Source organism: Miscanthus floridulus, unplaced genomic scaffold (assembly GCF_019320115.1).
Source record: "Miscanthus floridulus cultivar M001 unplaced genomic scaffold, ASM1932011v1 fs_169_1_2, whole genome shotgun sequence".
Lineage (NCBI taxonomy): Eukaryota > Viridiplantae > Streptophyta > Magnoliopsida > Poales > Poaceae > Miscanthus > Miscanthus floridulus.
The window spans coordinates 1-60000 of NW_027096325.1; the positions used below are offsets into that span (position 1 = coordinate 1).

Sequence of the window (60000 nt, forward strand, 5' to 3'; positions counted from 1 at the left end):
CCTCGCCTCCATCTCCTCCCGTTGCTTCATTTCTGCTTCCACCCGGGCCTATAACATTTCATCCCAATGTTACAATACAAAGCTGAAGTATGTAACAATCAACGAACGATGAATAAATAAGAAATAACCTGGAGAGTCTCCATCTGAAACTGTGTAGTGGTTGGCCGTGGGCGTATCGCCGGGCTCGAGCTCGTGCTCCTTGCTCGGATCTGGGAGAGAGTGGGAGTAGAGGCCGTGTCGAGTGTACTGTCGCCAATCCAGTACCGGCCATGCTTCTTGCCTCCTCCCACCCTCATCACTATTTCTCCATCAAGATCCTCGGTGCTCGGATCGAACTGTGGCCCATGAACTAGCCTTGCCATCATCGTGTAGTCACTGACGCGGCTGTGGATGCTGGGATCGTTGTACGCCTCGGGCAGGTCCGGGTTGAAGTCGATGTTTTCCGTTGCCTTGCCCTTTTTGGACAGAACCCATGCCTTGAACTGGGAGCAAGGCTGGCCCTCATGTTACGACGACTGCGGCAAAAATGCAAAATGATTAGAAATTATGCAGAATTGAGCGTTAGAATAAAGAAATGAATTTGTGTACCCATTTTTCCCTGTATTCATCGAGGCTCAGGCTGCCTTGATGGTGTGATGCACGTGGCATCAGCAAACGCCGGTCCCGGCAAGCGTTGTGCGTCTCCACCCACTCGGGCTCCACCCACTTGTCCACCATGTATTCCCAGCACTGGGCATGCTGGGCGCACCAGTACGGAGGCACCTACGTGATCAAGTGTATGACATATGAAAAAAATGAAATTAAGCGTAATTAATCTCATAAAAAGTAGGTATTAATGTTCTATATGTACATGCAAGAATTGTTCCTTGGTCAGGTTCATTGTTCTTGCCTCTTCTTTTTTAACCTTCATCCGTCTGTAATGAGCATAGTAGTCGATGATGGCCTGGACGCGCGCCTCGTAGTGCATGTCCTTCACGAGCTTCTTGGCGGCTTCTTCACAGATGGAGGCCGCCTTGGCCTCGTACCCCTCCTGGCATCTGTAGAAGTCCTGCATATAGACACGATGTATACAGTCATTACTTCAAGAATGTCCAGTGAATGTGATGTATTGAGCAATGTAGCGCGAGGAATACTTACCCACAGCTCGCCCTTCACCCGCTCCGCCTTGTTGGGGAATACCCTGCCGTCACGATCAGCGGTGTCGAGGGCGGCAACATAGTGGTCCCACGTGTAGGCCGGCTGCAGCTCTTCGCGGAACTGCACTAAGCCAGGAAAGTTTTGCCCGCACAAAAGGCCAAGGATGTCGTTGACCTTGCGGTTGTGATCACCCCCACTGACCTTAATCCAACCCCTGCTCAATTGATTAAGATAAATTATTAGTTTTCATTGTAATTTTTAACATATGAAACGAAAAATTATTGAGAACATCTAAAGTTACTTACTTTTTCCCAGAGGGTCGAACCATCGGGCATCTCTCAAGAGGTATCGGTCGCCTCGGGAGGGTCGAGGGGCCTCGCAACCAGACCTCGGAACCCAGTGCCTCCTCCACCTGCTCCTGCTCCTCCTATACCTCCTCCTCGTCAGCAGAGGCGTGCACGGAAGGTAGCTCCTCCTCGTCAGCAGAGGCGTGCGTGGAAGGTAGCTCCTCAGACGACGACGAGGGAGCTGTAGGCGACGGGGGCCTCGCCCCTTTACCCTTCCCTTTACCCCTCCCTTTACCTTGCCCTCCACCCTTGCCTCGACCCCTCCCTGAAGCTGACCCTGAAGCTCTGCTCTTTCCGTAAAGCGCCGCGATCTTCCTCGTACCGCCCACCATTGTTCAATCACCTACAATTAAAAAGAGTAAACCAATCAGCACAGATAAACAAAACATACTTAGAAAGTTATGACAAATAATAAATAAATTAGTACGACTCATACATGTATTAGAAATAATCATCATGATCGGGATTAGCTAGATCATAAGTCTCATCATCACTATCACGCGTGTCGATAGAATCATGATCGGGAATGTCGTCATCACTGTCATTGCCTAAATGTAATCGCTGAAGTAATTCTAAGTCCTTCACATTCTGAACCTCGTCTCCAGCGTCCTCGTCAGCAACCCTTTCATTGTCTACTTCCATTCTGATCGCTTAGGTTAAGTCTATCTCAAAACTCCCTTCGAGCCCATCTTCTTGGAAGAACTCTCCGTCATATGTGTTGGGGTCTATGTTGTAATCCTCATTGTTTGGTACAGGTAGTTTACCATGTGGCGATACCTTGTACACAACATCCCAACCCTTAAGACGGTCGTCGGATTGGCACGAGTATGAGAGATAATAAACTTGCGTGGCCTGTTGAGCCACAATATAGACATCGTCTCCTGGTAAGACGGACGATTGTCGAATTTCGACTAGCCCAAGATTAGGGGTCCGTCTCACTACTGATGGATCAAACCAATGGCATTTGAATATGACGGGATTAAGAGGTTTGCAGCCATGAAACGTGAGTTCGTATATTTCTTCAAGTCTTCCGTAGTACTCGACCCCATCAATGCCCGGCGTAAAAACTCCGGTATTTGTGGTTCTTTGATTGAGCCGACTCTGCTCGTGGCTTGTTGTGTGAAAGCGATAGCCATTCACGTCATAACCGGTAAAGGACTTGACCCTATAGGCATAGCCATTGGCAACCTGTCTCAACTCGGCACTCATAGACGCATTAGTTTGGCCTTGCAAGTTCAAGCAGGGTGGTTCATTATATTATTCGCATGTACAAGCATCTTGTAATGTCAAACTAAGTACGAGCTAAATTGGACTATACCTTCTATTTGAACCAAGAAATGAAATCGGGCATTCCATTTCCCTCACCCTCTCTGAGAAGGGTCTCAGCTTCCTGCGGGGTAGGTTCCCTTGATTCACGCTAGAATTGACGATGAAATTCCCTGTACCAACGAGAAACATGGGAGTTGGACACAGAATAGTGACTACTTGAGAACAAGTTTGCTGAGAACTTACAGCATGTACGGCTCCACTTCGGATAGGTTGATCAACACATACAGCATGATAGCGCGCCACTCTTCATGTTTCAAGATCTTGGTGGTTGAACCACTTGCACTTCTGAGTTGCCGTCAGAAAATGCTAAGGCTCGATTCATCTTCGCCGGCATTGTAACGAGTGGGTGGATTATGCACGCTAGGAAGGTTGTTAGCATAGTATTTTGTTGTGAAGTTTGAAACCTCCTCCAGAATGTATGCCTCTGCAATGGATGCTTCAATTTTGCATTTGTTTTTACATTTAGTTCGAAGAACCTTTTGACATCTCTCAATTGAATAGCACCAACGGCCCTGCACAGGCCCCCCCATTCGTGCTTCATACGGGAGGTGCAGAATCATATGCTGCATCGGATTGAAGAAGCCGGGTGGAAAAACCTTCTCCAACTTACAGAGCAACATAGGCGCCATTTTTTTCATTTCTGCAACCACTGTACGTGATAACTCCTTGGCACAAAGCTGGTGGAAGAAATTGCTCAACTCCGCTAGCACCTGCCAGACATGCTCAGGGACATAGCCTCGAACCATCACCAGAAGTAGGCGCTCAAGCCATATGTGGTAATCATGACTCTTGAGCCCGTTGACTCGCATAGTAGCTAAGTTCACCCCCCTCTTCAGATTCGCTGCATACCCATTAGGGAACATTAATGTTTGGAACCATTCTAGTACCTCCCTCCCTTGGGCCCTCGTCAGGACGAAATCGGCCTCAGGCTTTCTCCATGATTTGCCAGCTTTGGGAGGCGCCATGTCCAGCTTTGGTCTGTCGCATAACGTCGCTTGATCCACTCTAGCCTTAACGTTATCCTTTGTCTTATTAGGAATGTCCATGATTGTACCAAAAATTGCCTCAACGATATTCTTTTCAGTGTGCATTACATCAATGTTATGTGGAAGAAGAAGATCATCAAAATAGGGGAGCTTCCACAAGCACGACTTCTGAGTCCAGGCATGTTGCTCGCCATATCCCACAAAACCACCTTCTTGTTTATTGACCTCGAGAGCGTCTAACTGAGCACGAACCGTGGCTCCTGTCATCATCTGCGGTTCAGGGTCTTTAACTACGACACCTTTTGTAAAGTTCTTGATGTCTAGTCTGAATGGATGGTCAGGAGGGAGGAATTGTCGATGTTTGTCGAACGAAGAATACTTGCCACCCTTCGTCAACCAAATGAACATCAGAGAAGCCTTGCATACCGAGCATGGGAACCTCCCATGAACACACCAGCAGTAGAAAATCCCATATGCCGGCAAGTCATGCAGGGAGTACTGGTACCAAACATGCATCTTGAAGTTTGTCTTTGTAGCTCGGTCGTATGTCCATACCCCTTCCTCCCAAGCACGGAGCAAATCATCAATCAGAGGCTCCATGTACACACTCATATTATTCCCCGGGTGTTCTGGAATTATCAACGACAAAAATATGTTCTGTCGTTGAAAGAGGACGCCGGGGGGGAGATTGAGGGGGATAACGAACATGGGCCAACAGGTGTACGGGGCAGCCGCCATTCCATAAGGATTGAACCCATCTGTTGCCAGCGCAACACGTACATTACGAGCCTCTAGAGCTTTCTCACGATGAATCTCATCAAACCTTGTCCAGGCTTCACCATCGGATGGGTGTACCATCTTCTCAGGATTGTATCGACATCCATTTTTATGCCATGTCATCTGTTTCATGGATTCCTCAGTCATGTAAAGCCGTTGGATCCTCGGTATGAAAGGAAGGTACCGTAGGATCTTCACGGGGATTGCGAGCTGCCTCTTCTGACCATCACCAGAGTCTACCTCCAGGAACCTAGATGATTCACACTTCACACAGTACTTTTCTTTCGCATACTCTTTCCTAAATAAGATGCACCCCTTCGAACAAGCATGTATCTGCTCGTTTGGCATCTTAAGTGCACGAAGGAGTTTCTGTGCCTCATACATGCTCTTTGGCAAGATGTGACCATCCGGGAGCAGGCTTCCAACAACTGTGAGCATAACATCGAAGGCGTCTCAACTCAAGCTAAACTGGGACTTCACGGCCATTAGGCGTGCAATGGCATCCAGTTGAGAAACCTTGGAATACCCGTGAAGGGGTTGCTGTGCCACAGACAACATGTCGTAATACGCCTTTGCGGTAGCCTCTGGCTCCTCCTCCCTACGTCCTTCATTGAAGTGTGCTTCATGATAGTCATTTAACATGTCTCCTACCCCGGCATCCCCATCATATTCCTCGATGCGTTGTCTCACGACCTCGTCTCTCCCACGATCGGCTTCACCATGGTAGATCCACCTGGTATAGTTTGCCGTAAATCCATTCTTGCAAAGATGTTTACCCATGACCAGCTTGGTTTGCCGACGCGTGTTTGCACATTTGCTGCAGGGACACCAAGTGACACTAGCTCCTTTAAACCTTGCAAATGCCCGTTCCAAGAAAGCATCGGTCTTGTCAATCCATTCTTCGGTCCACGAACTATGACTAGAGCGGCCCGTGTACATCCACTCACGGTCATTCATCCTCTAGCATATCAGCGAGTAATATAAAAAATCATGTTGCATCTACACGTTCCTATACTATCTAATAGGTGAAGATAGGTCCTAATCCCACCTGAGGATGTATAGATGGGGTTAGTTTCCATGCTCTACTCCTATCTGAGACATAATTTCGGCAGCACCTCCCGGCTGTTGTCCAAATACACGTCCTGAAAGGGAGATTGTGTATCCGGAGAACAACAGGGAGATGATGCCGAAACTCTATCACGGATCGGAGTAGAGCATGGAAACTAACAACATCTGCACATCCTCGGGCTGTCCAAAAAACGTGGACAATTCGAAATAGATACAGTTATAGATATGCAAAGATCTGCATATTTCCAACCGTATCTTTTTCGAACGGGAGAGGCCTAACTAGGTTACGTGATATACGAACATGATACGGAAAGAATGGTCTTTTATGCCTCACCTTGCTGTCCTGCAAAGTGACGAATCGAGGACGTTGCAATAGCCTCTCCTGCAATAAAAGGAACATAATAGTGTCAAATCTAAATTTTGGCAGCACCTCCCCTGCACGGGGAGGTTTCCAAAACCTACAACAAATAAAACGGCACGATGGCCGACAACCACATACACTCGGCAACAAACGGCACGATAGCCGACAACCACATACACATCTTATACCTTGCAAAACGACGGCAAGTTGTGGGGGTGGCGGGAGGGCAAGGCGGAACCAGACGGCAGGGTGGGGCAGGGAGCGGCGGCAAAAACCTGTAAGTTGAAGATAATAGAGAGCCAAATGCATCGGGTCAATAAGTGTATAGCGAGATCATTAAAAGAATGGCAATCATTGGCATGGAAAGTCTCCAAATTATGAGACGTTATGAGACACAGACAATACATAGACAAATCTGTCAAATTCAACATTAACAAATCAGACACCCAATAACGGTTTTCCAAACCCAACATCCAATAGCAGGGAAGAAAGAAATAATAGCTGTTGAAGGTGTCCGTCCATCGTGCGCAGAAGCCCGCGCGATTCGCGGGGAATTTCTTTTTCGTTTCCTTTCCTCACCTGCACGGCTGCACTGCACTGCATGCCTCACCTGCTGCAGCTGAGCAGCAGTACACACTCCACTGCCCACTCCAGAATCGGCTTCTGCTATATCAGTGCCCTTTTTAACTTTACCTTTGCTCTTTTACCCTCTTCCTTCCTTTTTTTTCTCCCCAGTTCATCCCAGGGTTCTGTTTTCTTTTTAGTTTGAACCATCAGACACTCTGCGTCTTTCACGTTGCATGTTTTCTTTTTTGTTCTCCCATACAGTATCTCATTCATTTGTGAAATGAAGCAGGATGGTCCGGTTCATGAATCTATCCACCTTGGTCAGTGGTGAGAAATGAAACTAAGGTTAGTTAGATACTAGAAGAAAAGAAAAAGTGGTTGGCTGCTTTGGTGCGTAACTGGCTGGCTGGATCTTGTTTGCAAAGGCAGGCCAAAGGTTGACGACCTGGAGTATGAGGCAATGAGTGGCACCTCAGTACCTCAATCCTCAGAGGATGGCCATGGCGCGAGTGGGGTAGCTTTTGCGCATGATTGAGAGGAGCTGGAGGGGAAGGGGAGACCACTGCAGGTGCGGGGTGTCAGGACCGGGGAGCATCTAATGCTGCTGACAGCACTGCATGCAGACTGTGTAGTACAACTATACATACAGCCTCTCTAGTACAGTGCTGTATATTGGCACAGTATCATACACGTACTGATGATTCTTTAAGATGCATTAAGATTGGTTCTTAGTCTCACTGAAGACTTAAGCAGCTAGCTGCGCTGTGTATGTGAAGTCTGGAATCCAGGAAAATCAAAGAGAAATTCATCTTCTTTTCTTAATTCTTTTTTACTTAAAGAAAAGGACTGTATGTATGCATGTAAAGAACAATGTAGTTACCAGTTTATTAAAAATATTGACAATGACACTTCAAACTTAGATGGACTTATATTTGATCAAACAAAGTGCTATTTATGTAGCAACTGGTAATTCCAACATCTCATCTGTGTTCTGAACTTCCACATGCCTCCTGGAAAGGATATATCACCTATCTAGTGTATCACGCATGCAGCCATGGATCTCCACCAACTAGCTACATTAAATTTTTTTAACAAAAAAAAACTATTCAGACAACCCCCAGCAGCATGAGAATGATGGGAAAGGAAAACACCGTACATGTGCACCATTGATCAAAGTAATTTTTCATAGTTGTCTAGTTACCAAACACTCAACAGAATGTAATTTCCTAATGACCCTGCTGTTCTTTTGCCCAGTTGAAACTTCCAGAGAACTCAACATTTGTGAAACTGCAGATGATTACTGGGCAGCCTATGACAGGGATTCCCAGGTGAGTAAATGGCGGTACAATCATATATGCAGAGTACCAAAAGAACTAGTAGTAATCTAGCTTTCTACATTTCTACAGAGCAACCTGGCTGCAAATGCGTCAACATTCCCATCAGGAGAGTAACGGCCTTGGCAGACTATGTGCATGGGAAAGGGCTCAAACTAGGGATCTACAGTGATGCAGGGTAATCCTACTTATAGTAACAAAAGAACAGACACAAAGTCACAGAAAAATGTTCATCAAGATGCTTAAACTAGAAAAATGATCGTCACAGAAAAACGTTCGTCTCTGTTCTATCCCTAATCTCCAAATAGTTATGGAAGCGAAGGAATGCAGTTATCAATCCAAAGCTAGACTAAATATTGTTAAATCCTTGGCGGCGCATTTAGAAAATCTTACCGGGGCGGGCGGAGCGGTGGCGGGATGCCCCGGGGGCGGGGCGGGGCTCCAGGGGAGGGGAGGAGGTGGTGGGGCGGGGAAACGAGGACGGGCGGACGCTGGGGGCGACAAGCGAAGGGGGGCAGGGGTGAAGGTGGGAGGGGCGGGGAGCGAGGGCGGGCGGGAGCGACGGGGGCGGGCGGCGCCGGTGGGCGGGGCGGGGCACCGAGGGCGGGCGGCGGCCGGTGGCGGGGCGCGTTTGGGCGGGGAGGCGGCGGGCGGGGTGGCGGCGTGCGGTGCGGGGTGTGTGTGAACTGTGAAGGGCCAGGCGCGGTGGGGCGGGGGTATATGAACGCATATGCCGAGTGCCAAGATCTAGAGCACTCGGCATTATTTTTTTTTAATTTTTCATTACGGGCCGATATTGTGCAGTGGGGCCGGTCGACGAAGTTATCGAGTGTCCTTTATATGACACTCGGCAACTGTTCTTTTCGCCGAGGTCAGGTACACAACACTCGGCAAAATAAATCTATATTTTGCCGGTGTGCCAAGATCTGGGCACTCGGCCATTATTTTTTTTAATGTTCCATTACGGGCCCGGTACTGTCTAGTGGGGGCCGGTCGACAAAGTTGCCGAGTGTCCCTTATATGACACTCGGCAACTGTTCTTTTCGCCAAGTGTCAGGTACAAACACTCGGCAAAATAAATCGATATTTCATGCTCCACCGTCCTACTTCTTCGTAGCGTGTTCTACTAAATTTGTTACGATGTAAATTTGTTCAACAATGCATATTTGATTTTTCTACGAATATTAATCCATTATTACAGTTATAGCTCAAATTCAATATATATAATTAAAATTCTATAATTGCAGTTAATAAATTAAAATTATCAACTGATCTGAAAAATTACCAAAATTTGACGTGGAATCACTACGGGAAACGGTGAGAATGCCGAGTGCTTTCTGTTTGCCGAGTGCATTATATCGAGCACTCGGCAAACATAACATTTGCCGAGTGTATACTCCAAGACACTCGGCATACTATTACACTCGGCATATCTATTATTTACCGAGTGTCAACACTCGGCCTCTAGGGGACACTCGGCAATAACCACCACGTGACCCGCCCGTGCGCCGTTCTACCGGGTGGCGTGCCGGCCGTTAGTACTTCGCCGAGTGTCCGTTAGAGACACTCGGCGAAGTATTGATTTGCCGAGTGTTTTATTCCGGCACTCGGCGAAGTGTATGGGTTTGCCGAGTGTTTATGGAGACACTCGGCGAATGAAAAACAATTTTTCCCCCCTCGGCCCTCCACAATTTTTCTACTCCCCACATACGACATTTTGTACTGCATGTTAAAATTTGGTCTATTTCTTGGTCTGTTTGCTATATTTAGTGAATTAATTTCATTTTGAGTAATTTATTGATTTAAACGAAATTTGAACTGCAAGTGATTGAAATAATAGAATAAAATGAGTGGAAAAATCATATTCATGTCATTGAATCCGGATTGATGTCTCATACAGGAAATGAAAAGAAATTTCGAACATTTTGTTCAGGAAACACGACCACGAACGTGTGTTCGAATGATTTTAAAATTCTACCAAAACCAAACGAAGTCTGAAAATCACGAGATTTGTCAAGATGTCATGATATCATATGTGGAGGCTGTGGTAAAAAATTGAGAATGTTTCGCATAATTTGTGACGTATGATGCTTACAAACGGAAGCATCTTCGGAGAAAATTCGTAGAACTTAGAAGGATCCGATAAGATTTAGAGTCCAAGTGACATTTTAATTGGGTTTGAGTTCAAATTTTTTTGTATAGGCAATACACAACATAGATTAGTTCATGTCAAATTTTGACAAATTAATGGATCCGTTTGATATTTTTTATTTATTAATTGCAATTATAGAATTTTAGTTGATATAAATTAATTTTGAGCTATAACTGCATGAAATAATGAAATAATATTAGTAGAAAAAACAAATATGCATTTTGAGTGAATTTGACAAGTTTTTTTTCAAAATATATAGGAAAAAAGTTACTAAAAGAAGCTATTAAAGGTATACATAAAATATTAGCGTAGTTTGCCGAGTGTTTCTATATAACACTCGGTAAAGTATCTCTTTGCCGAGTGTCTTGTAGAAAACACTCGGCAAAGTCTTGGTGCAGGCCCACTGCCGCGCGAGTAGACCCTTTGAAAAAATAAAAAAAAATAAAAAAGGAGCTATGCCGAGTGCCAGATCGCGGGCACTCGGCATACCCCCTAACAGTTAACCCGGCGCTTCCCCGCACGCCACACACACGCACACAACGCACACACGCCACAGACACACGCCGCGACCACGCGACCCCGTCCCGCCGGCGTGCCCGCCGCCTCCCCCCGCCGGCGTCCCCGCCCCCGCTCCATCCCCCGGCGGCGCCCTCATTTCACTGCACGCCACACACACGCACACAACGCACAAACGCCACAGACACACGCCGCGACCACGCGACCCCGTCCCGCCGGCGTGCCCGCCGCCTCCCCCCGCCGGCGTCCCCGCCCCCGCTCCATCCCCCGGCGGCGCCCTCCCGGTCCTCGGCGTCGCCCTCCCGGCCCCGGCGCGCCACGCCCGCGGCGGCTCCACCCGGCGGCGCCACCGCCCCCCCCCCACACACACCGGCGGCGTGGCCGCGCCCCTCGGCGTCGCCCTCCGGGCCCCGGCGCGCCACGCCCGCGGCGGCTCCACCCGGTGGCACCACCCCCCCCCACACCGACGGCGCCCGCGGCGGCGAGGCCACCGAGCGGAGCGGGAATCGGAACGGAATCGAGTCGAATTCGTCCTCACCTTCTCGTCGTTGCTGGTAAGGAAGCCCTAACGTTGCTTGATTAAAGAACTAGGACACTGTTTGGCCCAATCGAGCCAATCGAGAAATTCCTGTAATTCCTTGTCGGGATGGGTTATCTGACCCAATCGAGCCCCACTAGCTGCTGGATTGGTTCTTGATTTTCAATACATGAATTTCTGCCGATCGATAGGCCGATAGCTACACTGCATTCTTGTTTGGTGGTTAGATTCGTGAGAGCAGCCGTTTCTGGCTTTCTGTTTGCTGAACCCTTTCCAGGGTTGAATATTTGATGTGAAAGTGATTAAAGAACTAGGACACTGTTTGGCCAGTTAAAGGGCTTACTTTTAGAGATGCTTCATTTTTTTTTCTCTTGTTTGTAAGAACACACACTTGTTTTCTGTACCTGATACATAGACTGATAGACACGTGAATGCAGACAAAACTGTGAAGATTTCTCCTCTTATGGAAAACTGTGAAGATTTCTTCTCTTATGGTTTGGGGCTTTTTAAGTGAGAAAGAACTAGCAAAAAAAAAAAAAGGAAAGAAAGAAAGAAGACAATTCACATCTACTGTGCCGATCCATTTTAAACCACATCTACTGTGGTCATCAATTTTGAATGATGACTATGTGGCCATCAATTTTGAATGATGACTGGAGATAATGTACAGTACTTAGAAGTTTCACTAGTTGGGTTACAAAGTGGAAAGCTTAAAATTCAAAGTCAAAAGTCTGATTTGTCTAACTTAATGTTTGAAATTCTGAGAAACTTATAAAAAAAATTAAATAAAGTTGAATGTATCCCTGCTTGTTAAAGCATTATAAGTAGACTTAACAGAAAATTTCTGATTTTTTTCTAATGTCCAAATGATCTTATCAGGTTCATTTACCAGAATAAAAGGTGAAGCATCACACCAAATTTCCTCCCATCTACTTCTTAATTCTACAGGAAGCCATCTTCTAAATGTAACTTGAACTTCTCCACTTTTAATTCTCTCAACAGAGGCATCTTTGCATTCACATAGCTCAAAGAGAATAGGTTCAGTAGTACACAGTGCCTGAGGATACAGCCATCTATCTTTCCAGAATCTAGTTTGACGCCCATTTTTAATGCATATTTCTCTCCCTAGTAAATAAACATCTTTGATTTTCAACAGATCATACCAAATAGGAGAATCAGTCAACTTGTGAGAAACACTAAAGATACTGTCCTTCCTCAAATACTTATGTTTGATAATTGTTTGCCATAAACCCTCTTCTCTTTCTAGTTTTCACCACCATTTGCATAAAAGACTGATATTCATTTTCCTCAAGTTCTTAATCCCAAGCCACCTTTTTTCTTGCTTTTACATATCCAGCCATCATTTCATACATGTACAGTAGAAATTTCATATTAACAGCTCCTTCCATTTCATGCTTAAGACATATGATTGTGTCATCTGCATATTGCAAGATGGCCACACCATGAGGAATAATGTGTTCTATCAGTGAACACTCCATTTTGCTGTGCTTTGATGACCATTCTAGTTAAACAATCAGCTACTAGATTGAAAAGGATGGGTGATAGGGGGTCCCCTTGTCTTACACCTTTGTCTGTTTAAAGTTCTGAGAAACTTATAAAATATTGACATTAGGTAGTAGGATGTCTATAGAGGTGATATGACTTTTTTTTAGAAATTAGAAAAGGATAAACCATGAATTATTTGCTTTCTTGTGAGCTATATGTGGTTGTCGGCCATCGTGCCGTTCTGGTTGGTGTGGATGTGGTTGTCGGCCATCGTGCCGTTATATTTGATGCAGGTTTTGGAAACCTCCCCGTGCAGGGGAGGTGCTGCCAAAATTTTGACTTGACACTACTATATGTTCATTTTGTTGCAGGAGAGACTCACAAGGACCGTCCTTGACTCGTCACTTTGCCGGATAGCAAGGTGAGGCATCATACACCTCTCTTTTCATTTGATGTTCATATATCACGTAACCTAGTTAGGCGTCTCCCGTTCGAAAGAGATACGGTTGGAAATATGCAAATTTTTGCATATATATAACCGTATCTGTTTCGAATTGTCCACGTTTTTTGGACAGCCCGAGGATGTGTAGCGGGTTTAGTTTCCATGGTCTACTCCGATCCGAGATAGAGTTTCGGCAGCACCTCCCTGTTGTTCTCCGAATACACAATCTCCCTTCCGGGACGTGTATTTGGAGAACAGCGGGGAGGTGATGCCGAAATTCTATCTTAGATCGGAGTAGAGCATGGAAACTAAACCCACTACATATCCTCGGGTGGGATTAGGACCTATCTTTACCTAATAGACATTATAGGAACGTGTAGATGCAACGTGATTTTATATATTACTCGCTGATATGCTAGAGGATGGATGACCGTGAGTGGATGTACACGGGCCGCTCTAGTCAGAATTCGTTGACCAATGAATGGATCGACAAGACGGATGCTTTCTTGGAACGGGCGTTTGCAATTGTCAAAGGAGCTAGATCGACTTGGTGTCCATGTAGCAAATGTGGAAACATGCGTCGGCAAACCAAGCTAGACATGGGCAAACATCTTGTGAAGAATGGATTTACGTCAGACTACACCAGGTGGACCTACCATGGTGAAGCTGATCGTGGGAGAGACGAGGTCTTGAGACAACGCATCGAGGAATATGATGATGATGCCGGAGTGGGAGACATGTTAAATGACTACCATGAAGCACACTTCGATGAAGCAAGTAGGGAGGAGGAGCCAGAGGCTACCGCAAAGGCGTATTATGACATGTTGTCTGCGGCACAGCAACCCCTTCACGGGCATACCAAGGTTTCTCAACTGGATGCCATTGCACGCCTAATGGCTGTGAAGTCTCAGTTTACCTTGAGTCGAGACGCCTTTGATATTATGCTGGCAGTTTTTGGTAGCCTGCTCCCGGATGGTCACATCTTGCCAAAGAGCATGTATGAGGCACAGAAACTCCTTCGTGCACTTAAGATGCCATACGAGCAGATACATGCTTGTCCGAAGGGATGCATCTTATTTAGGAAAGAGTATGCGGAAGAAAAGTACTGTGTGAAGTGCGAATCGTCTAGGTTCCTAGAGGTAGACTCTGGTGATGGTCAGAAGAGGCAGCTCGCAATCCCCGTGAAGATCCTACGGTACCTTCCTTTCATACCGAGGATCCAACGGCTTTACATGACTGTGGAATTTGCGAAACAGATGACATGGCACAAAAACGGACGTCGATACAATCCTGAGAAGATGGTACACCCATCCGATGGTGAAGCCTGGACAAGGTTTGATGAGATTTATCCTGAGAAAGCTTTAGAGGCTCGTAATGTACGTGTTGCGCTGGCAACAGATGGGTTTAATCCTTATGGAATGGCGGCTGCCCCGTACACCTGTTGGCCATTGTTCGTTATCCCCCTCAATCTCCCCCCTGGCGTCATCTTTCAACGACAGAACATATTCTTATCGTTGATAATTCCAGAACACCCGGGGAATAATATGAGTGTGTACATGGAGCCTCTGATTGATGATTTGATCCGTGCTTGGGAGGAAGGGGTATGGACATACGACCGAGCTACAAAGACAAACTTCAAAATGCATGTTTGGTACCAGTACTCCCTGCATGACTTGCCGGCATATGGGATTTTCTGCTGCTGGTGTGTTCACGGGAGGTTCCCATGCCCAGTATGCAAGGCTTCTCTGATGTTCATTTGGTTGACGAAGGGTGGAAAGTATTCTTCGTTCGACAAACATCGACAATTCCTCCCTCCTGACCATCCATTCAGACTAGACATCAAGAACTTTACGAAAGATGTCGTAGTTACAGACCCTGCACCGCAGATGATGACAGGAGCCGTGGTTCGTGCTCAGTTAGATGCTCTCGAGGTCAATAAACAAGAAGGTGGTTTTGTGGGATATGGTGAGCAACATGCTTGGACTCGGAAGTCGTGCTTGTGGAACCTCCCCTATTTTGATGATCTTCTTCTTCCACATAACATTGATGTAATGCACACTGAAAAGAATATCGCTGAGGCAATTTTTGGTACAATCATGGACATTCCTGATAAGACAAAGGATAACGTTAAGGCTAGAATGGATCAAGCGAGGTTATGCGACAGACCAAAGTTGGACATGGCGCCTCCTAGAGCCGGCAAGTCGTGGAGAAAGCCTAAGGCCGATTTCGTCCTGACGAGGGCCCAAAGGAGGGAGGTACTAGAATGGTTCCAAACGTTAATGTTCCCTGATGGGTATGCAGCGAATCTGAAGAGGGGAGTGAACTTAGCTACTATGCGAGTCAACGGGCTCAAGAGTCATGATTACCACATATGGCTTGAGCGTCTACTTCCGGTGATGGTTCGAGGCTATGTCCCTGATCATGTCTGGCAGGTGCTAGCGGAGTTGAGCAATTTCTTTCGCCAGCTTTGTGCCAAGGAGTTATCTCGTACCGTGGTTGCAGAAATGGAAAAAATGGCGCCTGTGTTGCTCTGTAAGTTGGAGAAGATCTTTCCACCCGGCTTCTTCAATCCGATGCAGCATATGATTCTACACCTCCCGTATGAAGCAAGAATGGGGGGGCCTGTGCAGGGCCGTTGGTGCTATTCGATTGAGAGATGTAAAAATAAATGCAAAATTGAAGCATCCATTGCAGAGGCATACATTCTGGAGGAGGTGTCAAACTTCACAACAAAATACTATGCCGACAACCTTCCTAGTGTGCATAATCCACCATCTCGTTACAATGCCGACGGAGATGAATCGAGCCTTAGCATTTTTCGAGGGCAACTCGGAAGTGCAAGTGGTGCGACCCATAAGACCTTGAAACATGAAGAATGGCGCATTATCATGCTGTATGTGTTGACCAACCTATCCGAGGTGGAGCCATACATGATGTATGTTCTCAACAAACTTGTTCTCAAGTAGTCGCTTTTCTATGTCCAACTCTCATGTTTCTTATTGGTACAGGGAATTTCATCGTCAATTCTGGCGTAAATCAAGGAAACCTACCCCGCACGAAAGTGATACCCTTCTCAAAGAGGGTGCGGGAAATGGAAAACCCGATTTCATTTCTTGGTTCAAGCAGAAGGTACAATCCAACTTAGTTTGATATTACAAGTTGCTTGTACATGCAAATAATAAAACGCACCACCCTGCTTGAACTTGTAGGGCCAAACCGAAGCGTCTATGAATGTCGAGTTGAGACAGGTTGCCAATGGTTGTTCCTATAAGGTCAAGTCGTTTACCGGTTATGACGTCAATGGATATCGCTTTCACACAACAAGGCACGAGCAGAGTCGGCCCAATCGAAGAACCACAAATACCGGAGTTTTTACGCCAGGCTTTGATGGGGTCGAGTACTACGGAATAATTGAAGAAATATACGAACTAACTTTTCATGGTTGCAAACCTCTTAATCCAGTCATATTCAAATGTCATTGGTTTGATCCAGATGTCGTGAGACGCACCCCTAATCTTGGGCTAGTTGAAATTCGACAATCATCCGTCTTACCAGGAGACGACGTCTATATTGTGGCTCAACAGGCCACACAAGTTTATTATTTGTCATACCCGTGCCAAACCGACAACCGTCTTAAGGGTTGGGATGTTGTGTACAAGGTATCGCCACACGGTAAACTACCTATACCAAACAATGAAGATTACAATATAGACCCCAACACATATGACGGAGAGTTCTTCCAAGAAGATGGGCTCGAAGGGAGTTTTGTGATAGATTTAACCGAGGCGATCGGAATGGAAGTAGACAATGAAGGGGTTGCTGATGAGGACGCTGGAGACGAGGTTCAGAATGAGAAGGACTTAGAACTACTTCAGCGATTACAATTAGGCAATGACAGTGATCACGACATTCCTCCTTCGGAGCACGGGCATGATTATATCGACATGCGTGATAGTGATGATGAGACTTATGATCCAGCTAATCCCGATCATGACGATTATTTCTAATACATGTATGAGTCATACTAATTTATTTATTATTTATCATATCTTTCTAAGTATGTTTTGTTTATCTGTGCTGATTGGTTTACTCTTTTTATTTGCAGGTAATTGAGCAATGGTGGGCGCTACGAGGAAGCTCGCGGCGATTTGCGAGAGAATCGCCGCTGTAGGGAGGGGTTCAGGTTCAGGTTCTGGGCCAGGGTCAGTTTCTGGGAGGCGTCGAGGTAGGCCTCGAGGCAGGGGTGAGGAGGAGGAGGAGCAGGACCAGGAGCAGGAGCAGAGACAGAGGCAGAGGCAGAGGCAGAGGGGTCGACGGAAGGGTAGGGCGAGGACCCCGTCGCCTGAACCTAACCCCCCGACGTCTGAGGAGGAGGAGGTACCTTCCGCACACGCCTCTGGTGAGGAGGAGGAGGAGGAGGAGGAGCAGGAGCAGGAGCAGGAGCAGGAGGGGGAGAGAGAGGGGGAGGAGGCAGGGGATGCCCAGTCCAAGATCTGGTTGCGAGGTCCCTCGTCCCTCCCGAGGCGTCCGATACCTGAGCATAAACGCCCGCTGATTAAACCGACAGGGACCAGGTAAGTAACTTTAAATATTCGCAATAATTTTGATATGTTGAAAATTATAAAAGAAACTAATAATTTATATTAATCACTTGTGCAGGAGTTGGATTAAGCTCAGTGGGGGTGATCACAACCGCAAGGTCAACGGCATCCTTGGCCTTTTGTGCAGGGAACACTTCCCTGGCTTGGTGGTGTACGCCGGACAGCGGGAGCCGGCCTACACGTGGGACCACTACGTCGCCGCCCCCGACGTCTCTGATCGTGATCGCAGGAGATTCACCAACATAGCGGAGCGGGTGAAGGGCGAGCTATGGGTAAGTATTCCTCGTACTACATTGCTCAATACATCACCTTCACTGGACATTCTTGAAATAATAACTTTATACATCGCCTCTATATGCAGGACTTCTACAGATGCCAGGAGGGATTCGAGGCCAAGGCGAAGTCCGTCTCTGAACAAGCCGCCAAGAAGCTCGTGAAGGACATGCACTACGAGGCGCGCGTCCAGGCCATCATCGAGTTCTACGCTCAATACAGAACCATGAAGGTTAAAAAAGAAGAGGCAAGGACAATGAACCTGACCAAGGACCAATTCATGAGTGTAAGCAAAGAACGTTGATACTTACTTTATTTGAGATTAATTACGCTTAATTTCTTTTTTCATAAGTCACATGCTTGATGATGTAGGTGCCTCCGTGGTGGTGCCGAGCGCATATCCGGTGCTGGGAAAAGATGGTGGATGAGTGGTTGCAGCCCGGGTGGTTGGAGCACCACCTTGCTTGCCGGGAGCGGCGTTTGCAGATGCCAGGTGCATCACACCATCAAGGCAGCCTGAGCCTTGATGAATATAGGGAAAAATGGGTATGCAACTCCATTTCTGTATTCTAACGCTCAATTCTGCATAATTTCTAATCATTTTGCATTTTTGCCGTAGTCGTCGTCACATGATGGCCAGTCTTGCTCCCAGCTCAAGGCATGGGTTCTGTCCAAAAAGGGCAAGGCGACGGCCGACATCGACTTCAACCCGGAGGACCCGCCTGAGGCGTACAGCCATCCAAGCATCCACAGCCGCGTCACCCAGTATACAACGATGGCAAGGGAGGTTCACGGGCCACAGTTCGATCCGAGCTCCCAGGATATTGATGGAGAAATCGTGATGAGGGTGGGAGGAGGCAAGAAGCATGGTCGGTATTGGATTGGCGACAGCGTAATTGACACGGCCTCTACTCCCACTCTCTCCCAGATCAGAGCAAGGAGCACGGACTCGAGCCCAGCGATACGCCCACGGCCGACCACTGCACAGTTCCAGATAGAGGCTCTCCAGGTTCTTTCTCTTCCATTCATCATTCGTTGGTTCTTACGTACTTTAGCTTTGCATTGCTTTGCATTGTAACATTGCGATGAAATATTTTAGGCCCAGGTGGAAGCAGAAAAGAAGCAACGGGAGGAGATGGAGGCGAGGGTGGAGCGGTTAGAGGCCGAGCGGCAGAGGATGGACGAAGAAAGTCGGTTGAGGATGGACCAAATGTTCCAATACATGCAGAATTTTGCATCGAGTATGGGTCAACCTTTGCCACCGCCACCGATGCTATTCCCTTCACCTCAGCCACCCACAACTACTCCAGTGAGTCACTTGACACCTTGAAACTTAAATATTTTAGGCTTTTATTTCCAAAATTTTTCTGTTGATAAAACTTTAAACAAAAAAATACTTAGTGTCTGTATATTTTAAGCTCATCAATCCTGTGCTCTAGCATTGCTTAAAATATTATCTTTACTTCTTCTGTCTGTTTATTTCCTAACACAATACCCATTTAAGTATAGTATAATCTCTATCTGGTTGTGATAAATTTAGTGAAATGGTGTAAGGTGTGCTCAGGATCGTGGTCCCGTGGCTCCAGTGAAATGGATTGATGGACTAGTTCAGTTAACAGGAATACCTTATTTTGTAACACTCAGTTAATTTCATCACTTGCACTGCATCTTACAATACTCAGTTAATTTCATCACTTGCACTGCATCTTACAATTCTCCTGCACAAGCCAAGTATGAACATCAACGATGTCATTGGTACAATAAGAACTGAAATAGGATATGCATCTAGTTTTGACAAGCAAAACAAAGAAAATGTCGAAGTTGTATATTCCACTAGCTTAGATCTCACAGCATGTCTCCCACACGAAACAAGATCATAAAGCATTAGTATGGATGAGCTACTCAAATTTGAGCTAATTTATCGTTGTACATCCTAGCAACTAGCAGAATGATAGAGATCTACTATATATAGGTGAGCAAAGGCATTGGCCAAACAATAACTTCACAAGAAGTTCAGGCAGAGAGCATTCACGTCAGAAATTCAGTCATCTGAAGACAAATTAAAAGAGAGCTGAAGGAAAACAAACAAGGAAGGAGCACCTGCTTCTCTGTAGGACTGTGCAGGCTACAGCCTACAGGACTTGCCGAGTTGGTCGCATGTCCACTGGCCGCCCCCACTTACGCGCATCCAGCACAGTAGATACTAGCCGCGCCACCGCCCAGGCGGCCACCTCCTTATTCGATTTGCCCCGTGGCTGCGCCGTCGGGCGCCCCCATCTCCTCGATTTGGCCGCGCGCGTGCAGGAGCCAGGAGAGCTGGCCGTGACGCCGCCACCTCCTTTCTCGATTTTGCGGCGCTGCCGCCCGCTTGTCGTCTGCCTTGTCGGCGATTTGGCTGCGCCGCCACGGCTGCCGGCTAGGGTTTCGCCTCGCACTCGCTTGTGTGCGAAGGGCGTCAGGGCCTCAGGCGGTAATGCCACGCATGCGAGATGGGGGACGAGCTGCTCGCGGTGATGTTTCTGGACCAGCGCCTCGGCCTCAACTGAAAGTCTGAAACGAAGAACGGAGGGAGGGAGAGGACCTCGACTCCTCGACCTGCTTCAACCTGAAAGGCCTGGGCGTGTGACCGCACTGACCATTGATCTCTCTTCCTCTCTCTACAGCATGAATCTTGATGTAATATTTCTCCACGTAAGTACGTACTACCTAACTACGGCCCTATGAATGACGCGTGTCTGTATATGCATTCATGCACGCTTCTAAATATTATTCAGAGAGGCAGGCCGTGTAGCTCTGCAGCAACGAACCTGCAGAATTGGTTAAAGAAATCTTTGTAGCAGGATAAGGTAACGTGCCTCATTGACTGGATGCATGCACTTTTCATCCCTTCAACTCTTGACACGGTTTAAAGAAAAGAGAAACCTCCTCTCACTACAGGAAACAGTGACAATGCCGAGTGCTTTAGATGCACACATTTCGATACTGAAATTCACTTTGCAATATGAAGTCTAACACTGTTAAAAAGGAAGCTAACACTGTTTCGAATACTTCTCTTTTGTGCAGAATCAATCGGCGGCATCAAATAATCAGTTTCAAGACCCGGATTTGTCGCAGAGGTTCCAAGGGCCTACGCAGTGATTGCATTTGTATTGTGTCTTAGTTGTGACTTGTGATGATGGTTTATTGTAAATTGAGATGATGGTTTATTGTGACATGTGATGATGGTTTATTGTGAATTATGATGATGGTTTATTGTGAATTATGATACCTGTGACAAATAATTATGCCTGTCATGATGTTTTATTGTGAATTGTCATGGTTTTTTTTGTGGATTGACAGATATGTGACATTATTAAAAAAGAGACCATTTTCCATTCTGGTAACCTTCTTTGCCGAGTGTATTCCAGTGGACACTCGGCAAAGTGACCATAAAATCTGACCGCTGGAGCTTGTTTGCCGAGTGTTTTAGTTCTGACACTCGGCAAACTTGGGAAACTTTGCCGAGTGTTTTAGTTCTAACACTCGGCAAAGTAACCATAAAATCTGACCGCTGGAGCTTGTTTGCCGAGTGTTTTAGTTCTGACACTCGGGAAACTTGGGAAAGTTTGCCGAGTGTTTTAGTTCTAACACTCGGCAAACTTTGGAAACTTTGCCGAGTGTTTTAGTTCTAACACTCGGCAAATTTTGGAAACTTTGCCGAGTGTTTTAGTTCTGACACTCGGCAAACTTTGGAAACTTTGCCGAGTGTTTTAGTTCTGACACTCGGCAAACTTGAGAAACTTTGCCGAGTGTTTTAGTTCTGACACTCGGCAAAGTTGAGAAAATTTGCCGAGTGTTTTCCGTCGTGCACTCGGCAAAATCGACATCGCCGTTCCATCCCGTCAATTTTTTTTTGCCGAGAGTTTATTTTTGCCGAGTGTTTACTGACACTCGGCAAACTGTTTGCCGAGTGCCCGATGAAAAACACTCGGCAAACTACTGTTTGCCGACAAATCAATGCCGTGTGCTGTATGCCGAGTGTAACACTCGGCAAAGTATTTGCCGAGTGTTTTTGGGCGTTTGCCGAGTGCCCTTGACACTCGGCAAATCTACTGTATCCCGTAGTGAGTTGATAGAAGACAGAAGATAATAAGTAGCAATAGTAGTAAGTAGAGAGATGAGTAGTAGGAGTAGCAAGTAGTAGTAGGAGCAGCTGGCCAGCAACCACCAAGTACTAGGAGCAGACAGCAAGTACAGAGAAGATTAGTAGCCACCAGCCACATAGTAAGAGAGAATAGTAGTAGAGAGTAGACACTATGGAGTAGTAGAGCAGTAGTAGGACAGCAAGTTGCCGTTGCACACAAATATCAAACAGCAGCAGCTGCAACCACTGGGGAAGAAACGCATCCGAGCATAGCCACAAACACTAACACTAGGTACTTGTATGCATTCAAATAACCAGATAAAAATAGAATCAAAACTACTTAATTATCTATGAACAAAGATAGATAATGCACACTAGCTTATATATGGACATCTCCTAAATAATTATGGCACGTTAGATAATGCACACTAGCTTTGGGTATGTTAGATAAACATCAATTTGCAAACTGAAGTTTAGAGGCGAATTTTAATATTTGCTCAAGTTCGTTTTTGCTATATTGTATAAATGGCATGTTAGTTTCCTTGTTCAGAGGTCTTTATGGTTAATGATCTGGAGGATGTTTGTTGTGTATAATCTTATAGCATATTTACTGTATTAATTTTCTTCACCTTTGGTATAATGGCATAATGCTTCCATGTTACGGACAGAAAACTCTTGGTCATCATACAAGCTGCTGTAAATGCCAGATTGTCCAAGGGTAGTTTTGTGGAGATTGTTTGCACATGAGGTGAGCATTTCTTTATAGTAATAGTAATTTCTCATTATTATGGTTAAATGTTGACTTGCTATGCTAGACAAAATTAAGCATAGAATTATCAATTTTACATTCATGAGATGTGTTATATCTGTCATTTTCTTAAGGACATGTGTTAAGACGCAATTTATGATTTGCAACGAATTCCCTCTTCTCTAGTAGCATATACACCTTAAAACAAAAGGATAATTTTATCTCTAGAAGTTTAGCTGTATTTTCCAATTTACGATTTATCTGGTTTATCCTAAGTCAAACCATATTTACATGGACAATGTTTTATATAGATTGCCCACACAAGACTGACATTAATTAGACTTACAATAAAAACTACATATCACAAGTCTTTCATTTGAGAAGCTATATTTTCATAGACATTGTTAGTCAAAGTTAAAATTTCAGTTTTAGGACAAACCTAGATGGACTTATTTGTGATTACAAAAATATAACAGAACTTTCCAATTTACGGTTCACAAATTAAAACAAATTTACTGATGCTGAAGCTGTATGTTTTTTTCTTCTTTTTTTGCACACCTCTCTAGGATTTGGGTTGCAATATATATAGAAAGTACTTAACTGACTTAATTTTGTGAGAAATTTTCAGTTGTAGGTCTGTGCTAATTAAAAAGCATTCCACGTGTTCCCTATGCTTAGTTGAAAAATGTTAAAACACTACATGCATCTGAATGTGAATTGAGCTCTGTTTTCTTTTCTCCATGCAAGGCTGTACTTGACAGTTAGTTTGTTTCTGGATTGACACTTTGTTGATGATGCAGGTATGGTGAGAATATGTTAGAAGTTAAGAAGAATCCTAACTGGATATGTCTAGTTTGCCGTGGCATCTGTAATTGCAGTATATGCAGATCTAAGAAGGGATGGTTCCCTACTGGTTTAGGCGCTTGTGCTCTTGAGCTTTTAAAAAGCCAAAAGTGTCTAAGCATAAGACATAATGGAATGAAGTTCACAAAATTTGTCATAAAGTAATCAATAATATAGATCTAGAAAAAGCAGTGTGAGTATATGAATATTTCCTTTCATCAGAAATTTGGTTTATGAAAAGCAAAATAGAAATAACTCCGAGAAACATTCAGTCAGAAAAGGTTGTCTGTGTGCAAGTTCTCACCTATCATAAACAAAGCATATTTGTTTGAGAATGCTTATTTGTCATTGGCCTTCGGCTAAGAAAGGACGTTGAATTCAAATGAACTGCAAAGCCATTAGATATCTCAATAATCAAATCTTTACTAAATATTTGGAGAGCTCAGGCTTTGTATAAATCAAGGCGGTCTCTTTTGTTTTTTTTATTTTGAATTGACAAAGGATGATCCAATCCCATCTCAAGGGCAAAAACAGAACAAAGAACCTAGTTACCTACACATGTATTTTCCATGTCATATGGCACAATAACGCAACAATAGCTAAATAATCTGCATTTCCATAGACTGTAGCCCTAACATGCTGCTGTAAATATGTTCCTGAGCAACCAAATTGCAGAATGTTTTACGTATGTAGTTTCATATGCCTTTGTCCAAAGAAAATTCAGTCTGCCATCCCACAAACAAAACAATGGTAGCATATATCAAAGCCTACAAACCAATAGTTTGTCCCATTCCAAATTTCCAAATTTTAAATAATCTCAATGTAATGCAGCAGTATGTGCAGTCATCCAAATTTCCAAATTCAGTCACGGCAATAGACTATTGGTAGGTGACTAACAAAATAGCAGTCATCTATCTGCACATATATTTCAGGTTCAAACTCAACAATCATCTCATAGAGGCAAAGCATCGAACACTTGTTGTGCATATGTGCTATGAATGGACAAAGGTGGGTAGCAGGAGACGTACCTCGCAGTGTGGCATGCCCTTCGTTGCCTGCATGTATCAACTAGCAGCCGGATACATGCGCGGGGAGGGGAGGGGACGGGACGCCAGGAGCATCGGCAAGGCGAGGAGCGACCGCCGCCAGTCCAGCGCAAGGGCCACGGCCCACATCTTCGCGTCGCTCTCCTCTAGTACCGCGGCCGTACCAAGGCGGCGGAGTCGCGCCGCGACCGTGGCCGAGCGTGGGGACGTGGCCCTCGTCTTCGCGCCGCTGGCCGGTCAGAAACCCTAGCGCCGCCGGCCGATCGGAAACCCTAGGGCGGGGAGCAAGCGCGCGGGTGCGGGGAGGGGGCGCGCGGGTGCGAGGAGGGGGCGCGGGCGTTGGGACAGGTCCGGGAGGCGGTGTCGGTGGGGCAGCCTGACGGCGTCGGAGGAAGAAGAGAGCGCCCAACAGGCTAACACCCGTGCGCCCTTGAATTTATACTCGGGACGATTTCTAAGGGCGGTTCCTAATCCAGCCGCCCCTACAAATGCATTTGAAGAGGCGGTTTCTGATCCAATCGCCCCTACAAATATTTTCTATTTTTTTAAATTATTAATTCTGTATTTTTTATATCATAAAACACAAAGTAATATAAAAATAATTGTGTATATGCACAAATATAATATTTTGTATTATTCTATATATGAATAAATATATATATATAAACAATTGTAGTCAAAACAATATAGAAAACAAAAAAACAAAAATTAAAAATTTGAATTTTAAAACTTCGACTACAATTTTATGACATTAAATGAAATAAAATGAAAATGTTGTAAACATAAAAGTTGTATAACTCATCAATATGTACAACTTTTATTTTGGTCATCTTGTCATGTGACTTTGTTTGAACGATTCAAATTTTGAAATTCAAACAATTTCAACTTGAAACAATATTTTGAAAGAGTAAATGATTTCAGATGAAAAACTCATGAATACCAAAGTTGTAGAACTCATCAATATCTACAACTTTTATTTTGATCATATTTTCATTTGACCAAATTTGAATAGTTGAAATTTTGAATTTCAATAAATGCCAACTTCAAACAAGATTTTGAAACCTTAAATGATTTCAACAATAAAAGTCGTGAACATAAAAGTTGTTGAACTCATCACTATCTACAACTTTTATTTTGATCACTTCTTCATGTGACAAAGTATTAGTAAACATTGTTCATAAATTCACATATGACTCATAGTTTCATGAACTATACGAGGAAACATGTTGATTTGTGAACAATGTTTACTATCACTTTGTCAGATGAAGAAATGATCAAAATAAAAGTTATAGATCTTGATGAGTTATACAACTTTGGTATTCATCACTTTTTCAGCTGAAATCATTTAATGGTTGAAAATCTCGTTCGAACTTGTCATTTTTTTAATTTAAAAATTTGAAGTGCTCAAACTTTGTCAAATGAAAAGAATGACCAAATCAACACACTAACTTGATAGGGCAAGATTTTAGAAAATTTTAGGAAAAAAATCATCACATTTGGAGTTAGTATGAGGGAGAAAGACTAGTTACAAATTTTACCCAGAGATTAAAAAGAAAAATCACAACTGTTCATGATGATCAATGATGATCAAGTGTGATTTCTCTTTTTAATCTGTGGCTGAAACTTGTAACTAGTTTTTCTCCCTCATACTAACTCCAAATGTGATGATTTTTTTTCTAAAATTTTCTAAAATCATGCTCTATCATTTTAGTCTAGTCATCTATCTTTGTCACTAATTTTGAACAATTCAAATTTTAAATTTCAGAAAATAACAGCTTCAAAGCTGACTTTCAAACACTAAATGATTTCAGCTGTAAAGGTGATGAATATAAAAGTTGTATAACTCGTCAAGATCTCCTACATTTATTTTGGTCATTTCTTCATTTCATAAAGTGTTAAGTGATTTCATAAATGTTTAGTAGTAATAGAGTGGATGTTCAAATAGAGTCATCTGGATGTTGCAAAGGGTAGTCTCACACACATACATAAATGTAGTCTCACACACATACAAAAATATGTAGTCTTACACACGTACATAAATATATAGTCTCACACACATGCATAAATAAGTCTTACAAACACACACTTACACAAACACTCCACGTTCAACAACTAGCTAGCCCGATGTAACGACTTTCCCCTTGACACATTTTCGTTCCCATGGCAATATGTCTTTGAGGAGGTTCTTTTCCACAACACTGATCTTCTTAGGAAAGTCTAGTGAATAGCGGCATCTCATCGTAGTTATTGTAAGCTTCAACATCGTCCACGCCATCAACTCCAATAATGTGCTGTTTCCCGGAGGCAACCACAGTGCTTTGTCTTCTTCTTCGGGGGAGGTTACTTTGTGGGTCAGACATATAGAAAACTTGTGCGACACGTGAAGCGAGCACCCAAGGGTCATCTTGGTAGCCTAGATTCTCGAGGTCCAGGACTCTCAATCCGATCTCGTTCAGTTGGTGTTGTTTGATCCAGCGGCATCGAAACAGGGCCACCGTTATATCCCTTCCATAGTCAAGTTCCCATATCTCTTCAATGATGCCAAAGTATTGGATCTTTCGCCCCAATCCATCGAGAGGCCTCTATTCGAAACGCCGCTGTTTTGGTTCACATATTTACTATCCTTTGCGTGGGTATAGTACGTATACCCATTGATGTCATAAGCATTCCAAGATGTCACTTGTCTCGATGGCCCCTCCGCCAACCTACTGATGGTAATAGAGTCTATGGTTTCTCCAGGCGGTATGTTTTGGTCCTTCAACCATGTAGTTAGTCGTTGCTTGTGTTGTTTCATGACCCAATCATCCGAACGGCCATTTCTCTCCGCCATAATGATAGCCAAGTGTTCATCAATGTACGGTTGCATCAGTTGTGTACTCTGCAAGACACTGTAATGCGCCCGACTCACCTCTTTGTAATCATGGTCGATGAACACTTTTCTACCACTAGTGCCCTTCCCAGCCAGCCTACCCTTGTGACGAGAATCGGGTTTACCAATCTCTTTCTGTACTTTTAGGTACTCTTGACAGCACTCGATGACTTCTTCAGTACTGTAACCCTCTATCATGGAGCCCTCTAGGTATGCTCGATTATGCACGTATCGACTTAGAACCGACATGAACCGCTCATAGGACCACATTTCATGCAAGTAGCAAGGGCCCAGCGCCTTGTATCTGATGAACCATGTGAATCATGAGATGTGGCATTATATCAAAAAAAGCAGGACGGTAAACACATCTCTAGTTGGTTTTATGTCTCCACCACAAATTCATGTAGGTCACTCAGCTCTTGCTTGCCAATCGTCTTCTGTGAGATCTTCAAAAAGAAGTAGCACATGCGGGTGATGGCCATTTTCAAGAACTCTGGCTTTATAGCCCTGATTGCAATAGGTAGAAATACTGTCAGCATCACATGGCAATCGTGAGCCTTGCAGTGTGTTATTGACAAGTCCTTCATCGACACTAGCTTCTTCACATTTGCTGAAAACCTAGTCGGGACTTTGATCCCCCTCAGGAAAGTGCATATAGCTCTCTTCTCGTCTGGTGTTAGGTTGAAGCACGCCGTGGGTAGAGTGTATTTTCCATTAGCCTCAGGTACCGGGTGAAGCTGTGGCATCACGTTTAGCTGCACCATGTCTTTCTGTCCTTTCAGACCATCCTTTGACTTGCCTGTGTCCATCAAGGTAGCAATGAGACTCTCAAAGACATTCTTCTGCACGTGCATAGCATCAATGGCATGGGGGACCTCCAAGTCTGGCCAATAAGGCAGATACTGAAAGAAGATCGATTATTTCTTGAAAGGTACGCCTTCGACATGAGGTGTGCTTCTATCTCTGTTCATCCCATCTGGATTCTTCTTTCCATAGACGACGCGTATGTTTTTCATCCATTCTGTACACGTGTTCTCCATTATGACGTCTCTCCGGAGGGGGTTCAATCTCCGGGGCGTTGTCATAAAATCTAAAGAACAATTTGCTACGGTACTTGTGACTTGTCTTTAAGAAGCGTCGGTTCCTTAGGTAAACTATCTTCTTGGATGCATCCAGGTACACCCATGTAGTACCATCCAAGCAAACCAAGCATCCCGTCTTTCCTTTGATCTGTCCAGACAAAGCAAACAGCGCGGGGTAATCATTGGTAGTAACAAATATTATTGCTCTACATATGAAGTCCTCCTTTTGGAATGCTATCGTACATCTGCTCCCCATGCCTCCATAGCCTCTCCATTTCTTGCATCAAAGGCTCGAGGAACACGTCTATATCAATGCCTGGTTGTTTAGGGCCAGAAATAAGAATAGTGAGGAGAAGGTACTTTCTCTTCTGACACAACCATGTTGGGATGTTGTACATGGTCAAGATCACTGGCCATGTGCTGTGGTCGCTCATCCTCTCATTGAAGGGATTCATTCCATCGGTGCTCAAGCCAAACCGTACATTCCTTGGGTCATCGCTGAATTCTTTGTGCTTCTCATCAAACCTTTGCCACTGACTACAATCAGCCGGGTGTGCAATCTTATCATCATCCACCTTGCGCTCATCATCCCACCATGTCATGAGTGCGGCTTCTTTAGGGTTTAGGAAGATATGTCTCAAGCGGTCGGTCACTGGCAGGTACCACATTACCAAGGCAGGAATTCTTCTCTGCTTTGCATCGTTGCCTAATGGAGTGTCCTCTGGGGGCTGAGATTCTTGTACCACCTTTTTTGTACCCTTCTTATTCCTCTTTTTCCCCGTGGAGGCTTCGTCCCTACCGTAAAGGTCATTGTTCTTGTACCGGCTGGCCCCACACCAGGGACATTTATCTAGTGACTTGAACGTTTCACCACGAAAAAGTATACAGTGGTTGAGGCATGCATGGATTTTTTCAACCCCCATTGTCAATGGACTTATGACCTTCTTCGCTTGGTATGTGTTGGCGGGAACTGAGTTTGGTTATGGCAGCACCCATGATAGGAGATGCAATAGATTATTGAAACTACAGTCTGACCAGCCGTACTTAGCCTTCAGGATGAGTAGCTCAAGCACAAAACGTAGCAATGTCCAATGTGTTGGACAACCCTTTTCAACACCATACACAGTCTCCTTCGATGCTTTTGTCACCCTTTCCAAATTTTCTAGACCTTTCGGGCTATTTAGTAAAATCTCTGGTTCAAGGGCTCGAATCATGTCCTCCAAATCATCTTCATCCCCGACACGTGCTGCACCATCATTATTGGCACCACCTTCGTCGTTACCATCCCAACCATCAACATCACCACCTTGTTCATTGCCAAACTCGAAATCCATTTGTGCATCAAGCTCTGCTGAATATTGGGACAGGGATTCTATGGTTTCGTCGTCGTATTCCTCCTCATCCTCGTCGTTAACAATAACCGTTTCACTATGATGAATCCACACTGTGTAGTCCTCAACAAATCCTCGCATAATCAAATGTGATCTGGTGATAGTCATATCTGTCCATGTCATACGGTTTTTGCAATCTTTACAGGGGTAAATAATTGTATCCTTATTCTCTTTCAATGTCGTTGCATGCTTCTTTGCGGCTTCAATAAATTTATCCACCTCTTCACGGAAACCTGCCTTGAACCTTAACAAACCATACATCCAAGAGTTCCTGTACTCCATCTTTTTCAACAACAACAAAACAATCATTAAATGACTACTTATTCAGATATATATAAAAATGAATCAAATTAATAATTACTCGAGAATAATTGTATATACTTCAGATATATATGAATATAAATCTAATATAATTACATGAAGCATACAAACACATCATGGTAGAGGAAAATTAATTAATGGCCCATTTATCCATAAATAATTAAAATACATATTTATTGATTACAATAAACTATTTTAAAGACAACAATTAGCAACAATTATACTTTACCCAATATCTTTCATACAAACCCTAGTCCAATTTTATCAAACATAAATTTACAAAAACAAAATTAATAAAAAAACCAAACCCTAGATCTAGATCTACATGCACATGAAACATGCATAAAACTAACTAATTGTTCACTAAAATCAAGAAACATGGACCAAATAAGGGTATGATCTTGTTCCTCTCCCTAATTTACCCTAGTACATTTAAAACTTGGGTCTAATTTCCATCATAAGTAGCTCAAGCACCATAGAATGAGAGAAAAACAAAACTTTAATTACTCACTAACCTAACCATTAAAACTTCAAAAAAAGTGTGGAATAGCATTTTCTTACTTTCTACAACCTCTCCACCAAAGGATTTGAGACCAAAACCTTTCCCCCTTAGTAGAGCAATTTTTGGGAGGTGCCCAAGGCCTCCCCACACCTTTCTTTCACGGGTTAAAGTGAGTGACCCGAGGAGGAAGAATGTGTTGCAGTTGTGCTATATGTGATCATTTGTAGGGGCAGCTGGTGATTGAGCCGCCTCTAAAAATCGTAGGTATTTTATACGGGGGCATTTATAGGGGCGGCTCAATCACCAGCCGCCCCTACAAATAGAAACGCCAAGGGCGGCTGGTAAGTGAGCCGCCCCTACAAATCAGACCTATTTGTAGGGGTGGCTCGTATCACTAGCCGCCCCTGCTGTTCCATTTGTAGGGGCGGCTGGTGTCTGGGCTCCTGAACACGCAACTGTAAGGGCGGCTCCATCACCAGCCGCCCCTATAAAAAATTCATCCCGTTGCTAAAAATCGTTTTTTACGTAGTGTTTTAGTCGTCCACGGTGTTCTGCTACAGCTGGAACTATAACTGCACATCTAGGTTAAGTATTGGTGGGGAGCCATACCTTATCAGAATTTAGTGAATTAATTAAAAATTTCCTTCAAATTTTAAGTAATTGGTTCCCACGTAATCAATTCCTGAAGGACTAGAATAGATGACCAGAGGGAGTGAACATTACTGGTCACACCTTTACCCCACACCTCTTGCTTGTCGCTGCCCTCACCTTAGGAAAGGAAGCCGGCCATGGATCTTGGCACCGAGACTGCCACTTACGCTGATTCTCTCTATCGAGTCGCTGTTAAAACAACAACAGATTCTAGGGTTTGAGCATGGAGAGAATAGGCAGGGAGGAACCCGGAGCGAGAGGTTGAAGCCCTTCGGTCGGATTAAGCTTTCTCTAATATTTCTAGAGGTAGTATTTTGGCATGTTCACTAATACATAACAAGTTCACTAATACCTAACAATTTAAGGTGCGTTTGGCAGCATCAGACGTTTCAGAATCTCAACAGAATCACTAGAATTATTGTCAAATGCCACAGAGAGAAATGTTTCAGAGAGAATCCCTTGGAACCAATTATTGTTTTTTACTAGTCCAGAGAAACACCTAAAATATGGTTTTTCCTAATTAGTTTTAGTTCCTAGAATCCATCGTGCTAGCCAAAAACAGATTCTGATTCAGCAGATAGAAACATTCTATAGAGAATCTAGGCATGAAACATTTTTAGGAGTCTGGATCCCTATCAAATACACCTTTAGCCACGGCAAACTGGACGGACCTCTTGATAGGGCCATATCAGAAATGAAATTGAGATCAAATAGGTAAGAAAAAAAACCTTTTAAGGGCAAGCGAAATAATCTTGAGAGCCAAATAAAGAATTATTCTAAAATGATTATACAAAATAATATAGTAATTAACCTTAAAAGCACGATTGTATTTTTTTTATTTGAAAAGCATGAGCCGCCCGAAATTCCAACCAGAGACCCCCGGATTGGAAAGAATTTTCAACCTAGACCAAAAATGCTACGTAGACCTGAAATTTCTGACACAACTCATCAGCTAAAAAAGTCATAACTTCTCACTCCAATCCTCGATTTCGATTTCGATGATCTTGCACTCTAAATTGCACTCTAAGAACAAGCTCCAAGATCATCATGTGCAAGTGTTATGACAAATGTTTCTCTCAAGTTAGCACTTGAGTTTGGATAAATTAAACACCAAAACTTGTCAACACACATGCTAAATGTTACACCCCTCCGAATAGTACGACACACGTATACTTCAAGATAAAAAGGAGGAGGGGGTATGGTGGCGGATTTGGTGGTAAAGCGGGAGTGTTGCAGGCTTAGTGGAAATATTATTGAACACAGCATACACCGTACCATGCATACAACCGTGACAGCAAAAGGGAAATGCAATCATGTGCTGCGTGATGCATGCATACATATTCTTCAACTGCCACTTGTTTCAAGCAGGAACAGGAGCAGGTATGTTTGCGTGGTTTTGTATTGTTACGCGCGAGGGCGAGGTGTGATGTGCACTCGGAGCGGCGACTTCATCACCGTGTTGAACCCAAAGAGCTCCGTCATGTCAACACCACCGCCATCGGCACTGCCTTCTCCCTCACGGCCGGCGGCGGCGGCCGTGGCGCTGCCCACTCGAAGTGGCGCACCAGCGCGGCGAGGAAGCCTTTGATGCACTGCATCTCCAGCGAGGCGCCCGGGCACGACCTCTGCCCCACGCCGAATGGCATCTTATGGCAGCGCTATTCTACCCCCTAGGTGTAGCCACAAGCCAAAACTGATCAGAAAAAAATACTGAGTACTACTGAACCACGTTCGATATCACTTAGTACTGCACCTAGGGCTATGAAATACTAAACGATACGGAAACGCGACTACTGAACAGTACTGAATTCTGTTCAATATAACCGTTTGACGTAGAATACTGCGCGTGTATATAGGCCCAGCGGGAACCAGGCCCACGCCTTCACATTCGCCGCCGGGAAGGAACCGCTCCGGTCGGAACGCGTTGGGATCCGTCCACAGCCTCTTGTCCTTCCCGATGTCCCCTAGCACGAAATGCACCTTCATGCCGCAAGCAGCAGGCACGGCTGCTGTGCCAACCCCAACCGTCGCGCCCTCGGAACGGACCTCGCGCAAGAGCAACGGGAATGGCGGGTGGAGCCGGAGTCCTTCAAGCACGACGGCGTGCAGGTACGTCGTCGTCGACCCTCCAGCAGGGCGCTTATTATCGGAGACGACGGAGCCATCGTCGTCGCCGCCGCCAGCTACTACCTCGTTGCGTAGCGTAGCTTTGTCTGCACCTCCTGCTGGGCGACGAGATGGGCGAGGGGCCACTCCAGAGCGGCCACGATGGACTCCACGGTGCCGAGGAACTCCACTATGAGGCTCACCATCTCGTCCTCTGTGAGGGCACGCACACGCTTGGCCCGGGCGTCGTCGTCGTCGTCGTCGTTTTCATGGGGAACACGGAGGTCGACGAGCGAGTCGACGTAAGGTCGTCGGACGACTGCGGCGCCGCCATGCCGCCCAGCCCCAGACATTGGGCTTTGGCGGCGCCTCGCCTCGGTGAGAGGGACGAACAGCGCGGCCTCCAGTGCTTGAGCTTCGCCATGGCTGAGCGGGCGAACACCATGGCTTCTCCAATGGCAACCCTAAACTCCTGCATCATGCGCTCCATGGCACGCACGTGGGCCGCGTCGACCCCGTCGCCGAAGCACACCCGCGCGAGCATGGCGAACACCGCGGTGTAGACGCTGTCACGGATGACCAGCACATCGCCGCCGCCACGGGCCAAGAGGCCGGCGACAAGGGCGTCGACGGCATCCTGTAGGAGTGGAGCCAGGAGGCCTTGGCGCCAAGGCTGGAGGACCGTGGCGGTGAGGTTGGACCGGAGCGCGCAACAGTTGGGGCCGTAGGGCACGGTGGTGATCCCGTGGCTCTGGCTGAGGCGGCGGCGGCGGCCTGTGATCAGAGGCACGGGGAAGGGCGTGGCTGGGCGGTTCGAGAAGGCGTCGGCCTGATCAATGAGCGCTTGGCGAGCGACGGCGGCGTCGCCGACTTTAATGGTCGTCGGCTGCCGGACGGTGGGGGTGCTCCGCTGCCGCCGGTACAGAGAAATGGAAAAGACAATGGCCAGGATGAAGGTAAGAAGCTCAACAACTGCTTCTATGGTTCTACACTTGATCATGCATCTCAACTATGCTCTCCCCATATATATACATCTATTTATTATTAGATTAGATTAGATGTGCTTTGCATTGCATTACTTTCTTTTTTTCTAGAAGAATGCATATTGAGAGTTTCTTTTTGAGAACGTGTTAGCACCCACCCTCAATCTCGGTGTTTTAGGCCGGATGAATGAAAACGTTTCCCCCAACAACTCTGTATCATTGCAACTCCTAATCCATCCGCGCTTGGCTAACAGGAAGTAGTAGCTGGTGCTAGAAACTAGTTTATAGTATACTTATCTATATTCAATGATATGCATGCAACACGTACGTAGAGTAGTCATCTGTAGTAGGTGACTTAATTCACGTTTGTTTTATATATCATTTGCGCATGCTAGTTAATTATATGCTTGGTACACTACTAGAGGCGGGCTCTTTGCCGAGTGCCTATTGCACTCGGCAAATGCAGCTTTGTACTCGGCAAAGCTTTTGTCGAGTGCAACACTCGGTAAAGAGCCTCCGTCGAATCCCCTTCCCGTAAAGGCTGCTTTGCCGAGTGCCAAATTTCGGGCACTCGGTAAAGATTTGACGCCGTCGACTGACGGCCGACGCCGTCTATTTTTTTTTAAAAAAAATCTTTGCCGAGTGCCACAGCTCCGGCACTCGGCAAAGAAATCTGCTTTTTTTAAACCTCTTTGCCGAGTGCCACAGCACTGGCACTCGGCAAAGGATGTTTTTTAATTTTCTTTGTCGAGTGCGATGACCATTGCACTCGGAAAACATGTTTTTTTTAAAAAAATTTCTTTGCCGAGTGCAATGGTCATCGCACTCGGCAAAGCCACCTCTAAATTTCTTTTTTTTTTGTTTTTTCTTTTCCATTTAAACAACAATGCATATATATATAATAGAAACCACAATTCAACAGCAATAAATTACAAACCACATTTATATATTACAAACGACCAAATTTGTCTGAAATCCACAATTTATTACAAACCACAAGTTCATAGTCCACAAGTTCACAAGTTCGATACATAGAAACTACTCCGCAAGCGGCTCATGGCGACTACGCCCCAGCGTGCGATCCCGGCGATGGTCCGGGTGCGGATGGCCCGCGACTTGCGATGCCGGCGACCCTCCGACCTAGTTCGACGCTGCCTCCGATGTCCGCTGCACAAAAAAGAAGATATTGCACGTGAGTGACAAGATAAAAATGTAAGGAGTTTAAAGAAAAGTTGAAAATTTCGGTAGCACCTCCCCTGCATGGGGACGTTTCCAAAACCTGCAAGAAAAACGTCGGCATGAAGGCCGACAACCACATTTCCGGCAGGAAGGCCGACACATCAACTAACCCGGCACGAAGGCCCACACATCAACAAATCTGGCACGAAGGCCATCTCTAGGTTTGACACTAAGCATGAGCACAGAAAGTAAAACATACTCACCGGAGTAGACTATGGTGGTGGCTGTGGTGCAAGCAGGTGTAGTGGGATCTGCCAACCTTGTTGCTCCCCAAGTTGTTGCACAAACCTGAGCAAACCTTCTTGCTGGGCCTCAATAGCTTGTAGCCTCTGACGCTCGGCCTCCCGCTCAGCGTCCTGGGCCTCCTGCTGGGCCTGAAGTTGCTGTAGCTCAGCCTGCAACATTTGATCCCAATGTTTCAATATTGCAGAGCTAAGGAACGTAAAAGTCAAAGAACGACGAATGAAATTGGAATACTTACCTGGAGTGCCGCCACCGTTGTCGGCCGTTGGCTTATGGGCACGCTAGAGCTCGTGCTCGCTGCTCGGAGGCGGTTTAGAGGAGGAGTAGAGCCCATGTTGAGGACGTCGTCGCCAAGCCAGAACCGCCCATGCTTCTTGCCTTCCCCCACCCGCATCACGATCTCATGATCAAGGCGCTCCTCGGTCCTCGGATCGTAGGCCGGCCCGTGGACTGACCTTGCCGCCTCCGTGTAAGAAGTGAGGCGGGTGTGGACGCTGGAGTTGGTGTATGCTTCTGGGCCCACATCCGGGTTGTACTCGATGTTGGACCTTGCTGGGCCCATGTGGGCTAGAGCATACGCCATGAGTTGGCCAATTGGCTGGCCACCGTGCGCCGCCGACTGCGAGAAAGACAACAACATGTGGTTAGAAATCATGCAGAATTGAGCGCGGCTAGATTAGACAAATGGTGTAGACTTACATATGTCTTTGCATACTTGCTGAGGCTGGCGCTACCCTGATGGTGAGGGGCACCTGGCATCAGCGCTCGCTGGTCGCTTTTCTCCTGGTGCTCCTTCTGCCAGTCCGCTTCCAGCCATTTGTCCACTATAGCAGCCCAGCAATCGGGGTGGGTGGCGCACCAGCTTGGAATCGCCTACAAGCCATCAGAAGATCAAATTAGGCATAGTTAATCTTAAAATAAATCAACAGGAGATGTTTTCTATTTACCTATAGGTACTGCTCCCTTGTCAGAATCTCTGTCTGTCTCCTCGCCTGTGTTTTGTTGATTCTTCTCTTACGGTAGGTGGCGTTGTAGTCAACGTGCGCCTGGAGGCGGGCCTCGTAATACAAGTCCGAGACACGCCTTTTACAGAAAGCGTAAGCCACCTGATACGCCCTTGCCTCCTGGCCCGGCTGGCATCTGAAGAAGTCTTGCATAAAGACACGAGGTATCCATTATTTTATTTGAAGAATGTCCAATGAATGCAATGAATTGAGGCTTACCCACAACTCCGAAATCACCCGATCCGCCAGTTTCTGTGCGGAGAATCGGTGGCGACGAGGGCGTAGTTGTCAAACAAGGGTACCTCTGGGTCCTCATCCTCTGACGTCCACACCAGGCCAGGGAAGTGTTCCCTGCACAGAAGTCCCATGATCCCATTGACATTGCGAGCTGGGACCCCCTCCTCCACAAGCATCTAGTTCCTGCACAAGTGATCCCATTGACATTAGCTCTTATTATGATTTTTCAACATATCAAATGAAGAACATATGAAGTTACTTACTTATCCCCCTCGGGTGCAATCAGTGGGCGGCGTTCGGGTGCAATCGGTCGCTTCAGGAGCTGGCTGGGACCTCGCAAGTAGGGTTTCGAGGCTGAAGAGGAATTTGAACCCCCTCCCCCCTCCTCGGACGTGTGCGGAACCCCCTCCTCAGACGCGTGCGGAACGGCGTCGCCATACATCTGCGGACCCGCATCCTCGCCCACCGTGGGCAGAGAGACGTCGTCGTCCCTAGAAGTGCGCGAGGAGCCAAGGTCGTGGTCAGTCGACGTCTCCCGCCTAGGCCTGCCCCTCGACCTCCTCTGCCTCTCTGACATCTCCGCCTCCGTGTCCTCAGCCGGTGGTGTATCCCTCGGCCTCGAGTGAGTCGACTGACACCTCCTAGTGCGCCCCATCACCTGCAATTAAAAAGAATAAACCAGTATTAGTACAGATAAACGAGAAAATGTAATTACAAAATAACATAGTATTACATGTATTTCTAATATTCTTCATGATCGGGATTATCTAGACGATAGGTGTCGTCATCACTATCAAGAGCCTCCAAATCGTCAACAGCCTCATCCTCATCGCTATCATTGTCAAGTACAAGTCCGTCAAGCATTTTCAAGTCTCTCGGATCATGCACCTCATCTACAGCTTCCTCGTCAACAACCCATTCCTCGTCTACTTTCATTTCAATCTCTCCGGTTAAGTCTATCTCAAGCATCCCTGGTAGCCCCTCGTCTTGTTGATAGAACTCCCCGTCATGCGTGGGTGGGTTCAAGTTATAATCATCATCGTTTGGGGGAGGATATTTACCATGTGGTGATACCTTGTGCACAATATACCAACCCTGAAGACATGGGTCGGTTTTGCAAGCATATGGACAATAATAAACTTGCCTGGCTTGTTGAGCCACAATATAGACATCATCTCCTGGATAGAAGGAATCCTGTCTAGTTTCTACTATCCCAAATTTAGGGGACTTTTTCGATACTGCAGGATCAAACCACTGGCATTTGAATATGACTGGCTTAGGTGCTTTTTCACCATGGAATTCGAGCTCGTATATTTCTTCAACTGTGCCATAATAGTCCTCCTGCTCCTCGCCGGACGTAACTACTCCGGGCGTAAATACTCCGGTATTGGTGGTCCTTGGATTGGGCCGACTCTTCTCGTAGCTTATTGTGTGAAAGCGATATCCATTCACGTCATAAGCGTTAAATGACGAGACCTTATAGTCAAAGCCTCTGGCCACTTGTCGTAATTCGACACTTATAGACAAATCACTTTGGCACTGCAAGCTCAAGCAGGAGAGAAATGAAATTAGGCAACTAGGAATGCCAAAATTGATACGACCTAAGTTGGTCAGAAGGTACCTTTCTTTGGAACCATGTAATCAAATCAGGCGAACCATGTTGAAGAAGGGTCTCTCGTTCATGGTCAGAAGGTGGCCTTGAAAGATGCCAGTATTGATCAAAAAATTCCCTGCACCGATAAGCAACAAGGTTGTTGGATGCAGAAAATTTATGGAGTATGTAACAAGTTCGTTGAGAACTTACCCCTGATACTTGTCGACTTCATCAAGGTTAGTCAACACGTAGAGCATGATCTTGCGCCACTCTTCATTGGTCACCCTCTTTTTGGCCGCTCCACTTGATCTCCCGCGTTGCCCTTTGAATAGGCTGAGGGTCGATTCATTTTCGTCCTCGTTGTAACGAGGGGGTGGGTTATGCACGCTAGGAAGCTTCTCACTATAGTACAATGTTGTGAAGTTTGACACCTCCTCACGAATGAATGCCTCTGCTACAGAAGCCTCAATCCTACCTTTGTTTCCACATTTCTGGCGAACAGTCTTTAGACATCTCTCGATTGGATAGCACCAATGGTTCTGCACGGACCCCCCATTCGTACCTCGTTCGGGAGGTGCAAAATCAAATGCTGCATCGACAAGAAAAAGCCAGGCGGAAAGATCTTCTCCAACTTACAGAGCAACTCGGGTGCCGTTTTTTTCAACTCAACCACTTTCAGAGATATCTCCTTGGCACAAAGCTGGCGGAAGAAAAAGCTCAGCTCTGCCAGCACCTTCCAGACATGCTCGGGGATGTAGCCTCGAACCATCGATGGAAGAAGCCGCTCAATCCATATGTGGAAGTCATGACTCTTCATCCCTAAGACTCGGCCAGTATCTGGGTTCGCTCCCCTCCTCAGATTCGCTGCAAACCCATCAGGGAAACTTAATGTCTGCATCCATTGTATCACTTCTGTCCTATGCTTCTTTTCTAAGACGTAATCGGCCTTAGGCCTTTTCCATGGTTTGCCGTCTCTTGGAGGCAACATCTGCAGCTTTGGTCTGTCGCATAGTGTTGCCATGTCTACTCTGGCCTTAGGGTTGTCCTTTGTCTTGTCAGAAATGTCCATGAGTGTTGCCCAAAGTGCTTCGGCGATATTCTTCTCAGTGTGCATAATATCTATGTTATGTGGAAGGAGAAGGTCATCAAAATAGAGAAGCCTCTCCAATCCCGACTTATGAGTCCACATATGTTCCACACCATAGCCCACAAAGCGATCTTTGTTTGGATTATCTTTCTTTGGATTAACTTTCTTTCTTTTACCCTTCTTTGGATTATCTTTCTGCGCCGGGAGCACGAGAGCATCTATCTGAGCATGAACCTGGGCACTAGTCATCTTCTGAGGTGCAGGGTCGGTCACCGTGACACCTTTCATGAAGTTCTTGGTGTCTCCTTTGAATCCATGGTCAAGAGGGAGGAACTGTCGATGCTTGTCGAACGATGAGAACTTCCCACCCTTCCTCAACAAAATGAACTGTAGAGCTGCCTTGCATACCGGGCATGGAAACTTCCCATGGACACACTAGCCGGCGAATATCCCATACGCCAGGAAGTCATGCATGGAGTACTGGTACCAAACATACATTCTGAAGTTCTTCTTTGTAGCTCGGTCATAAGTCCATACGCCTTCATTCCAAGCCTTGATCAATTCATCATAAACAGGCTGCATGTACACACCCATTTTGTTTCCCGGGTGTCCAGGAATTATCAACGTCAAGAATATGTTTTGCCATTGAAGTAGGGCCCCGGGGGGGGGGGGGGGGGGAGATTGAGGGGAATAGCGAACACGGGCCAACAAGTGTATGGGGCCGACATCATTCCATAAGGATTGAACCCATCCGTTGCCAGCGCAACACGTACAATACGGGCCTCTTCATCTTTGCCACGATGGTTGCCATTAAAGCTTTTCCATGCTTCACCATCTGCTGGATGTACCATCTTGTTAGGATTGTATCAAACGACATTCTTGTGCCATGTCATCTATTTTGCGGACTCCTCGGACATGAATAGCCGTTGGAGCCTCGGTATGATCAGAAGGTGTCTTAGGACTTTCATGGGGATGTCCTCATTCTGCTCCTTCTTTCCATCACCTTTGTCTACCTCCATATACCTAAAGGATTTACACTTTGGATAGTACTTTGTATCCTTGTGTTCTTCCCTAAATAGGACGCACCCCTTCGGACAACAATGTATCTGCTCATACGACATCTTCAGTGCCCGAAGGAGTCTCGTTGACTCGTACAAGCTACTCGGCAGATGATGACCCTCCGGAAGCAGCCCCCCAATAATTGCCATCATAGCATCGAAGCAGGCTCGAGTCATGTTGTGCTGGGACTTCAACCCCAGTAGGCGGCCAATGGCATCCAGTTGAGAAACCGTTGTCTTCTCATGTAGGACCTTTTGTGCCGAATCCAACATGGCCAAGAACGCCTTAGCGCTTGGCTCTGGCTCCTCCTCATCCTCCTGCTCGTCCTTCGTAGGCCTTTCAGCAAACGTCGCATCCTCATAGTCACCTAACCATCCTGGTACCCCGCCATCACCGTCAAATGCCTCCAAGCGTCGTCTCACGGCCTCCTCTCTAGGACGATAGGCTTCACAAGTGATCATATGTGGAGGTGTCTGGGTTTTAAGCATCCGATGTCGCAACTTGCTCGAAACCTTCTTAATTTTTTACCATAGACTCTACATGCGATAACACGATGCCCCGACAAGTTTCGTCATTTTTGGACTTCGTTCGGATTTTATATAATTTAAATACACTTTTCCCGTAGGTACCTCGTCATGGTACATCAACAAGATGCTCGAAATTTCATGTGAGTTCCTGGATACGGCCTCAACATACACCAAATATCATGAATATCATTTTTTGAACGACCAAATTCGATTATTCCATGCACCTGCAGTTCAAATTTGAAATATTCCATAAAATTCAACGAAACAAAAAAACTAACAAAATATAGCAAAAAAAGTCAAAATTGTCCCAAATTTGAACATGGAGTTTTAAATAATGTGGGAAGGCCTCACAAAAAAATGGGTAAAAAAAACAAATTTTTTTTTTTGCCGAGTGTCGGCCTTGGCACTCGGCAAAGAGGTCCTTTGCCGAGTGCTAGGAAGTGACACTCGGCAAAGAAGGGATCTTTACCGAGTGCAGGGCCTTGGTACTCGGCAAAGGCCCTCTTTGTCGAGTGCCAGGGCCGGCACTCGGCAAAGAATTTTTTTTTAAATTTGACGGCGTGGGTGGGCTCGGCCGTCAAGTGCCATTTTTTTTTGCCGAGTGTTGCACTCGGCAAAGAGGGCTTTTGCCGAGTGCCGCCCTTTGCCGAGTGCCGGGCACTCTGTGGCACTCGGCAAAGCCACTCTTTGCCAAGTGCCACCCGGTCCGGCACTCGGCAAAGAGTGGCTTCGCCGAGTGCCCAATTTTTGGCACTCGGCAAAGCTGGCGGCACTCGGCAAATCTGCGTTCTCCCGTAGTGGTAGCTAGCATGTCGAGTTCAAGAAAGGCTTATCATCAGCAAGAATTCTTGGCATCCACCACAAGGATATATATAATCAGCCTAGCTATGTGAAGAGATTAAGATGTTCAAAGAGGGAACGCTTGAATTGTTTGCTTATATACAATTTTTTCGTGAAAATTAAACCTACCATTTAAATTACCAATGATGCTTAATAATAAGGTTCAAAGTGTGATCATTCTAGTGCACGGAAGTTTTTGCAACTTAGATTATACTCCCTCCGTCCCTAAATAACTATTGTTTTCGCTTTCCGATAAACTAACTTTGACTAAATATATAAAAAAAATTAATATTTATGATATAAAATTAATATCATCAGATAGATCGTGAATCGATCCAAATACTAGGACATCAAGAATTAAACTAGGGAGTTCATCGACCCAAATACAAGATTGTTTTGAAGAGACAGCTATACTAGCTAGATCATGTGCTACTCTATTGATACCCTACTAGGGCGTTCATCAAAGGCTTCCTCGCACCGCTGGTGCGTGAGTCGAGTGGGCGGCGCTGCCGGCGGTTGGGGAGGAAGGCAGCGACAGTGACAGCGCCGATGGTGGTGTTGACATGACGGAGCTGTATGGGTTCATCACGGTAATGAAGTCGCCGCTCAGGGCGCACATCACACCTTGCGCATAATAAAAAGTATCACCATGTATATGCTTGCTCAACATGGAACTATATGAAATAAACGGATAGCTGAAGCGAAAGTGACGACAGACGACGTTGAATATGTTGTATGTATGCATCACGCATGGCCAATATCACGCATGTAGTAATGCCACATCTATACACCTATAAAAAATAATTAAGAGTATCCCTTATGTTTTTATTAATTACTTTGTATATCTATCTAACGTTATCGTCGGATGAGGTAGTTGATCGCTCTGCTCAACTTAATTAATCCGGCTGCCGCGTGTTCCTGTAGTCCGTTGGCCGTTCCGTCTTTCCACGTATTCACGTATAGGCGTCCGTTAGTCGCTCGCTTGTTTGCCGTGGAGAGGAGTTTGAGCGGTGGATCACGTATTCACGTATTATACGCAGGGGACACGCGGCAGCCGCGTACAGGCTGTCGCACGGGAGCACGGTGCGACGCCGTCGCATACGAAAAAAAAAATATATGGCAAAAAAAAAAACGGTTCCAAAAAAAACTCTTCCACGGGCAAAAAAAAAAACGTTTAAAAAAAACACTTCCACGTCGTTCACACAGCCGGAAAAAATACGTTTCGCAGAAAAAAAAACCTTCCTGAGAAAAAACTATACGGCAAAAAACAAACCCTATTCTGAAAAAAAAACAAAAAAAAAAACAAAACCAAAACGTTTCCGAAACAAAATCTTACACGTCATCCATAGCCGGGAAAAAACGTTTCTGAAAAAAATATACAGCAAAAAAAAACCCTTTTCCAAAACAAACTCTTCCATGGCCAAAAAAAAATTGCCGAACAAACTCTTCCACATCGAAAATCATATAAAGGACTGATTACAGGCCGATGGAAAAGATCAGGTACATATTCAAATAGAGGAATTCGGAAAGGGCTTTGCTGACGAAAACAAAACGGATCACGCACATATTCATACACAGGAAAACTTTGCTGACACCGACAAAACAGATCACACACGTATCGAAAAAAGAGTAATTTGAACACCAGACCCTCCCGCCGCCGACGGCTCAAAGACACAATCAAGTTCATTGTCCTTAGCAATTCTATGGTTCGACCATGTTCGTCGCTAAATAAAGGTATTCAACCAAAAAATATGGCTCCCGTGCAACGCACGGGCATTTATCTAGTTAATTAAAAATTTGAAAATAATTTTGTTAGGTTCCTACAAAAAGATCTAAACACGATATAAAGGATAAAAATTGAGAAATATGTTCGTCTAAACCGCAACCACGTGGATCACCATGGACGTGGATAAAAATTCATAGCCCTGTGCAACGCACGGCATATATCTAGTGCATGGAAAAAAATAATACGGCATCACATCACAGCTCAACAATAGATTCTACAGTTGCAACTGAACACATGGCCTTATTGCATCAGCAGTTTAGCACCTCGACGACATGCTATCTGAAGATTTTTTTCAATGATCATCATCTGTTAACATGTTTTGAAATCTAACTCCGTACCTCAATTGACGTGTCTCACGATTTCGAATCGAACTCTGTACTATCGATCGACGCGTACGTCTCATGATTTTGGAATCAAACTCCGTATCGTCGATACTCTGTGGAGAGAGGATGACGCGGTTTTGCACCTGTGTGGCCCGTGCACTCGATCCGCCACCGTCGCTGCCTCGCCTTGCGTCGTGGCCTTATCTGGCGCTTGGCGCTTGGACGTTGTAGTGTTGGCATTTATTCACATTGTTTTATCATTTGCACCTGCTAGTTATATATGCTTGCGGTAGCTAGCATGTCGAGTTCAAGAAGGTCAACTATCATCAATAAGAATTGTTGGCATGAAACACGGGCATATATATATGTAATCATCCTATGTGAAGGGATTAAGATCTGTTCATCAAGAGGGAATATAATGCTCTTGAATTGTGTGCTTAAACAATTATGTTGCGTGAAAATTAAATCTAAAGGATTAAGATGTTGCTTCTCTTGATCTGTGAAATGAACTATGGATAATTCATTTCCACTCCAAAACGGTAGGTTTCTATGCCATGTGCATGCTTCTCGGACCTCCTACAAAACTCCTCCAAGCAACATCAATGAGACAACTACCACCAAGCTATCTAGGTGCAAGTACAACCAAGTGGCAAGTGTGGTTGCCTTCTTCTTGACTCAAGGACGGTATGCGTGCTGACGAGATTCTTGATCATTGGCATCATTAGTATAAATTAATTTAGTATAACAAACAAGTTACATTGGAGTATATAAATAGAGTGATGTACCGGCAGAAAAAAAAACACATATATAAGCATCTTCCCGCTGATATAAATAAATGAATGCAACAATGGCACCGTGCTTGCATAGTTGACATCAATCTTGATTCTAGAAACCATGGAAGCAGTTCAGCTGCTTAGCTTCACCCTGGCCATTATTACCGTTTCCCTTGCTCAGCACCGGCGGCGGAGGAGCACCGCACGCTCCCTCCGGCAGCCGACCATTAAAATCCGCGCCGTCGCTCGCCGGGCGCTCATTAACCAGGCCAACGTAAGCATTTATTGCTTAGTTGACATCCTAATTAACAGACATAAAAACCATGTGGTTTCTAGACTGGAAGTACCCTAACAAACACGTAAATAAGGATACCTGGAAAAAATAGCGCACATATATACTATAATGATCTTCAAATAAATAAGAGGTGCGCGACTCAACAAGACTTGTATCTATATATCTATATTTTAACAAAGCCAATAGCCACTATGAGTTCTATTTCAATATGCAAGTCATCCGCGTCATCTTCCATTTACTATCATCTCACACTTATAGACATGTCATCCCACTAATTTTCAATCTCTTAATACTATCCACATCATCTTCCACTACCTATACATGTCCTATTTATAGACATGATATTCCACTAACTTCCAATCTCTTAATGTCATCCACATCATCTTCCACTGACTATCCACATCATCTCCCACTTATACACATGTCATCTCACTAACTTCCAATTTCTTAATGCAAGCTATCCACGTCATCTCCACTTAATTTCATTCTAAAGTCATCCACAACTTCTTGCATTAACTACCATCTCCACTTAATTTTATTCTAAATTCTAAATTTTTTGTAATTCTCGCAGCAATGCGTGGTTATATTCTAGTGTTCTATATAAATTTAGCCTTTGCATTGCATGCATAGTTGAGTTGAGTCTAGAAGCCATGGGAGCAATTCAGCTGCTTAGCTCCATCCTAGCCATTATTATCGTTTCCCTTGCTCAGTACCGGCGGTAGAGGAGCACCGCACGCTCCCTCCGGCAGCCGACCATTAAAATCCGCGACGCCACCGTCGCTCACCAGGCGCTCATTGAGTAGGCCGGCCACGCCCGGCCACGCCCTTCCCTGTGCCGCTGATCACAGGCCAGCGCAGCCGCAGCCAGAGCCATGGGCTCACCACGGTGCCCTACGGCCCCCACTGGCGCGCGCTCCGGTCTAGCCTCAACGCCGCGATGCCCTAGCCCTGGCGGCAAGGCCTCCTGGCTCCGCTCCAGCAGGATGCCGTGGACGCCCTCGTCGCCGGCCTCGGCGCTGGCGACGTGGTCATCCATCACAAACTCTACCCCACGGTGTTCTCCATGCTCGCACGCATTTGCTTCGGCGACGACGTCAACACACGCCACGTGTGTTCCATGGAACGCAGTGGTGGATCTAGAAAATACATTTAGGGGGGGTGTCGGTGCGGGACCCATGGGATACCCCGAAAGGAAGGGAGAAGATCTAGTCTAACTAGGATTCTTCCCATGTAATCTTAGTAGCAGTATTATTCTGTAATCCTACTAGGAACTCTCATTGTAAACCGACTAGGATTCTGACCTCCTGACTATATAAAGGAGGGCAGGGTTCCTAGAGAAAACACAATGCAACACAACACTTTACAATCAATCCAACGCAAAGGCTAACGCCGACTGGACGTAGGGCTATTACTCTATCAACGATCGAGGGCCCGAACCAGGATAAATCGACTGTCTCTTGTGTTAACCATCGAGTTCCGCATACGCTGAAGCCCGAACATACTGCCCCGGGTATCCCCGTGGCAGGCTATCGGTGGTCAAACATCAACAGCTGGCGCGCCAGGTAGGGGATTTCGGCGACTTTGCATCCGAGAGCTCGATGGACCTCGACAACATGATCTTCTTGACGGGATCAACCTTCATCTTCGGCTCATGGATCTGCAAGGCGGACGACAATGGCAAGCTCCGAAGCCGTCTCCTCGAAAATTCGGATCACCATGAAGACCATTCTATTTCGGTGACTACGACAGATCAACTTACTGGAAGATTCGCGCAGCTCGCGATGTCCGATCCAACTCAGATTTCACGGCTTCACGCATCCGATTCAAACTCAGGTTCCGCTTCTGAGACGGAGTCTTATCCGAGTTTTTTTGGAAAACTGAGTTCTTTTCCGACAAAGCTCCGGAACACGACATCAACCTATCAAGAATACAACTCGGAGTACACTTAGAGTACTTTAAAGAAGGCGAGTCCTTTCCGTTCGGTCTCGGCAACATGGCAACGTCTTTTCAGGCACAGGTCGAAAGATCTCTTAATCTAGTGCTTGGAATACCACTAACAGGAGCTCAGGAAGGTCTCGTACTAACCGTAACATCTCAAGACTGCATCATCCACTGGCCAGGTTCTGTTCCTGAGGATAGCAGTACCCGGCTAGTTGACACAACAACAACAACAACTCTACCCTACCAAGAAGGAGACTCGATCTATGACCTTAAAGCCTCTACTGAAGTTATCAACTACTCTAACAGTATGGAAACCAACGCCGATGATAGAACAACTCACGCTCGAGAAGTATTCATGATTCGCCGTCCTCGATCACCATTGGTCCCCCCAGAGGTGCCCGACGTTAGGTCTTCAGATGAATCTAAGTCCAACATATCACCATTTACCTAGGGGCACGATGGTGAGACCGAGAGTCAGAGGCAAGCCAGAGAGAGAAAGAACAAATTGAAACAAGGACATCAACGTCGTGCTAAGCAGCGCAAGGAAGCTTGGATCAGATATGAGTCAGACCTAGCCGAGTACAATAGAAGAAAATCAGGGCGAGAGGTCAAAGAAGGATGAGCGGTGAATACACCCTACGATAAGATCTGAGAAGCACTAGAAGAACTCAGGGCGACTTCACATCCCAATGAAAAACAAGAATAGCTCCGAGACTTCCTCCGATCAACAGTCCTAAGGATGCACGACGGAAGGGCCCGCTCAAGACTACCTGACAGGTCAACATCTCATGAGCAGGAAGATCAAAATCAAAGGAAGTCCGCTTTCGAGAGACTTGGACCAAGTGGAAGTCACAACAGAGAAAGCAGAAGAAACCATAGTCAAAACAACCGAGTCGAACAACCAAGAAAGGCCAGAAGCAAAGCACCTAATCGGACAGCCACGCAAAACTACTCTCACCAAGACAACAGTTGGCAAGAAGGGGGCGCTGAATCAGAATACACAGAAGCCAGAACACACGATAGATTCCCCTGTTTTGCAAACAGACTTGCTTCAATATGACTGCCTCACAAGTTCAAGCCGTCCAACCACTCCAAGTATAATGGCAAGACCGAACCAAAGCTGTGGCTCAGGATTTACTCGCAATCGATTGAATTGGCCAGAGAAGACGATGACATCAAGACCTTGTTCTTTCCCATGGCCCTAGAAACCATGCCCCTTCAATGGTTTGACAATTTGAATCCAGGATCAATCAGAAATTGGGAGGACTTGCAAAGAGCTTTCTGTGAAAATTTCGCAGGTATCATTACACACCCAATCATCCACGTAGAGTTAAAAGGACTCAAGTAGAAAGGAGGTGAAAGTCTCAGAAATTACTATCAACGATTTGGTGAACTACGAGCTCAAGTACATGACATCACCCAACGAGAAGTAATCAAAGCTTTCTCTCACGGAATCATGGCTAGGTTGCAATTTCAAGACTTCTATAAAGAAAACCCAAGAAACAATGAAGAATTCAGACGAACAGTGGAAAAGATGATTACCGCAGAAGAAAAGACACGAGAAAGATTCCCAGATAGAAACAACCAAGACAACCTGGACAAGCAAAATCATCGAAATAACAGACATCAGGAAAGAAAACGTGGGCCAGACAACACCGTAGCAGTGACTGACAAATCAAGGAAGTTTTCCAGGCCTAGAAGGTATGACGACATTGAAAACATGCGTTGCATCTTACACCCCAAAGGAAATCACACCATCGGAGATTGCTACACCTTCAAAGATCGATACACAAGAAAAGATAGTAAGGAGAATACCAAAGAAGGCAATTAGAAAAAAGAAGAAGACAACCACGAAGACAAGGGATTCCAAAAATCTAGGGGGACAGTAGCAGTAATCTTTGCCGGGGTTCCAGATTCTAGAAGCAAACATCAAGAAAAGCTAGCGTTACGAACCATCATGGCAGCAGAACCAGCTACACCAAGATATCTCAATTGGTCACAGTATCCAATCCAATTTTCAAGAGAAGACCAATGGACTAGCGTAGGAAACATAGGTCATTACCCACTGGTTCTAGATCCAACTGTTGCTGGTATGACTGTCACGAAAGTACTAATCGACGGGGGAGCCAGACTCAACATCATTTTTTTCAGAAACTCTAAGGAAGATGGGACTACAACTCACCGGGATGATTACACCAACAAGCACACCTTTTTATGGCATAGTACCCGGCAAGGCAACAATGCCACTTGGACAAATCACTCTACCGGTTACTTTTGGGACTCCCTTGAACTACCGTACAGAGTTCATCAAGTTTAAAGTTGCGGACTTCGATTCATCATATCACACAATCCTCAGGCGCCCAGCACTAGCAAAATTCATGGCGATACTGCATTATCCATACCTATTGCTTAAGATGCCATGGCCTAACGGTGTCCTTTCTCTTTGAAGTGATTTGAAGCGCGCTTTTGACTGCGATGTTCAGGCAATCCAAATTGCAGCAAAAGCACAGGCCGCCGATGGAAGAAAAGAAATAACCACTGTTGCAGCAGAAATGAGCCCAGAAGAGCTAGAGATACTGGCTAAAAAACCCAGCATCCTAGCACCACCAAAAGAAGCCGACGTCAAGCAAATCGACCTGGGCACCGGTGATCCCTCCAAAACGGCAACCATCAGCGCCCACCTCTCGGCAAAATAGGAACTCGCGCTCACCAACTTTCTTCGGGACAACAAAGATATCTCTGCTTGGAAGCCGGTCGACATGCCAGGGGTCCCAAGAGAGTTAGCTAAGCACAGAATTGATATCAATGAAGGATCCAAGCCTGTGAAGCAACGACTACGACGATTCTCACCTGACAAGAAGGCAGCAATTAAAAAAGAAATCACAAAACTAATGGTAGACGGATTCATCAGAGAAATCCTCCATCCAGATTGGCTAGCAAACCCAATTCTAGTATAGAAAAAGAATACGGACGAGTGGCGCATATGTGTTGACTACACAGATCTCAACAAACACTGCCCGAAAGATCCGTTCGGGCTACCACGCATTGATCAGATAGTTGATTCAACAGCAGGATCTGCCCTATTATCCTTCCTTGATTGCTATTCAGGATATCACCAGATCGCATTAAAGGAACAAGACTAGAGCAAGACATCTTTCATCACTCCATTCGGTGCCTACTGCTACAAAACCATATCATTTGGACTCAAGAATGTCGGTGCCACTTATCAAAGAGCTATCCAAATGTGCCTTGGTGATCAGATCGGCAAAAATGTAGAGGCATACGTGGATGACGTAGTAGTAAAGACAAAAAATCCAAATACACTAATTGAAGACTTAAAGAAAACCTTCGAAAACCTGAAAAGATGGCGGTGGAAATTAAACCCAAACAAGTGTGTATTCGGAGTTCCTTCAGGACAACTACTTGGATTCTTGGTCAATCATCGCGGAATCGAAGCAAGCGCCAAGCAAATTCGAGCCATAACAGAGATGGGCCCTCCTTGAAGTGTCAAAGATGTGCAGAAGCTAACAGGCTGCATGGTGGTCCTAAATCGTTTCATATCAAGACTCGGCGAAAAAGGGTTACTTTTCTTTAAACTGCTAAAGAAGATAGACAAATTTGAGTGGACAGAAGAAGCCAACGAAGCTTTCAAGAAGCTCAAGGCATACCTAACTTCCTCGCCCGTTCTCACACCTCCAAAGAAATACGAAGACATGATGCTGTACATTGCGGCAACTTCTACTATGATCAGCACAACGATTGTCGTAGAAAGAGAAGAAGAAGGACGTGTATACAAAGTACAACGCCCCGTATACTACATCAGTGAAGTACTGTCGGAATCAAAAATCCGGTACCCGCATGTGCAAAAACTACTCTACGCCCTCCTAATCACTTCACGCAAGCTTCGCCACTATTTTGAAAGCCACAAGATTACCGTGGTGATAGATTTCCCACTCGGAGACATCCTACACAACAGAGATGCAACAGGGCGCATATCTAAATGGGCAGTTGAACTTGGTGCTCTCAGTATCCATTTCAACCCATGGAAGGCAATTAAATCTCAAGCTCTGGCTGATTTTGTTGCCGAGTGGACAGAAATTCAACTACCTATGTCAAATACTATCATCGATCATTGGAAGATGTACTTTGATGGATCACTCAAGCTAGGCGGAGCTGGCGCAGGCGTTCTCCTCATTTCTCTAGATAGAAAACAACTCAAGTACGTCCTTCAGATATTATGGCAAGCTACAAACAATGAAGCAGAATACGAAGCCCTCATCCACGGGCTACGAATGGCAATTACCCTCGGAATCAAGCGTTTACTCGTTTACGGCGATTCAGCAGTAGTCATCAATCAAGTCAACAAAGATTGGGACTGCACCAAAGAAAACATGGGCGCTTACTGTGCTAAAATATGAAAGCTTGAAAAACATTTTTAAGGATTAGAAATTCTACACGTCCTGTGCCAAGCTTGGATCAGACAGGGCGAAGGTCCCACCCGGTGTATTCATAGAGGAGTTATCAGCTCCCTCTATCAAATAACCCGGTGAGATAACCCCTAAAATCTTAGCTAAAAGTACCTAGAGTTTGGTAATCATCACTTCATGGACCCAGGTTTTTATTGATTACATCAAGGAGAATAAGTTGCCAGCGAAAAAAGAGGAAGCTACCCGAGTTGTTCGCAGAAGCAAGAACTATGTCCTAGTGGGAAACAAACTCTATAGAAGAGCCGCATCATCAGGAGTACTCCTAAAATGTGTCTCATTTGAAGAGGGCAAAGAGATCCTAGACGAAATACACTCAGGATGCTGTGGAAATCACGCCGCTTCAAGAACACTAGTTGGCAAAGCATTCCGCACTGGATTCTACTGTCCAACCGCTTTGAAAGATGCAGAAGAACTTATCAGAAGATGCAAAGGTTGTCAAATGTTCGCAAGACAAGCTCATGTGCCAGCTCACAATCTCATCTGCATCCCACCCGCTTGGCCTTTCTCCTGTTGGGGGCTGGATCAAGTAGGACCTCTCAAGAAAGGGAAAGGCGATTTCGAGTACATCTTCATAGCAATTGACAAGTTCACCAAGTGGATTGAATACAAACCACTCGCAAAATATAGCGCAGCCAAAGCAGTCGAGTTCATCCAAGACATTATGCACTGCTTCGGAATGCCCAATAGAATCATCACAGATGTGGGTTCTCCCTTCACAGCCATAGAATTCCAAAGTTGGGCACAGGACTGTAGCTTCAGAATAGATTACGCATCAGTCGCACATCCAGAGGCCAACGGACAGGTAGAAAGGGCTAATGGACTCATACTAGCCGGATTAAAACCAAGATTGTATGAAGAACTAGTGGAGTATGGATCAAAATGGATTAAAGAATTACCCAAGGTCGTATGGGGGCTACGAACTCAAATAAGCAGAGCCACCAGATACTCACCTTTCTTCCTAGTTTACGGATCAGAAGCCGTACTACCTGCCGACTTGATCTGGAAGTCACCAAGGATAGAACAATATGACGAAGGAGAAACAGAACACACCCGAAGATTAGAGCTCGACAGTACAGAAGAAGTCAGAGTAAACGCTACCCTTCAATCAGCAAGATACCTCCAAGGATTAAGACGCCACTACAACAAGAATACCCAGTCTTGATCATTACAAGTCGGAGACCTAGTATTAAGAAGAATACAAAAAACTGACAGACACCATAAACTACTCAGTCCATGGGAAGGTCCTTTCATCGTCACAAAAGTCACCGGACCAGGCACATACAAGTTGATAACTGAAAATGGAAAAGAATTCAACAATACATGGCACATCAGCCAGCTAAAAAGATTCTATGCATGAAAACAACTCAAGGAAGAATATATATACAAGCCATAAGATATCAATGTTCATGATCAATAAAGATGATGCTCCTCGACAACATATGTACTATTATGACTTATAAATGTTCGTGATCAATAAAGATGGTTCTTTCTCGACAACATATGTCTTATTATGTCTTTCCCTGAGTTGTTTCCAATGAGCATACCGGCCGAGAGCAAAAGAGCTGAAAAGATGCATGAGCCTGCCGATGAGGGTAGCTAATAAGCTAACACCCGAACCAAAAAGCAAAATGGCTGAAAATACGCCTGAGCATACCGGCCAAGAGCAAAAGAGCTGAACAGATGCTTGAGCCCACCGATGAGGGTAGCTAACAAGCTAACACCCGAACCAAAAAAGCAAAATGGCTGAAAAGACGCCTGAGCATACCGGCCAAGAGCAAAAGAGCTAAAAAGATTCTTGAGCCCGCCGATGAGGGTAGCTAATAAGCTAACACCCGAACCAAAAAAGCAAAATGGCTGAAAATACGCCTAAGCATACCGGCCGAGAGCAAAAGAGCTGAAAAGATGCTTGAGCCCGACGATGAGGGTAGCTAACACCCGAACCAAAAAGCAAAATGGCTGAAAAGACGCCTGAGCATACCGACCGAGAGCAAAAGAGCCGTAAAGATGCTTGAGCCCACCGATGAGGGTAGCTAATAAGCTAACACCCAAACCAAAAAGTAAAACGACTGAAACTAAGCCTGAACATAAATCACAGCAATTTCAAGACAAGACCCTCCAGCTCCTTGTTCCAAATAGCAAGAGGCTCAGGGGCTACACTCAGAAGATCCCAAGAAGCACTACACGGTTTCACTCAGGAAAGCACTCGGACAACGCTTGTACCTACTCGGCAGGACCTAAAGGAACAAGACAAGGCTTCTAGAGCTCTACCATGAAGTGCTCGGGGGCTTGACGATCCTAGGATGTTTTTGCAACCAAGGAAAGGACCAGACGCCGACCATATCTCGAGTTAAGCCGAAAAGAAGAAGCTGAAGATACTTGAGATCACCGGTCCTAAGTCTTTTTAGCACTAACAAGAACACAAAGATCTATACCGAGTTGTTTACACGGCGCAAACGAAAGCTAGAAAAGCGCTCGACAGATCAAGGAAGTTTGTCAAGACAATGATTTACCTAAACCGGGTTGTTTACAAGACAAAGAAGACATCAACAAAAAATAAAAAATCTCCATTCAATCTTCAAGTATAGTGTTCTATTACAGAAGCTAGAATACAAAGGTCGATTACATCAAGCATTGTCATCAGGAGAAGAAATATCAATGTTAAGATTATCTACAATCTTCCTGGCTAAATCTTCGACCTTAGGCTCCAACCTCTCAACAGCATCCAGATACTTGTGACTCTCGGCTTCATCAGCAACCTTGGACAAAGGAAACTCCGAAGAAAGAACCTGGACCTGGGCAAGAACATTCCTGGTACACAGATGGGCACACCTCTTCACGAACTCCTAGAAACGGGTTAGCACTTGGGGAATAAACTGAGCCCAAGAATGACCATCATCTGCTAGAGTCCGGAGAAGGTCGGCTACTGACCGAAAAGACTTCCACAAAGCATTCTAGTTCTTAGTAGTCGTTGCCAACTTGCCGGTCAAGTCTTCAACGGATTTTTGGGCCTGCACAAGATCCCTGTCAGCTCCACGCCTAATCAACTTAGCAAGCACGAGTTCTTCTTCAGCTCGAGTAATTACCTCCTCAGTCTTATTGTGGTTAGTACGAACAAGTGTCTTCATCTCCTCGATACCCTCCGAGAGCTTCTGCTTTTCAACTCGGAGAGCTAGACCAAGCAACAAAAGACAAGTCAGCAGAAAGGCAAATTTGAATACAAAAGGATATGAAAAAGAACTCGCAATACTATGGCACTCTTTCTTCATGGCCTCCACATTTTCCAAGGCCTCCTAGGCAGCTGCATCCCTCTACTTTTCTGCCTCAACCACCCAAGCAAGGAGATCCTTCTCCTCCTTCTGATGCGTCTAACGCTCGGTCTCCAACTCGGCCCGACGGAGGTCAAGCTCCGCCCTTAGGGTACTCACCTCAGAAGACAACTTTTTCTTGGTTTCAGACGAGAAAAAGAAGCCGGTATGATCATGAGAAAAAGAATGAGCAAAAAGAGAGAGAGAAAAACAAGACATAAGGATAGAAGAAAGATGAACATCCAAAGGAAGAACTTCAGAAAAACTTACCTGGAGCTTTTCCCCAAAAGAAGTCGCAAAGGTCGCCAAGTTTCCCCAGGCAGCGGTCAGCTCCGACAATCGATGAGTGGCATCAAATTGCTGCACCACATCATCAGCCAAAGGCAGACCACCAGAAGCAAGAACAGGAGAGGGAGAAGCTGGCCAATGCAAAGACGACGCGACCAGGGCAATCTCCTGGGAAGCCACGGCCAACCCCTCAGAAGAATCCACCGTCATGGCCACGGTCACCTCGAGAGTCAGCAAATCAGTGACTACGTACTCTGCCCCCCTCATAGCCACCTCGACGACCATGCATTCTGAGTCCTGAGACTCAGTACACAAGGGCGCACCAGAGGTCTGACAAGAAGTTGACTGAGGGTTCAGGGAAGACGAAGGCCTAAAAGTTGACAAGGAAACTCGCCAATAAGAATAAGAAAAAAGGAGAACAAAAGCAAAGAAATAAAACCAGAATTCACTCACTCAGCTATCTTCTTCTTCATAAAACCAAAAGACGACCTCGCAGGGGAACCACAGAAGCAAAAACATCACCACCACCCTGCGACGGGAGTAGCGCGGCCGGTACTAGAGCCCCAGAAGAACTCGAACCCGATGACCGCTTACTACAAGGGAACAAAACCAAAGTCAAAACAAAAAGAGGGGTTCAACAATAGGAAAACAAGAAAAGAACTCACCGATGAGTAATGAGGGCGGCATCATCATCCTCTTCTTCCTCACTCTCGACCAAGGCCACCATAGCACCAGCTGAAAACGGACAAAAGTACTCGGTCAAAGATAAAAACAAACAACAAAAGGACAGAGCGTATTAATATGCTCACCTAAGAGCATGCTAGCTACAACTAGAGTACCTAGATGAGTACTCGACTAGCAAGACTTCTTGGCAGCAGATAGAGCAGAAAGAAGAACAATCCACCCGCCCCCTTTTTCCGCCACTACGAGGAGCTCAGGGAACTGGACGAGGAACATACTCTTCATATACGTCAGAAAATGCGGAAGAAACATCAGGAAGCATCATGGTAGTTTGAAACTTACTGGTCAAGGATGCCCCAGCAAGACTACCCCTAGCCTCCACATTTGCAGGGCAATCATCAAGGGGAATCGGATCAGCGAAATTACGCCCCAATTCCTATAAAAGAGTAAAACAACAAGACAAGGAATATTAAGCAAAAAGTGGGTACAACAAAAGACACACAAAAGTACCCGCATAAGAAAAGAACAACTCACAGCAGGGGGCGGGTTGTTAGCACTGTACTCAAGGACAGCAAGCGGGACAACGCTTACTCCTTTCAGCATCTTCTAAAGACGCTCGAGCACCTCTTCATTAGTCAAATCAAGGGCAGGGACCATACGAGAAGGGTCCTCCACCCTGGAGTACTCAAAACCAAAATGTTCTCGCTCCTTCAAAGGTTGAACTCAGCGGCGAAGAAAACTAGAAATAATCCCAAAGCTGGTCAAGCCTTGCTGTTTCAGAGTGCAAATCCTCTCAAGAAATGGCTTGATCGCCTAGAGCTCAACCGCCGTCACAGGATTCTTTTCCCATCGGTCATTAACCAAGGGACCAGATCCAGAATGAACAAAAAGAGGAGGAATCAAATTGGCGGCATAAAACCAGTCGGCACGCCAATCCCTCCCAGAATCAACCAGGTCATAGTCAAAGAATTTGCTCTTAAGACCCTGGCGAAACTGAATCCCGCAGCCACCAAGAACATTGGTGTCATCGCGGCGGGGTTGTGGCTTCAGATGAAAGAAGTAGCAAAAGAGAGAGAGAGAAGGAGGAATTCCAAGGAAAGTTTCGCAAAGATGAACGAAAATAGAAAGATGAAGGACAACATTAGGAGCAAGATGATTCAGGCTAATCCCAAAATAGTTGAGAAATCGGTGAAGAATAGCAGAAGCAGGAAGGCAGAGACCGGCATGGATAAAGGAGACGAAAAGAATAATCTCACCAGGACCTGGAGCAGGGACCCGATGCTCGCCTAGAGCTCTCTAATCAGCAATACCCTTGCTCTTAATCAGACCATATTTCATCGTAGCATACCCCTAGGTAGACTGCCGACCATATTTCATCGATAGTGGCGCGCATTGACCAATCATGTCATCTTCAACTGATTGAAACATTGACCAATCAAATGCGCCAGCATTCTGATCAAAACTGAGAGCAGTAGACCACGATTATAGCCGAAGATTCCGGTTGTCCGAAGAATGCATGGTGCTCTTAAAGAAAAAAGAAAAAGATTTCTTTCCTTATCAAGTGTGCCCACTTGTATTTCTAATAAGAAATGTAAGTGACCCTTGGACAGTAGTAATCTTGACAATCAGTCAAAGCGTAGGGGTCGATAAAATAAACACATTCACCACAAGGTGAAGTGTGCCCACTTAGTCCCTGAGCCTAGTAGTAGGTGACGTAGGCACATGGTGCCAGGGTCTAAAAAGAATTTCCACTGAAGTTAAGAATCCAGTCGTCGTACAATCAATATGAGATGCACCGGCAGGTGCATCGTACCGATGTAGTCCCTGAGCTTGCTGGAAGGAGAAGTATAAGCCTTGTAGCAAGGTCCAAATAAATGCCTCTTGACTGTATGTGAGTACACGTCACATGTAGCCGAGGAGAATAGTCGCCGAGCACTCTTCGGAATAGTCCCCGAGCACGGTAGTGGTCGGAGCAGTCCCCGAGCACGGTAGTGGTCTGGGCAGTCCCCAAGCATGGTAGTGGTCTGGGCAGTCCTCGAGCACAACAGTGGTCTAGACCATCCTTGAGCACGAGACATGCAGCGAAGAAATGAATGACGTTTGTACTATTATTTGGTGTATTTATTTATCTTCTTACTCTGTCAAGTCCAATCTAACACGTCTGGTCAAAAAAGCAGACAGATATAGCACGTCATACTGCCTTCTTGTCCTTTCGAGCAAACAGTCGCTTGGCACCTGTAAGGAGGTGCGTCAGTGTGGGCCCTCTCACACTAGCAATGAAGAGGCGCATATATTGATAACGAAGGGGCGCATATAGTGGCATAGATCTCGAGGTTGTGAAAACAACCATCTACGGCGCGTGCGCACGTCTCCCAAGAATCTTGGGCAGACGAAACGACGGAACTCTTGGTTATTTATAATATAGAACTGGTAAGTTACTTTTTACCGATCCCCATTACCATTCGACGCCGCAACCTTCTTCTTCCACTTGCCAACCCTAATACCTTCGAAATCATCACCAATTAGCCCTCCACCGTATCCACCTCCATCAGCAAGGGCGGATTCGTGGCGAAGAGTGATGCCCAGAAGAAAGCCGGAGTCATGGTGAAGGAGTGGTGGAAGTCAAGAAGCAACGAGCAGACCATCGAAGACCTCGTCATCATGGGAGTACTCCACAACAAGGCACTCGCAGGATGGCGTGTGCCAGAAGGAGAAGGGTACCCTGATCCACAACCAGGTGAGATTGTGGTTTTCAAAGATTTCTTCAAGCGGGGTTTTGGGGTTCCAGTGCACCCTTTCCTTCAGGGGCTCTATTTGTATTACGAGATTGGGATTTGCAATCTGCATCCCAACTTGATTCTTCTTGTCTCCACCTTCATTCATCTTTGCGAAGCATATGGTGGCTTCCAGCCCCATTTCGACTTCTTTCGCCATCTTTTCTGTCTACGGAAGAAAGGAAGCGACGGCTCGAAGATAGCTGGAGGTGTGTACCTCAATCTGCATGACGGGATGAAGGCCTAGTACTTGCACTACCCTTGGAACACATCGCTGGATGACTAGTACAAGAAGTGGTTCTACATCCGCGAAGAGCCGAACACGATCACACTGTGCGACGTGGGATTCATTCCGGAGAAGAAGAATAGCTGGTCGGAAAAGCCCGAGCACCTGGAAGAGATCCAAGAACTACTTGGGATGATCCCGTGGAGGAAACTAGACGGTCCGAGCGTGGTTGGAAACTTCATCAGCCGAAGAATCTAGCCCTGCCAGAGGAGGGTACATCCTGGCTACGAGTACTAAGGTAGCGCAGATCCAACAAGGACCAGGCAAGAGGCGCTTGACAAGGTCAAAGTCAAAGCCAGAATTGGAGAGCTATTTAACTTAGCTGATCCAAATTATGTCAGATTTAGCGACATCAAGCACGCTTTCAAGCTCACCCGACCTCCCCCAAAGGTAAATCATTCTGCCTTGTACCCATAGTGTTATGTTTAATAGAAACTTACTGTGTTATCTCCTTTGTGTTTCCCAGATTAATGGTCGTGATAGAGCAACGGTGTTCATATCACCACCCCCTGGCATAGACTGGCCGCAAGTTGGCGGCCCAACCGCCCAGACTAGCACCAGGACCGAAGACGTCGACTGGGCGGTGCTCGGGGTTGGAGAGGAGGCAGCGGCCAAGGCTGCTGGTAAGCAGC

General features: G+C 45.6%; 4 protein-coding genes across 4 annotated transcripts; 2 read left to right on the plus strand and 2 right to left on the minus strand.

Moving 5' to 3' along the window:
• Window positions 1-13659: 13659 nt before the first annotated feature.
• LOC136530640 (uncharacterized) lies at window positions 13660-17169 on the plus strand. The gene is made up of 4 exons (XM_066523363.1): window positions 13660-15995; window positions 16069-16189; window positions 16270-16580; window positions 17166-17169. The coding sequence occupies exons 1-4, from the start codon at window positions 13660-13662 to the stop codon at window positions 17167-17169; spliced, it is 2772 nt and encodes a 923-aa protein (XP_066379460.1).
• A 301-nt stretch (window positions 17170-17470) lies between these two features.
• On the plus strand, window positions 17471-21207 carry LOC136530639 (uncharacterized). Its single transcript, XM_066523362.1, has 7 exons — window positions 17471-17634; window positions 17720-17933; window positions 18023-18220; window positions 18307-18480; window positions 18554-18943; window positions 19034-19243; window positions 20998-21207. The coding sequence occupies exons 3-7, from the start codon at window positions 18104-18106 to the stop codon at window positions 21070-21072; spliced, it is 966 nt and encodes a 321-aa protein (XP_066379459.1). The 5' UTR covers window positions 17471-17634; window positions 17720-17933; window positions 18023-18103; the 3' UTR covers window positions 21073-21207.
• A 12608-nt stretch (window positions 21208-33815) lies between these two features.
• LOC136530641 (cytochrome P450 89A9-like) lies at window positions 33816-34616 on the minus strand. Its single transcript, XM_066523364.1, has one exon. The coding sequence runs from the start codon at window positions 34614-34616 to the stop codon at window positions 33816-33818; it is 801 nt and encodes a 266-aa protein (XP_066379461.1).
• A 1434-nt stretch (window positions 34617-36050) lies between these two features.
• LOC136530642 (uncharacterized) lies at window positions 36051-36840 on the minus strand. Its single transcript, XM_066523365.1, has 3 exons — window positions 36781-36840; window positions 36320-36700; window positions 36051-36233 (listed from the first exon to the last, which is right to left on the minus strand). The coding sequence occupies exons 1-3, from the start codon at window positions 36838-36840 to the stop codon at window positions 36051-36053; spliced, it is 624 nt and encodes a 207-aa protein (XP_066379462.1).
• Between the last annotated feature and the right edge of the window lie 23160 nt (window positions 36841-60000).

Coding starts and splice junctions, on each gene's coding strand:
- LOC136530642 (XM_066523365.1), bottom strand. CDS start 36,840: ATGCCAGGTGCCCCTCACCATCAGGGTAGCGCCAGCCTCAGCAAGTAT. Junction 36,701..36,780: donor GCAAGTATGCAAAGACATAT/GTAAGTCTACAC, acceptor TCTTTCTCGCAG/TCGGCGGCGCACGGTGGCCA. Junction 36,234..36,319: donor CAACGGTGGCGGCACTCCAG/GTAAGTATTCCA, acceptor CAAATGTTGCAG/GCTGAGCTACAGCAACTTCA.
- LOC136530640 (XM_066523363.1), top strand. CDS start 13,660: ATGGGCAAACATCTTGTGAAGAATGGATTTACGTCAGACTACACCAGG. Junction 15,996..16,068: donor GAGGTGGAGCCATACATGAT/GTATGTTCTCAA, acceptor TTATTGGTACAG/GGAATTTCATCGTCAATTCT. Junction 16,190..16,269: donor TTTCTTGGTTCAAGCAGAAG/GTACAATCCAAC, acceptor TTGAACTTGTAG/GGCCAAACCGAAGCGTCTAT.
- LOC136530641 (XM_066523364.1), bottom strand. CDS start 34,616: ATGATCAAGTGTAGAACCATAGAAGCAGTTGTTGAGCTTCTTACCTTC.
- LOC136530639 (XM_066523362.1), top strand. CDS start 18,104: ATGCACTACGAGGCGCGCGTCCAGGCCATCATCGAGTTCTACGCTCAA. Junction 18,481..18,553: donor ATGAATATAGGGAAAAATGG/GTATGCAACTCC, acceptor TTTTTGCCGTAG/TCGTCGTCACATGATGGCCA. Junction 19,244..20,997: donor AGCCACCCACAACTACTCCA/GTGAGTCACTTG, acceptor TCTTTTGTGCAG/AATCAATCGGCGGCATCAAA.